The 72089-nt window shown below is 33.5% G+C and overlaps 5 protein-coding genes and 1 pseudogene across 7 annotated transcripts; 2 read left to right on the top strand and 4 right to left on the bottom strand.

The window, feature by feature from the left end:
- Positions 1-3115: 3115 nt before the first annotated feature.
- LOC121217877 (uncharacterized) lies at positions 3116-3877 on the top strand (annotated as a pseudogene).
- A 2223-nt stretch (positions 3878-6100) lies between these two features.
- LOC107914056 (uncharacterized) lies at positions 6101-11920 on the top strand. The gene is made up of 3 exons (XM_016842779.2): positions 6101-6777; positions 7804-9057; positions 11238-11920. The coding sequence occupies exons 1-3, from the start codon at positions 6275-6277 to the stop codon at positions 11851-11853; spliced, it is 2373 nt and encodes a 790-aa protein (XP_016698268.2). The 5' UTR covers positions 6101-6274; the 3' UTR covers positions 11854-11920.
- A 4029-nt stretch (positions 11921-15949) lies between these two features.
- On the bottom strand, positions 15950-18589 carry LOC107914057 (uncharacterized). The gene is made up of 5 exons (XM_016842780.2): positions 18217-18589; positions 18080-18150; positions 17890-17995; positions 17620-17752; positions 15950-16259 (listed from the first exon to the last, which is right to left on the bottom strand). The coding sequence occupies exons 1-5, from the start codon at positions 18276-18278 to the stop codon at positions 16095-16097; spliced, it is 537 nt and encodes a 178-aa protein (XP_016698269.2). The 5' UTR covers positions 18279-18589; the 3' UTR covers positions 15950-16094.
- A 13214-nt stretch (positions 18590-31803) lies between these two features.
- On the bottom strand, positions 31804-40132 carry LOC107914059 (glycerophosphodiester phosphodiesterase GDPD4). Its single transcript, XM_016842784.2, is given in 10 exon segments — positions 31804-32220; positions 32315-32442; positions 33171-33260; positions 33370-33413; positions 33416-33461; positions 33570-33638; positions 36969-37029; positions 38034-38131; positions 38509-38595; positions 39945-40132. Coding segments are annotated over 10 exon segments (948 nt in total). The 5' UTR covers positions 40101-40132; the 3' UTR covers positions 31804-32051.
- A 657-nt stretch (positions 40133-40789) lies between these two features.
- On the bottom strand, positions 40790-49036 carry LOC107914058 (probable sucrose-phosphate synthase 4). Of its 3 annotated transcripts, none has more exons than XM_016842781.2 (13): positions 47050-49036; positions 46809-46898; positions 44503-44726; positions 44147-44410; positions 43596-44076; positions 43325-43459; positions 43092-43223; positions 42812-42988; positions 42676-42729; positions 42490-42552; positions 41514-42356; positions 41291-41418; positions 40790-41222 (listed from the first exon to the last, which is right to left on the bottom strand). In XM_016842781.2, exons 1-13 carry the CDS (start codon positions 47293-47295, stop codon positions 40949-40951), a joined length of 3111 nt encoding a protein of 1036 aa, XP_016698270.2. In that variant the 5' UTR covers positions 47296-49036; the 3' UTR covers positions 40790-40948. The 3 variants fall into 3 exon arrangements, with proteins under 3 accessions (XP_016698270.2, XP_016698271.2, XP_040950347.1); XM_016842782.2 differs by having other exon boundaries at positions 46809-46953; positions 47050-47190; XM_041094413.1 differs by having other exon boundaries at positions 46809-46903; positions 47050-47182.
- A 6926-nt stretch (positions 49037-55962) lies between these two features.
- On the bottom strand, positions 55963-58154 carry LOC107914060 (chlorophyll a-b binding protein CP26, chloroplastic). Its single transcript, XM_016842785.2, has 6 exons — positions 57232-58154; positions 57025-57109; positions 56861-56911; positions 56650-56770; positions 56439-56573; positions 55963-56352 (listed from the first exon to the last, which is right to left on the bottom strand). Exons 1-6 carry the CDS (start codon positions 57452-57454, stop codon positions 56092-56094), a joined length of 876 nt encoding a protein of 291 aa, XP_016698274.1. The 5' UTR covers positions 57455-58154; the 3' UTR covers positions 55963-56091.
- Positions 58155-72089: the final 13935 nt, after the last annotated feature.

Raw genomic sequence — 72089 nt, 5'->3', positions numbered from 1 at the left:
CTAGATGCTTGCCATTCATCGAACATTTGGTTGGCTAGTTCCATCCTCCAAGTAGCCCAAGCATCCGATGGATGAATATTTGTGATATTCGGTTCATCGTCATCCACCACATTAATTGTAGGTAATCCTTCTCCCACCTCCGCTTCAATGGGATCACTACTCATATGGGTTCGAATAAAATTATGGAGCAAACAACATGCAATAATAATTCTATTGTGCACCCTTACAGGATAGAACGATGGACTCCTAAGTATTCCCCATCTAAGTTTTAATAAGCCAAAGCATCTTTCAATGACATTACGTGCTGAGGCATGTTTCATATTAAAAAACTCTTGCGGAGAACTTGGCTGATAACCCTGACGCCACTCGTTCAAATGATATCGTTGTCCTCTAAATGGTGCAAGAAATCCCTCACAATTTGTGTATCCAGCATCAACTAGATAATAACAACCTATAGGATAAGTTTCATATTAAAAAATGATTAATTCAGCACACAAAGTGTGATCTTAATGAATAAATCAAAGTCCTATAACTATACACTTTACCATGAGGAACTTTTAATCCATGTCTTCTACTAATGGCATCTCGAAGAACTCGTCCATCAGCAACTGAACCTTCCCAACCAGGAAGAACATAAACAAATTGCATCTCAGGTGTACAAACACCTAGCATATTTGTTGCTATGTCACCTTTTCGCGTCCGATATCTAGGTTTATCAACTGTTGGAACCCTAATCTTGATGTGGGTTCCATCAAGAGCACCTAAGCAATTCTATATCACATGATATAAAACCTTGAGTTAGAATACTAATTTAAATCTAAATCAAGTAAATGTTGTTGAAGCTATATATAAAACTTTTAGTCCTATACCTTAAACCATTTCCACCTTGTGTCAGAAGAATCGGCTGTAATTGGCTTCGGGTTTTTAAATAACACATCTTGCAAGCGTATGACAGCATTTAAAACACTATGAAATGCTCTGCTAACAGTTTCCCCGGACCTTCTAAAGTGATGCTTGATAACTCGATTTTTCAGGTGATGGGAGATGATATGTAAAAGCATTGCTACTTGCTCGTCAACAAGCATGAACCTTGTCGACTTCAATCCCCCTATCGATTCTAACATCTCACATAATTTAAAAAAGGCAGCTCTATTCATCCTAACTTGTTCAATACAGGTCTCGTCACTAGCATATACAAGCCTATTCACATAATCCCGTTTTGCATAAAAATCTACGGTATAGGACCTAATCCTTGGTCTATGTAGGCTAAGGCTGGCACCCATTCTAAATAAGAACCAAACCGCGATTCTACAGATTTCCAACCATATTGTCACAGCAATACTAATTCTTTTACGCCTCACACTTTGTGCAATTAAAGGCAGACGAGCCATTACTGCAACATTTTAAAATTAGAACACACTATCAAAGAATTGCACCTAAGCAATTACACATTATCGAATAAAAATAAACAGCACAAATTTAGAACACACGAAGCAAAAAATTAGACGACTAAATGATATCGTTGCAACTTTAATTTCATTTCTTTATCAATCACCCAAATAATAATGGAAGAGTATATTTAATTACTGATGATTAGTTTAATTAAGGTTTTATAACTTTTATAACATTTTAAATGGTAATTTCATTTTGTAAAAATATAATTAACTTTGAAGAGGACTTATTTTTTACAAGAATTGTTACTTAGCTGTCTAGTATCAAGTTTAAAATACATGTTTAGCATTTTTTCATCAAAAAATTATTATTATTAAAATTTCAGAATTCTATAGAATTTATTAATTTAACAGCCAAATTTGACTTTTTAAGTAAAATTTGTATAATTTTATTTATCATAATATATATACGTTAATTTTAAAAACTTCCTTACACTTTCACAATTATAATTTATGTATTATAGGGAAATCATATTATGAATGAGGAATATTTTATGTATAATGTAATTGACTTAAAATCTAAGATAGAATTAGACAATATATTATGTGCATAAAAGGTTAATTATAATCCATGAGCATTTAATTTCTTCAAAAACTTATATTAAATTTTAATATATTATGTATAATTGAGGTAAAATTAATTTTGTTTAATAATGAAATTGAAGTTTTAAAACTAGATAATAACATTTTAAATGGTAATATAATTTCATAAAAAATATATAACTTTTATCTCATTTACATGTACAAATTTATCTCATAAAAGATGTGTAGGCATAATGCTCTTTAAACAAAATGTTACCTAATAGTAAAAACATATAACTTGGCTGATAAATTCAAAAAGAACAATGGTCATGCAGCAATAACCATAACCATACAAACAAAAGCTTTAATGAGCATTACAAACATACAAACAAAACCATATTCATTTGGGAAACAACAGAACCTACTACATCAATACTAACCTGTAATGCTCAAATCTGGGAAGACTGCGATGTGGAAGTGTTGGAAAAATGTTACCTGTAATGAGAAAAGTGCTCGGATCAACCTTTTTTTTTGGGGAAAATATTTATGCCATAAACCAGCAAAAAAAAAAAAAGAACACCTTAAACAACTTAACCCAACTTTTAGGGGACAATAACAAAATCTAAATCGAAAAAGCCAACCAAAACAAAGAATCAGTGCACAAACCAACCAAACAATGCAGCAGCAAAACAGAACAATCCACTACTGTACAGAAAAAACAAAGCAAAATCTGCAAACAGTTTCCTGTTTATTCTTTCTCCAACTCATAGCAAAGAATAACAAAAAATGGAAAGGGAGTGTCTTTTGTAAGCTTTCTTAATTTAAATGAAGTCCGCAAGGCAAAATTTCAATGTATATATGTATATAATATGGTATTAAAAAAAACATGAATACACTAATGTACCACAATCCATATAACAGAAATTATTTAAATGTTCAAATTTGTATACCTATAATACCTTAAAACACGAATATGACACGAAATCAATACGAATATGCAGATTGCCAAGCATAAAGTATACTATCCTGTTGTCTACCTAAAGACCCATGTCTCTCAATCTACACCGAAAAGAAAATATAAATATATATTTCTTCTCAATTCATCTCCTTAAATAGTCCTTCAAATAAGGAAGAGCAGATCTCCTTTGAAACCCAAATAAGAGTGAAACCATGTTGGACTCTGTGGAAGCAAACAACTTTGAGGCATTGCCACTTCTGTCATTGAATCATGTCTCATTGTTGTGTAGATCAGTCTGGGATTCAGTGCGGTTCTATGAAGATGTTTTCGGCTTTGTTTCCATCAAACGCCCTTCTTCTTTCAAGTTCAATGGAGCTTGGTAACCTTACTGCTCTACCCTTGTTTAGTAAAATCCAGTGTTGAATGAAACAGGATACTAACAGAACAACTGATGCAGGTTGTATAATTATGGCATTGGGATACACTTAATTGAGAATCCATCAATCGATGATTTCGACACTATCGTTGAACCTCGACCGATTAATCCAAAGGATAATCACATATCCTTCCAGGTATAGCAAAATGAAACCAAGTTGAATCTTTCAGAAACCAAGCAGCACTAACAAGTTTCTGTTTGAAATAGCAGTGTACTGATGTTTATCAACTGTCATGAGGAGGCTGCAAGACATGGGAATGAAGTAAGTTACGGCGGTGGTCGAAGACCAAGGGAACAGGGTTGATCAGGTATTCTTTCATGATCCAGATGGTTACATGGTTGAGCTCTGCAACTGTGAGAACATTCCTATCATTCCTCTTTCTTCATGCTCATTCAAGCAAAGGCTAAGCAGTTTCTACAAGTCTGCACCGGCTAAATGCGGATTCATGGAAAACGCCATGATGGAGAGCTTAAGCATGGAAATGTTGAACATTTCATTTTGAATCAGCACATGGAAAAGAAAAACTGTGAGCAACTTTCATTTTTCTTTTTCCCTTCCTTACAGAAACCTAACATGATTGCCGTATACGTAATCACATTCGGCATCACCCCGTCTTTCAACATCTTCTTCAGAAATCCAACAACCTTCCCAACACTACCTTCCTTCGAAAACCCATCAATAAGGACAGTGTAGCTCACAGTATCAGGGTTTATTCCTCTTTCAACCATCTCTCTATATTTTCTCAAAGCCTCCATTAAACACCCATTTCTAAATTAGCCTAAAATCCAACAGCTATAAAGAATAGCATCCAAAGCCAGCCCTTCCTTTTTCATACTATAAACCAACTCACAACCCTCATCAAATTTACCCAACAGATTAAAACTGCTTAAAAGAGCTGTATAAGTAACAACATTAGGCTTTAAAGCTCCTGAATTCATACAATTTTCGAAAAACCGAACTGCAACTTCAGGTTTCCCAATCTTACAAAAACCAACAATCACTGAACTACAAACAAAATTATCAAAAGGGTATCTAACATTATCACCTGTCATCAACTCCAACACCTCAATTGCTCTATCCATATTCCCTTGAGATACAAAACCATGAATCATCGAGCAAAAAGTAAAAGAAGAAGGCAATGTACCAGAATCACTCAAGCAATCCTTTAACAACAAAAGACCCTTCTCTGGGTTGTTTCGGATGACAACAAAAAGAAATCAAACCCGTTAAAACCAAACCTGTTCTAACACTAAATTCACATTTTTTATCATCACTCATAAACATATATGAATAGAAAGTAAAGCAAAAATTAACAAAAAGATTCAATCAAACGCAGCATAAAATCCAGTAGGAAAAAAAGAGAAAAGAAACTGTAAAAATAAAAATAAAACCCAGTAACATCAAAGCTATCCCAACACTAAATTCACTGTGTTCATAATCACATAAGCAAAATTAACAAAAAAAACAATGAAACAGAGAAGAAAGAAAAAAACGGAGGAAAAAAAAAAGCCAAAGGACTGAATGAAACGGGAGAATACCTTGATTGAGAGGATCAAAGAAGGGAAATTAGTGGTAGATCCTTCGATGTAATTCAATCCAGATGAAGAGAAAGGACGGCGAAAATGATTAGGGAGAGGGTCGGGTAGGGAGGGAGGGTAAAACAGGGAGATGGGGAGGGAGGCCGGAAGTAATAGCTAATACACCGAAAAGGGAAGGGATTGGAAAACACGGGAATTTGGGGATTAGGGGCGTAACCGATTACGCGCGTAATACCTATTACAGCGAACCAAACGCCGGAATAGGGGCGTAATGTAATACGCACGTAATCGGGGCGTAATGGATTGGGTATTACGGCGAACCAAACAAGGTGTTAGATTATTTTTTAGGCTAATAAATGAGTTTAAAATTTTACCTAAACTTAACTTAAATAAAAAATACTAAGGGTGAGTATGGATGGACGGTGCGTTTACTTACGGTTAGTGTAAAAACAGCGGTGACAGTGAGATTAGATATTGTAGCAACACTATAGTGTGAGATAAAACGTAGGCTAAATGCACGACACCGCACCCAATCGTCCATCCAAACCCATCATAAATTTAAACTTTATTTGGCATGTTCATATAAATATTTTTATATTATATTTTGTATAAAAATAAATTTTAAAAATATAATACATTAAATATACCACAAACATTAAAATAAATATATTAAAAAGTTTTTATACTTAAAAAACACATGGCAACAAAATAATATCAAAATGACAGCAAACAACAATGAAAACAATTTAGGCAATTCGAGCCCGATCAGGCTTAACCCAAATAAATTTTACCCAAAACTAGACTCATTTAGAAAATAAGTCACTTTTAATTAAGTTCTTTCACTTTTCAGCTAAGCCTTCAAATCTAGATGGGTGGCCAACTTATTATGAATTGAAAACTAGAATATATTCAAATCTATATTAGAATAAATAGAAGTGATGGATCGTATTTTAACTTATGACTTAATTGAAGGTATTTTGAATTAAGTTTGACTAAATGAAATTTAAATCAAATAATTATTTGGAGTTGAATTAAAAATAATTAAATAAATCAAATCAAAATCTTATTGAAAAACGACTAGTTGAAAAGTTCTGTAAGGTGATTTGGATGTCAATGCCACATGTTTAATATCAACGAAGAATAATTAGCCAAGTTCAGTAGCATTAATTTAGATTAAATTACCCCAAAATAAAAGAGAATAATCCAAATAAAAAACAATGAAAACCCAAATAAATGACGGAAGGAATCCAAAATCAAGCGGATGCGAAGCAAGGCGAGCAGCTGAATTGTTATAATTTAAGAATAATCTTCCGACCAGCCAACATTTACATCACATACACAGAGAGTTGAAACTCTAGAGTTGCGGAAATGGAAGACTTGCAGGAGTTTAAGAAGAAGAACAACAATGGAAACCGCAAAAGAAAGTCCCAATCCCATTCCAATACAGGCAATACTGATCGCAGGAGTAATACACTAACCTTCCCTCTGTTAATGGCTGCCGCTCTCTCTCACTCTCATACTAATACCAATACTCATACAGTTGTGAAGGATTGCTTAACCAAATTCCTTTCCCATCCAATCCAACCCCACGAAGCCACTTGTATTCTCTCCCTTTGCCCTCTCCTTCTCCGCTCCAAATCCCCTTACATCGCCACCCTCACCGCCCAATTTGTTGGGGCGGTTTCTCTCCTGTCCTTTGAAATGAATCACCAGGTCGTCTCTGACTTTCACACGCTTAAGGCTTTGATTTCTTTGATACCCACTTCTCGAAAGGCCGTCTCCATGGCTGCCTGCGATGGCCTTTTGGATATTTGCTCTACTTGTCTGGGAAGACAACGGTTGCTCCATTTCTCTGCTTTGGAAACTCTCATGTCAGTATTTTCTTTCTTTCTTTCTTTTATAATTGCCCAACGAGTAATCTTATTGCAATTATTTACTTTGCTTTGCTTGTATCACTCATTCATGTTATCACTCCTATTTAGACCACTGCAAACTTAGTGCTACTACTGTTTAGACTACTGCAAACTTACCGTGAAGAGCAAAGAAAAATAAAGTGGTTGTCTATATTTAATACTTTGAACATTTAGATGATAGATACAAATATGTAGAGAAATATTGGTGATAAACTAAAACAATAAATTGACAAATGCCATTGAGGGTGGTTGCAGTGCATATTTAGTTTTGTTTAGGGGTTTTACGATACATGGTATGGTATAGATGATGAAACTAAGAAACATGAACCACAATTATGTATTTTCTTGTTTTACATTGTCATTGTGCATAAACAAACTCGTATAGTCAGTTGCATAGTTTATTCACATAATAATCGGTATACATGTAGTTAGATATTTGCTTAAAACTTCATTCTGATGTTGAGAAATTAGAATTAGCTATTTAAATTCATAGAAATGGACAATGCCCTTTGATTTGGTATTTATTCACTTTACATTTACTGTAAAATGGGGGGGGGGGTGATATAGTGAATAAATGGCATATGCACTGGCTCATATAGCCACAAAAATAAGTAAAGTATCTTCCGCTTAAAGAGTACAATAATAAGCAAAGTGTTTTTTATATTTCCTCTGAAATGTAAGATTTAAGTGACTAAAACATATAATAAATAAATTTTAGACATACATTGTTTGGACTTAGTTTCTTCTTATTCTTGCAGAATGGAAATGTTACAAAGCAATTTAACTTCTTTTTCCAAAATCCTTATGGTTTCACATTTATATTTCGAATGGCATGTTTTATCAATATGTTAGAAGAAGACTCCAATTATTAATTTGTCCCTTCATTTTCCCCCTGAAAAGATGTTGTTATAGGCTATATATATTTGCATATATTGCTCTTAGGTTTGTTAAAAATTATAACTTGAGGTGCTAAATCATTGCCAGGTTTGCATTCCTTGAGGTTCAGGGATCATCAACTCTGATTTCTTTAAGCACTGGAGATGATGTAAATATTGCTTCTCTCAGGATAGGCTTTCAGAAAGGTGAACTCCCAGTTTTACTTCTTAATGCTGCCATCATTCTCATAAACACATGCAACATTGAGCAATTAAGAAAGATCCCGAGCAAACTATCTGAATGTTTTTCTGTCTCTTTGAAAGAAGTGTGGAGAGAAGCTCACAAAAAAATGATAAACAGTGATATTTTGGGAGCTGGTCAAGGGATGAACTTATATTTCAGCAATATTACCATCAGTGATCTGGCGGAAAGCATTTTTAGGCTTTCCATTAATGTTGATCAATTTCCAGCCCTTATGTCCAGTAATATTGTTGAAAGAAGAATATTTTGGTCTAGTGAGGATGATTTCAAACATTTCATATTAAACCAGTGGGAGGTCTTACCTTGTGTTGTGAGAAGGTTCTCAAGTGCTTCATTGGAGGTGGATGAAATATTCACATCCTTTATGCAATCTCTTTGTTTTAAAGATTCATTCCCTTTGGTTCTTTCTTCTATCCTTCAAGATCTAATTTCCTGCTTGCCCATTGATTCAGATGAGTTAGACATCCTTAATTTCCTGATGGAGGTTAGAAATAAATTGGGATGTCCTCTTATCAATGAACAAGACATACGGGTTCTAAGAACAGATAACCAATTTAAACAAGAAGTGCACTTTTTTCAAGAAAATTCAGATTCTTGCCGTGTCAAGACTCCACATGTTTTATGTTTAGATGATATGTTAAAGTGTCAAGAAGCACATAGTGATGGTTATACAGTAGCTTTACGTGGAATGGAATTCCGTTTTGAAAGGGTTGCCCTTATTGTAGACAGGTTAGCTTCAATCTTTGGTCAACCATCGGCAGGTGCCAATATGTACTTAACTCCACCTAATTCTCAAGGGTTGGCTCGTCATTATGATGACCATTGTGTATTTGTCTGCCAAATTTTTGGATCTAAGCAGTGGAAAATATTTTCTCAGCCAAATGGGCAGTTACCTCGATTATATGACCCTTGTAACATTCTAAATAATGAAACCATTGATGATACAAGAGACTGTTATAACTTTTTTCTTAATGAAGGTGATGTCCTATATATCCCCAGGGGTTGTCCTCATGAAGCATGTACACATTACAATAAGCAAGATGGATCTGTTGGGTTTTCCCTGCACTTAACACTTGGAGTTGAGGTTGAACCTCCGTTTGAGTAAGTTAACTTTTGATAAGTGTTTCTTAAATTCTGTTGAGTCAATGTATAGGCTCACTACCATGAACCATTTTGCCTTGCATCCTAAATAATAATGCCTCTTCACTTTTTATTGCTTAATGTAGATTAATCATTTTAGGTTTTTGAGATTATCTCATGATATTAGTGTCACATGCTATCTGTATATTCTAGGACAGACTGAAGCTCACTCCACTAGTTTCATTGTGATTTGGCTAGAAAAATATTATTCACTTTATCATCAGATACATAATAAATGCAATAGGCATTATTGCTGCTTGCCAGATAATTTGGCCTAAGAGCTTTAATTTCTTGTATGATGTTGTGTTAGATTTTCATAGAGGTTCCATATGTATTCTCTTTCTTGCTTTACTATTGTTTATTTTGTTTTCTATTTTTTTGCGCTGTAGTTTCTTAAAGATTACCATATATCCATGATAAAAGAGTGTTAAAAGAATGGGGGAATAATTTATAATTGTAGATGAAGTTTTGCTGGTAATAATTTACTCAGTTAACACAGGTTTTATAGCTTTTATCGTTTTTGGAAAATTTTTGCAGTTTGTCTACTTTGTGGAAGAAACAGTGAAAAATGTTAACATTTAAGATATGACGAGTTATTACTTAAACTCTCTGAATTGAAGCTGAGATTTTCATTTACTGCTTGTCTCATCCAAATTGTAATCATGTGCCTCGAAGATAATTTTTGGTCTTTCATGTTTTATATAAACTTGAACAACACTTGTAACTTGTTTATCTCATGTTTCAAATAACAATCTTATAACATATATACCACACACCTCTCCAAAATCCTTTTTCTTCATCTGTTTCGAAATTTTGTATGGGAAGTAATTCATTGAAAAAATTACCATTTATTAGCTTGTTGGTGATTAGGTTCCTTTATTAGACAGTTGGCATGTGAGGTAGTCCCCGTTTCTTGTCTTCAGTTTTCCTCTTGTTGTGCACATGGCAAGGATCTAATTTTTTATTGAATGAGCGACTGATTGCAACATGTGCCCAGGTGATAGTTACCTTCTGATTGGACATTTTGCTGCAAAAGAAGCAATATTGAAGCTTTTAGCAATAGAAAACGACTGATGATATGTTTGGTCAAAATGAGTGTATGTATCGGTTTGCCATATCATTTAATTTGGAGAACTTAGGTTTCTATGATGAAAAACCATTGGGTAATTCTTGGAGTTTTTCAATTTTTCTTTTGCATACCTTCTTAGCTATTGTGACAAAGTTCTATTTCTTTTACTTGATCGCCCTTCTTTTAGTTATTTTAAGGTCAGGTTTGAATTCGGTTTTAAAGCAGGTACCTCATCACTTTTAACAAGATTAGCAATTCTAGTTTTTATCAGGTACTAATAATTGGACTTTTGTCAACTGAACCACATGGGTAGTGGCAAAGGACTTGTATTTGAGTTTTTAGTTTAGACCAATCATGAGTTCGATCTTTGAACAACCTCTACCCCTACCCCTATCAAGAAAAAAATAATAAAGGATGTTTGTATTTACATTTCTTTTTCCAGTTTTCATTGTTTCTAAATTAATTATACACTTCCATGATAAATATAGGTGGTTGTTGCTAATATGAAAATAAGTCCTTTTTTCCTTCTCTTTAATGTAAATTCCTATATAGATTAAAAATGATTTTGATTGATTGTGGTGACCATTTAAAAGTTGATAGTTGAACATTGCATGTGGAATGACCCATGTTGTTGACAAAATTATTTAGTTTAGACTTCAGACATAGTTGTCCGTGGGACATTAGGACAATTTATTTGGTCAATGTCTCTGGGCATCTCTTGTATATTTGATCTTGTCATGATTGAGCTTATGATGATTTTGAGTGGATCGGATTCATTAAGTTCGATTTTTTTGCCATAATTCTACAATATGACGGATCTTACTTGGATGCTATTTTAATTTATTTCTCTTTTGGTACTTTCTGTTTCTTTGGGTTAGGGGAGCTCCAGACGCTCCTAATTGGGGATGCCGGCTGAAAAATATGCTATGCTATGCTTGGCCATATGCATATTGTATTACTTTATAATGATTTATTTTACTTTAAATTAGAATTCAGTTTTATGTGGTTTGGCTGTTGTAAATTTTTATAATACGACATTAGAACTCATACACTCTTTCCTTCATTTACGCAGGTGGGAGGGGTTTATGCACATAGCACTGTTTTGTTGGAAACGTACTCAACACAATTCTCATCCTTCGTTAAAGTCATTGTCTGGAATTTTAAATGTCATGTCAACCAGGCTTCTGCATATAGTTATTGGTTTAATTGGTAATTCTGATCCTGCCTTCCGTAAGGCATGCTTGGTAGCTGCTGCTTCTTCGCAATCAAACACTAATAGCTGGCTTGATCAATGCCAAAGAACCATTTTCAGCTATTTGATCAACAAAATTAGCCGAGAATTGAGGTTCCAGGAAGCATTGAAGAGTGTTGAAGCAGCTATTGAGAGAAATGAAGACCCATTTCAGCAGATCAAGTGGTTAGGATATCTGAACCAAGAGAGGGAAAGTGTTGAAGGACATGATTGGGATTTGGATTGGTATGTTGGATCAACAGAGATTAAAGATATATTTGCTGTATATGTTGAATACAAAGAGATGGCCGAAAGGGTGTTCATGGATGTGAAATCGAAGTTCTGTAATGAGGTATCATATGATGACGTTACTGCAAACTATAAGCTATTGCATGAAAAGTATGAGGAGGTTAGAAAGCAGTATATGAACGGAATGTTATCTCTGCATTCTATTTGACTGCATCTGCATATGATGTATATTATGTTATACAATGGAAGTGATTTTTCATTAAATCTTGTAAAAATCTCCTCATTCGTCTCAAGGTATCAACCATCTTTCTCTTCGCACTGTATGTGTAAACCTAGTCGGGCCAAGTCGAAACAGTGAGAAAGTCGAGTTAAATTAAAAAATCATTGCTTAAGAGACCCGATTCTTGGTTAATTGTATTTCATATTTTAAAGTTCGAAAATAAAAGTTGAACTATTTGAATTTGCTTTGACTTAAGAAAGTATTAGAAATCTCAGTAAATAAAAACTCAAAAAACTAATGTAGGAGAAAAAATCAAACCATGTATTGATTTCAGATGAGGTACATATTAAGCATCAATGCAGTGTGTTGCATTGCATATATGAGAGAAATAAAGGCAAAAGTAAACAAAAAAAAAAAATTAAGGCTTAGGATGTTTGGGGGTTGGAGTTGGATGAGTAGTGACTCCATGGTAATCTAAGTGGTAATTAACAATCTCATCATCCATATGCCCGTTAGAACCTTCCCATGATGAACCATCAACCACCTGCATTCACACCATTCAATTCCTTTAGTTTCAGAAAGAAAAAAGAAAAACTTAGCCATCTTCAATCTCAAAACTTCTATAATTTCATAAATAAACAATGTTACCTTTGCTTTGGGATATATGTATTTGTGGTGAGGCAATGACATCTCTAGTGATCTCCTTCCTGTAAGCAAGATTAAAGAAGAAGAAGAAGAAGAAGAAGAAGAAAGTAGATAGAAAGCAGCTGTGAAGAGACATAATAAGATGAAATATGCAGGCCTAACCTTCATTGTGTATTTGCAGAAATAATGAACTTTTCTATGTCTCTATGTCTATATATGTAGGATGGAATGGAAATGAGTGAGTTGAACATTTAATGTATATATATATTTATAGATTAGGAGATTTTAAATGGAAATGATGTTGACAATTATTGTTGGAAGGGAAGTGAGGGAGTAGGGATTGGGAAAACATGTGGGAGCCCCATCCCCCATCATTGTGCTTGCTTCCGAGACGACTAGGATTTCATACTTCCAAACTCTTAGACCGACCAATCCAAAGCTCCTCCACCACCAGTTGTCCCCTCTTTCTTGTTTTATATCTTCGTTATATATATTTGTTGATACAAGTTTCCAAGTGATTCACATAGTAATGTTAGAAATTATTAGTAGAGGTTGGAGAATAGTGGAGAATAACGAAAGAAATTCAATAAAATTAAAGTAATTAGTGAGTATTTGGAGTCTTTTTGGAGACGAAGGGATTTATATAGAGAAATTTGACGTCAGTTTCTTTTTAAATAGTTATTTTGTCATATAAAGTGTTATTAATAGAATCATGAAGTGCTCTACTAAGATGTGATTTGAGAAATCTCTTGTATAATCAAAGATATAAACCTACAAGATTTTATGAGATACAATTATAATAATCAATTAACCCAGTGATGGTCTACATGAACATTTAACAAATCTTATAAGTGAATCCTTTTCAATAAAAGTGGTTAGTCTTAGCAATAAGGAAACTACTAAATAAAGTGATTAGGTATAGCAATATGATTTAATAAAGGACAGAGCATAAGTAGTTGTCTTGAACATGGCTTATGTAATTAAAAAGAAACAGCAAAGGGAAAGGGGCCTAAGGGGTGAAGGGTCTATAAAGGAAAGAGAGGGGGGGTTCACGTGGGTGTTACAAGAGAAACAAAACAATTCAGCGTTGAATTATTAATCCAATGTTTTGTCTTCACCAGTAAAGACTAAAACTCATTCCATCCTATTTCCCTATCTTCCTTCTTTTTCACTTTCACTCACTCTCTGTTTTAACCAAGATGATTTACGTGATCATATGTTAATCCCACGACACTGCAACCCAATCTTGCTGCTGCAAATAACTAGGATGATCCAACACCTTTAGCTGATATGCTTCTTCATCTACTCTTGTGCAATGTTCAAATTATGCTATTAATCTTTATACCGTGCTTAAGTTATAGGCTTAATTTTTGTACTCTAATCTAAGCATTTTTAATCTTTCTGTTATTCGAATTTTGAAATTTTAGTATATCCAAATGGTAACTATTAAACTAGTAAAATTTTATTCTTTCCAAAATCTCATATGACAAGCGTATTACAATGTTATGTCAGCTTACTATTTTTAATATAATACTTGCAGAAAAAACATGTTTTAGTTGAAGGATTAAACTGACTACTAGATAGAAATTTTAATATTCAAAAAAGTATACAAACTGAAAATAATCAAACTGAAAAAAAAATTTCGCAACTTACACATTATACAAAACTAATAGTAGAATTTGGCGTAATGAATATAACTGTTATTAGTTTATTCAGAATTGAAATTTTAAATTTTAAAAAATATAAAAAGATTAAAATTGACAAATTATAATACATGAATTAATAAAAAAATTGATATTTTTAATTTAAATCAGACATGTCTAAACTAAAGTTTGAATAATAAAATTAGTATTATGGGTGAAATTTAATTACAAAATACATCAATGTTAATATAAAAATATTTAAAATAATTTAAACGAATTAGTGCTAAGGCCCCCAACACCTCTACGCAATTACAATTTCTTACAATTATTACTTATTAAAGCCTATAATTGATTGAATTATTAGATTTATTTATACATATATTTGAGACACCTGTGTTTAACACTTCAAATATGACAGAAATTAAAAATTGAACATACCTCATTCCACACAACAAAATTTGAGAATATATATTACTATATTACTATATTGGTAGAGCTCTGCAAATTCCCTCTCAATTCACTTTAACCAGCCTTCCACTGACAATCAAAATTCTGGAACTATTTGGTGGATTAAAAGGATCATATTTGAAATTAATCATTAAATTTGAAGTCAAACCATTGGCTGTAGTTTAGTTAATTTCACTTCATTGATACCAGAGTTGTGTAGAGCCTCTTCTCTTGAATGGAAACATTATAATAATTTGGAACTGACAGAAGATGTATTCCTCGTTCATAGCAACAACGTACATTTTAAGGAATGTATGCAACTCAACTTAATCAGTCAAATTTAAGATTATCTAACAATTCAATATTTAATATAATATATCATCTAAATTCAAACAAATCCATAAATTTAACATAAAAGAAATAATTCTGAAGTCACAAAAAAATAACATCAAGGGCAGATCTTTTTGGGGGAAATCTTGAAAAATTTTAGAAAATGTTGATCAGATGCCCTCAGATTTTTAAAAATTTTTATTATACCTTTTTCTTTAAAAATTTTAATTAAACTCTCATAATTTTTTAAAAAATTCTCATTAATCTCACAAAAATTTCAGTTAAACTCCCATTTTTAAAAAGAAAAAGTTCCCTAAATCTTTGAAAAATTTTACTAGTCCCCTCCAAAACTTAGTCCCAATATCATTAACATTGTATTCTAGTTCTAATTTATAGTTTTTCTAAGCAAGAAATCAGAAGTTGAGCGGTGATGCGTGAGATTCATTCCTCTTGCTGGGCCGCCGCTGCCTGTGTCACTCCCCAAAGACAAGAGCAGGCCCCTAAATGAACCATGTTTCAACAAACAGTGTTCATCTGTTTTCCAATTTGTTTGCGTTCAATTCGTGACTATCAATATTGTGTCTAAATCCAATTCGTTTTTAAATTAAGCGCATTTTGATTAGAGTAAACAAAACTGTTTACAAGCACTAAAACAACAACAAAAATTTTGAATATGCTCGCTAACATATTATATTTGAGTTCAGTTGGTTTAATAAACAAACCATAAAACCTTGCTTAGAACCTAATGAATAGAAATCAACTGCATCGGACATTCTATTTCAAGTTAGCTCTAGAGAAGAGGGTGCTTTTATAAATTAAACGGCAGACGACACAACACAAAACAAATCATTAGAATTCGGATATTGTTCATTGATAAGTAAGGGATAAAAATTAGTCATTCAAACTAAGACTCAAAGTTATGCTCAACCATTAGTTTCCCTATTTTAATACACATATACATATATGTATAAATATACGTATCTGGATACATGCAAGCCCACTAACAATACTCAACCCAATAAGGCTCATAAACCACATTCTGTATTGATGAATTAAGCGTCCAGATATGACTTATATACAACAAATGCCATTAGGTGAGAAACATGTATAATTGCAGTTTCCAGTCAAAGCATTCCATGAAAGAAATATACAAGATTACAACGATCAAACCTGCCTCACCTTAAGCCCAACTTCTGAAGGTGAAAGAAGATGTTTCCTTGGGCTCAAAGGAACACTCCTAAACTTGGGGACGACAACCTTGAAAATTGGCAAAAATAGAATGTAGAGTGTGACCAAAACAAAGGGTGCCGCAACAAGCCATCCCAACAACTGCAACAGTTTCCATAAGATGATTTTCAAATGTAATTCCATATTGATAAGGCATGTTTCAACTAATGTACAATTACATAAAGTCCACAATCCCGTCTTTTGATAAAATTCCATCACCTTAAGCATAAATACTCGTATTTATAGCATACAGGGTAAAAAGGAACCCTTTCCACCTCAGACTATACTAATGTCAACAACTAGTCGAAATATATATATACTAATGTCAACTCAGTGAGCAGAGCAGCTTGTTTGAAACTACACTACAAAAAGAATGGGGAAACTGAATTACACTCTTAACTGAGTTTGTGAGGTGTTCAATCTACACAAGGGGAATAAAAGTTGAAGTACTTAGTTGCAAAGTTATTTTCTTCAGATACCAAATAGATAATTTCACTATAGTTCAAGTAGAAAATATGTAATTGACCCTTTTTATATTATGCAACATCAGCTACATATTATGAAACCTAAACAACATATACCATGCTAAGCCATTGGCCAGAATCAACAGTGAACATTGTTTGAAAAAGTATAGTCAATGAGCTGGAAGATCAAGTATGATGAAGTGGTTTACGTTCAGGACTAGCCTAGCATAAACTGAACAAGGAAACACATGTTAAGAAAATGCGTTCAGTCTTGCATAGAGTTTTACCAATGCTCTATATCTACAGGATAGCTGCAGACATGGGAGATTTAACTAGTGGTAAAATACAATTTAATCATACAAAATCATAATATCTATAATGTTACATAGGAAAATACTAGCCACATCAAAAAGTAGAAGACAATGTTTTTCGATTTTCATCTTTAAAGTTCTTACATAGAAATGAACAGTATTACAAGCTCACTCAATCTCTATTTCTAGATGATGTTATGATACATGCCCGATGGATGATGTTCAACAAGATCAAAGAATTTCACTCAGAAGAAAATCAAATAAATAAATCTTTACAAAGAAAGTTTCCATGTTTTGTATTAAACACGCGTGCTGTAAGCAAATTTTCATTCATACAAGTTGAGAAAAGAAAACCATTGCATGGAGACACACACGCCTTTTATCTGATTGTTGAGAATACAAGATATAGGTGAAGACATATTACAAGTTAAGGCAAAGTTGAGAAAAAAAACTTAACAAATTCAGATGGCTAATTGATGAAACAGTAATTCATAAGTGCTACTATTTATTACCCAGACACCATCATTCTAAGGTCAAATTGGTTCAATTAACAGTTTATTTATTCAACAATATTGAAACTGTTATCCCTATCTACCATAAAATGACAATCAAATCTAAAAGATGAAATCAAATACAGAGCAAGGAGTAACAAGTGAAATAAGGAGGGAGCAGAAAATGGGCACTAACAGCATGGGCAATACTAAAGAGGAGTTCACTCGAAGCTTGGCCAGTCAAAACTTTCTTCAAGGCATCAGAAGTTAAGGGAAAATGAGGTCCACCAGATAACGCTTCCCCAAAGCGAAGGAAGGGCACCACCAAGCTAGACGACAACATAGATACATCCATAGATAAAACAAAGTGAAATGCAAGTAAATTAGCACTCAAAAAATGGAGGGGCAAAAAAAAAAAAAGAGCTAAAAATCCAGAATGAAAAAAAGAAGAAGAAGAGTAAATCACCTCAACTCGATCGGAGTAGCCAAGAAATTAACAAGCATTACAGTTGGAGGATGGCAGTGAGATCCAAGCAACGCTATTGCCATCCCACAAAGCAACACCGTAACCCCTGCAGTGTTTTTTTTTCATTCAGATCAAATTCTCAATCAATGAAAAGAAAAGAAAAGAAGAAATAGGAAGAAAACAACATTACCGCATATAGGGAAAATTCCCAAAGTAATTCCCAAGGCTGAAGAGAAGGCCAACTGCTTGGGTTCTGCTCCCCTGGAAGTGCAAAGCAATCAGATTTATACATAAAATGTAGGAATGACATTCTAAGCTAAAGCTTACTTGCGGAGGATCTGGATAAGGGGATCCGCGATCTTTTTGTTGAACCAGAGCGTCAATGCCATAATGGTAATAATAATAATAACCTGGGATTCTTTAATTGGGTTTTTGGGGAAATTTGCTTCTCCTCTCCTAGACCTAGATTTGAGACAGATAAACTTTTGTTTTTTTTGGAAAATCTTTAAATAATATTAATTTGAGATGAGAAATAAAACTGGAAAATGTGTAGAAGAAAAGAACAAGCCAAGCCACCGTTTTCTTCTTTGCTAGGTTTTATGAGAGACTTGTGATTGTGAAAATTCCACCACGTGATCCAGTAAATAAGACGCATATTGTCTCTAACCTTCAACATCTAACAATTTATTTCACGACTGCTCCATCTCTACTGATATAAATTTTTATGTGTGAATATATACTTGGTACCCGAATTTAGTTTTAATATTTAATTTGATATTTAATTTTTTTATTTTAATTTGATACATGAGTTTATTTTCAATGTTTAATGTAGTAATTAGATTAAACAACATGACTCAACGAATGTTTGACAAATGTATTTTAATAAAAAGAACATAAGTGCTTAAGAAGAAAATTTAAGTATCAAATTGAAAAAACTCAAAAAACATGTTAATTTCTAAGTTAAACATTAAAATATTAAATAATATACTTTTTTAACTATTTAAATAAACATTGATCATTTTTAATTTCCTTTTATTTCTTTCCTTTATCATTGTTTATACAAAAATAGATTTTTAATTTAAATCCAAGAGTTATACCATTTTATTATAAATTAATAAAGAAATTAGAAAGACAATATGTTTTTGAATTTTAAAAAAGAGGAAATATTTGGTTAAAAATCCCTTCAATTCCGACTAAAATTGTGTGTTGAACTATAATTCAGATTAATTTTATTGTAAAAGAAATCACTCTGTTGTCGACTAGTAACATGGCAATGTTATTCATATGTGTAATACCCAATTTTAGCCCGGGCTCACATATGGAAACATAATTTTTGAGGGTATGTAATCTTAGATATGATATATGCAATCTTAGATATGATATATAATCTTAGATATGATATGCAATCTTAAAATATATGATTTTGTAATCTTAGAGATTTAATTTGTAGATACCATTTAATCTCAGCCGTTGATGTAATTGATCTGTACCGTTGAATTTGGGGAGGCTCAACTATAAATAGAGGCTTCTCCCTTCATTGTAAAAGAAAAAAAAGAAGAAAATGGAGGAATAAAAAAGAGAACGATTGGCAGTTTTTTAAAGGTGGCTTACTATTTTTTTCGTTCAATTATTTTTTACTTATTTAAGATTTTAAAAAAAGGTGATACCACTGCGAATTTTATTTATTTATTTTTTATTTAGTCCCTCCGCCTTTTAATGTTTTTGTAATTAAGTTTTTTATTTTTTATTTTTATTTTTTACCCTTTTATTTATTTTAAATTCCAATTTGATCCATTTGAACGGAGCCGTTTTAGAGGAGAAGGGAAAATTTCCCTTCCAGCCCCTCTATGTAATTTGCGCTTTCAAATTAATCCTTTTACTTTTATTTATTTGCGGATTTACCCCAGATTTTTTAATTGCAATTCAATTTAGTTTTTTTTATGTTCTTTTTATTTATTTTTTAATAGTGTAATTATTATTATTATTTTCATTTTTTTTAAAATCTATATATGTATATTTTTATGAACATACTTATTTTTTTAGCTAATATTTTTCTCATATATATATATATGTATATATACGTATATTTATTTTTTAAAAAATTAATTTTGATAATGTACTCATTATTTAATCTTTTTTTATCTATGTATATTCCTTTTATATGTACATGTATATTATTTTAAACGAATATTTTCCTATATTTTTTAATGAATATTTTCATATTTATATGTATATATTTACGTTTTTTCTAAATGATTAAATACTCACTTTTTCTTTTTAAAATATACCTATTTTTTATTATTTTATATATGTACGTATAATTATATTTTTTCTTTATTTGCATAAGTATATTATGTATTGTATTTATATATAAATTCTATAACCCAAAATTTTATTTGTAAATTATATGTATATTTTTAATCTTCATAATTTTCATGTGTATATTATACGTCTTTTGATCCTTATTTATTTGTTTGCTATCCCATCCATTGTATAATTGTGTTTACATTTAATATTTTGCATGTCATGGATTACCTTTTTTATTTCGTTTATTCATTTGCTTATATTATTTTTATGTCGATGATGTATTTATTATTGTTATTATTATTATAGCATTTGTATGTATAAAATCACGTTACATCATTTTTTTACTCAAATTTAAAGATAGAAATTTTTTAAAATTGAGATAATGTTCGTATTTAGGATTTTCAAGGGAATTGAGCCCTAACGTATTGGGTTCTGATTTTCTTCGTTAAATCCGACAATCAAGCATTTCTCTTAAATCAAAAAAAATAAAAACTCATTATTGGGAATTCAACACGTTGTGTCCTAACGTATTGGATGTGACGCATTGATTTCTCAAAATGAATATTTTTTTAAAAAAATAATAAAGGAAATATTCCGAGTTTGGGATTTTAAAGGAATTGTGCCCTAACGTATTGGGTGTGATTTCTTAAATCTTGGATAAGTGGATGTTCTTTTAAAGTAAAGGAAATATTCCGAGTTTGGGATTCTAGAGGAATCGTGCCCTAACGTATTGGGTGTGATTTCTTAAATCTTGGATGAGTGGATGTTCTTTTAAAGTTTTATTGTACAAGTATTTTGGCCCAATTCATTTTGGGGAAAATTAGAATGTTGTGCCCTAACGCATTGGGTGTGGTATCTTCCTTCTCTGAAATAATAAGGGTCTTAATACGTAGCCTTTTAAGTTTTGCTAAGGATTACGTTTTTTTCTAAATTCTCGACCTTAAAACACTAATTAATTAACTAGGTATCAATTTGGGCGTTACGAGGGTGTTAATCCTTCCTCGTACGTAACTGACTCCCGGATCCGTTTTTCTAAAACTCGTAGACCAAAGCCCTTTTTTTAAGTGATCCAATCACACCTCAATAAAATATTGGTGGCGACTCCCAAATTTTCTTTTTTTTTAGAGTGACAACCTAATTTTTTTTTGTTTTCAAAAAATGGTTTCGACAGCTTGGCGACTCCACTGGGGAAATTTTTTTTAAAAAAAGAAGAGAGTCGAGCCACAAAGTTGATTAATTTTTGTCTTACGGTGGAGACAAATATTTTTTTAAAAAAAAAAATCATAACATCCTTTCGCATTCATTATCTTATTCCTTAAATATTGTTTGCATTATACATTTCATGAGTTGAACATTTTTACCCTTTTAAGTGGGAGTGAGAAGCTATGCCTTCGTGAGGTTTTCACCTCCGTGTAGGGTAGTGGATTGTTTCCGGGATACATTCGTACCTATGTCTTCGTGAGATTTTCATCTCCGTGCAGCCATAGGGAAATGTATTCCCCTGAACCGAACTCGATCCATATGAGCCTATAATGGGTGAGGATGGAGGAATCTGCTGGTTCGAGTACCTTTACCCTAGAAGCCAAACTTCATATAATGAACCTTAGGAATCCACCCTAGGTAGAACTATACTGAACCCTAGTAGACATCCGATTAGGTGTTTTACTGTTTCTTGATTATATTTTATATTATTATATGACACTGACCTTTTGTGTTTTATTTGTTTGCATGACATGGCATTTCATTTCATCATAAAAGGCGTCAGTTCAGATTCAGTTGCTAGATAGAAAGCTTGACATGGAAAAAGGGTTTCTTGATAAAGTGGAGGACAATGCGGCTGTTTGAACTTGGTTTGAAACAACGCAGCAAGAAAAGGGTGATAGCCTGGCCAATGGGTATGTATCAGAATTATGGGATTTTACTCGCATCGGTGTAACTCAAAACAATTTACAGGAGTTGAAAGAAATTTGGAATCAATGGAATAATGAGGCTAGGCAGTTATTTTACGATAATTATGGGGACTTGCCTTATTTGCTTGATGTGAAGGTAGACAAACATTTGTTTCGAGCCCTCGCCCAGTTTTGGAATCCTGCTTATAGTTGCTTCACGTTTGGGAATGTTGATTTGGTACCTACGATAGAAAAATATGTGGCTTTACTCCGATGTTCAAAGTTTCAAGTGGATAGAGTTTACTTGAGAACGGTAAATGTGCCAACCTTTTCAAAGAAGCTGATAGGTATAACAGGGATGAGTGAGTAGTGGGTCGCTGCACGAGTTAAGCAAAAGAGGGACAGCAAGTGCATTCTTTAGAAGAGCTAGAAACGGTGTTGCAAAATTGTGAGATCCAGATCAAGCACTTGAACGCAAATGAAAGTAGTAATAATGAACAGCTCCACCACTTTCAGAGTCAAGTTAGGAGCAGAGATCATCTTATGAAGGAAGCTGTGGTCTAGATTCGAGAAGTAGCTGATTACGTACAGATTTTAGCAGTACAGGCTGACATGCTGAGTATGAAGTATGAATTAGAATCGGATCGGGGGCAAGAATTAGTTTTGTTACTTAGGAAGATCAGAGTTTTGGGTACTAAGGCAAAGTCTTACTTGTAATTCGCTTTATGTAAAGAAATTTGCTTTCTAGTAAGGTTTTCTTATATGGAATTGAATCAAAATTGACGTCTTTTGCATTCATGCATTGCATTACTTCATATGCATTTAAAAACATTAAAAGATTCTAATTAATTTACATCATTCCTCAGTTAATCTGGAAACCAACCAATCAACCGAACACCTTTATAGTACCCGAGAAAAGTCAGGAGGCATGGACCAAAGATTGGAGAGAATAGAGCAAATGCAAATACAGATGCAAGAGCAATTGACTGAATTTCAACAAGAAATGAGGAATCAGATGCTAGAATTCCAAATAAATATGAGCCAGCTAACCCAGTTATTGGGTAAAGGGAAAAGCCCAGAGGCTTACTTTGGGGATGATAATAAGGACCCTATATATTCTCCAGATTTTACCTTGATAAGTGTCCAGGCCCAACCAGACGCATGTCCCCAAGAGGCACTCTTTACTATCAGATCCCGACAATATCTGACTGGTACATCGACACCAGTATATCGCCTGACAAACTCAAAATCCAATCCTGTTGCTCTTGACAATTCATCAGAAATAAAACAGGTGAAGGTAGAGCACCCAGATACTATAAAAGCCTCAAGGAAGAAAGGGAATAAGGGGAAAAATGAAAGCAGATATAACAAGGGCCACTCAAGACCAATCGCTGTGGGCCAGTTAAAGACAGAAACCACCAGCCATTAGGTTCCTTTAAAGCAAGAATCATATGTGAAGCCAGGTACTGAAAAGTTCCAGTTCACGCCAATTTCAATGTCGTACAAGGAGCTGTATCAAAGCTTATTCAATACGCATGTTGTTGCTCCTTTACATGTGAAACCTCCACAGCCCCCATATCCCAAATGGTACGACACAGGTGCACAATGCGATTATCATGCGGGAATTACGGGGCACTCAATAGAGAATTGCATTGCCTTCAAAAAGCTAGTTGAAAAATTCATCAACATGGGTATTGTCAAGTTGGATGACTTATCTAATGCAGGAAATTCGCTACCCAATCATGATTGATAATGGTATGAATGCAATATATGAAGAGGTGTTGAGAAGTGTTCACATACGGAGACACAATTGAAAAGGGGACCTTGTTAGATGTCTGCCCTTATAAAATTTGGGAGTGTTCTAAGTAATTGGATTGCGGAAGAAATCTCTGTAGTCTTTAGAGCTTGTTTAGAGTAATGTTCAGAACATTCTTGTTGCTTTTAGCCTAAAAACGATAGGAATTCCCTTGTGAAATAGGCTCATGTCTGAACATCATTATTCTAATAACATACATATTTGCATTTGAGCCAATATTTTTTCATTCTTTACAAGTAATTATTCTTTCATTCTTTTGGATTTTCTTCCACATCATTCTTTCGTTCATAATTATATTGTATAAATAATCATTCGTAAATTCACACATTCTTTTGTATATTCTTTTGCAATTACTATGGGTCCTCAGATATCAATGACATGAGTGACGCTGCTACTGACTCAGAATCTCCTTCTGAGAGAGACATATGTTTAGAGGGATCTCATAACTTTGAAGATGTCATAGATCGTAGCCTATTTCTGGACCTGTTAAGGATGGTAGAACAAGTCAGAAAATGGATCTCACCCTACAAAGAATTATCAGGGTACATGACTTCTCCTTATGTGGGGCATGGAGGTCATTTGGTCGATCTCGCCAAAAGAGTCTGACGATCATCAATTCATCTTTGTGATTGTCAATTACTTTACTAAATGTGTGGAAGCTGCTTCGTATGTCAATTCTTGAAGAATCATATAGAACGCCAAAAGGATCATATCTGACAATGTACTAAATTTGAACAACAGCATAATCTCAAAAGTTTGCAGTCTGTTCACGATTAATGCTATATTGCCTAAAGAAAAGATGGCAAAAAAAAGAACTCTGCCGGGGCAATGACTTTCTCTTGGGCCTATCGTGGTTTTGCCTATTGAAGGTAAGATTCTTTCACTCTGAGTTTTAAGATCTAATTGAAGAGGAATGTTCAAAGTTATCCATCATGGTCAAATGCGCCAAAAGAAAATGATGCGAGCTCACAAAAAAGGGTCCGCACTGGAGAACTCCTTGAGAGAGACCTGGTATTGAAGAGGATCTTTCCCATACAAAAAGAATTTTATCCAAGTTGAGAAGGACCTTATATTGAGGGCCTTATCTAGAAAAGCGTCGATCAGAAGGGATAACAAGGACATGCCTAATCCTATGAGTTCAGATTCAATCAAAAAATATTTCAAAAAAAAGAGGAAAAAGAAAAGGAAAAAGGAAAAAAGAAAAAGTAAAAGGAGAGGCCAAGGTAAAAATCTGCAAAGGACGCCTTGAGACCAAATGGGATTTGAGTTGAAAACCCGAAAAGGGCGGTTCAAATATTGATCAAAATGGGGCATGAGGTGATCAGAGCAGTTTAAATTTTAATCAGATTGGGGCATATGATGATCTTGCTATACTTGAATCAACAGGAAAGGGTAGACGACATCTTGAGGCATCGACAGAATACTGTAGATCTCTCAAACACATGTCAAACTCAAGAGGGTCTTCAGAAAGTTTGTACAGAGAAGTTCAAGCTGTGATATCTGGGGCATCTAATTTTTTTTATATTGAATATGGATTCTTGGAATACTTTATTCTTTTCCAAGATATACATTCCCAATCAATTTCTTTGCTATCCTTATCTACTTTTGTTGATAATTTATTCCTTTCGAGCTATGCTCATAACCAATTGTATTATCATCCATTGTTATACCCTTTTAGCAAACATGTTGTATTGGAATAATGATTAATGGACTAATAAAACTTTCACAATGGAGGTTTTGCATATTACTTTAGAAGTTTCTAAATAATACAGGAACCTGAAACAGGACTATTGTTTAGAACGCACCAAGTTTTAAAAATGTTAGAAATCTGAGAAGGAAGAGTCTAAATGAAGACTATCTCTTTGGATTTTGTTGTAAAAAAACATTGATCGAACAAAATGAAAAGACGTCAGGTGGGTGACAAAGTAATGATCACCGGGTAATAGAAAGAGGTTACCTCAGGGAAGAGAGCCTTCATTTGTGCATGAGCCTTTGGTACGACACCCTGGGAATGGTGTAAGAGACCAGAAAGATTTAGATCCTGTATCCTTGAGTTGTGATAGGAGAGGATTGAAGAAAAGTCACATACCTTTAGGTTACAGTGGGAGAACAATGGTATGAATTTTTGCGCCCCAATGGATTAAACTTTGAGGTTTACAGTGGGGGCAACCTGACTAAATATTTCTTCAGAAAAGCCAGCCAAGCAAGAAAGCGTTGTAGCACGTCAGTGTTAAAGCCTTAATAACCTTCGAACAATGACAACCCAGATGGGATCATTCTCTTAAAAAAAACATTCATGCAAACATCATTCACACATGACTAGTTAGGAGCATTTGACGCATTTGGATCATGCCATCCTAATCTTAGGCATAATATAGGTTCATTATACAGGTCATGTTCCCTAGAGAACAGATCAATAAAAATTATAGATCTTATCTCCCTAAACAGTAGTGGAGCAGATCGAAGACGGCGAATCTTATCTTTCCAAGATAGTAGGAAGCAGATTTAAGCCACCAAGCCTCGTCTCCCTGAGCAGCAGTGGAGAAGGTTGAAGATTGTAGATCTTATCTCCCTAAGCAGTAGTGGAGCAGATCGAAGACGGCGAATCTTATCTTTCCAAGATAGTGAGAAGCAGATTTAAGCCACCAAGCCTTGTCTCCCTGAGCAGCAGCGGAGAAGGTTGAAGATTGTAGATCTTATCTCCCTAAGCAGTAGTGGAGCAGATCGAAGACAGCGAATCTTATCTTTCCAAGATAGTGGGAAGCAGATTTAAGCCGCCAAGTCTTGTCTCCCTGAACAGCAGCGGAGAAGGTTGAAAATTATAGATCTTATCTCCCTAAGCAGTAGTGGAGCAGATCGAAGACGGCGAATCTTATATTTCCAAGATAGTGGGAAGCAGATTTAAGCCACCAAGCCTTGTCTCCTTGAGCAGCAGCGGAGAATGTTGAAAATTGTAGATCTTATCTCCCTAAGCAGTAGTGGAGCAGATCGAAGACGACGAATCTTATCTTTCTAAGATAGTAGGAAGCAGATTTAAGCCACCAAGCCTTGTCTCCCTGAGCAGCAGCGGAGAAGGTTGAAAATTGTAGATCTTATCTCCCTAAGCAGTAGTGGAGCAGATCGAAGACGGTGAATCTTATATTTCCAAGATAGTGGGAAGCAGATTTAAGCCACCAAGCCTTGTCTCCCTGAGCAGCAGCGGAGAAGGTTGAAAATTGTAGATCTTATCTCCCTAAGCAGTAGTGGAGCAGATCGAAAACGACAAATCTTATCTTTCCAAGATAGTGGGAAGTAGATTTAAGCCACTAAGCCTTGTTTCCCTGAGCAGCAGTGGAGTAGGTTGAAGATTGTAGATCTTATCTCCCTAAGCAGTAGTGGAGCAGATTAAAGTCGACAATCCTATCTTCCTGAAGTTGCAGTGGAGCGGATTAAAATCACAGATCTTATCCCTCTGAAGTTGCAGAGAGCAGATCGCATCTAGTCTTATCTCCCTGAAGTTGCAGTGGAGCAGACTAAGTAAGCAAGTCTTATCCTTCTAAAGTTACAGTGAGGCAGACTGAAGATGACAAATCTTATCTTCCTGAAGTTGCAGTGGAGCAGATTAAAGCTGACAATCCTATCTCCCTGAAGTTGCAGTAGAGCGGATTTAAATTACAGATCTTATCTCTCTGAACTTACAGATAGCAGATCGCATCTAGTCTTATCTCCCTGAAGTTGCAGTGGAGCAGATTAAAGCCGATAATCCTATCTCCTTGACGTTGCAGTAGAGCGGATTAAAATCACAGATCTTATCTCTCTGAAGTTGCAGAGAGCAGATCGCATCTAGTCTTATCTCCCTGAAGTTGCAGTGAAGCAGACTAAGGAAGTAAGTCTTATCCTCCTGAAGTTGCAGTGAGGCAGACTGAAGATGGCAAGTCTTATCTCCCTAAAGTTGCAGTGGAGTAGATTGAAGCACTAATTCCTATACCTCTGAAGATGCAGTAGGAAGGAATAAGGCTACTTAAAGAAGAAGAGTACCAAGATCCAGCAGGACCGGACAAAATCGGGCATTTTTAAAGTCTTTGCTTCGTCCCTGTTACACAAGAACGAGTAAAGAGGGGCAGCTGTAATACCCAATTTTAGCCCGGGCTCACATATGGAAACATAATTTTTGAGGATATGCAATCTTCGATATGATATGAAATCTTAGATATGATATATGCAATCTTAGATATGATATGCAATCTTAAAATATATGATTTTGTAATCTTAGAGATTTAATTTGTAGATACACTTTAATCTCAGCCGTTGATGTAATTGATCTGTACCGTTGGATTTGGGGAGGCTCAACTATAAATAGAGGCCTCTCCCTTCATTGTAAAAGAAAAAAAGAAGAAAAGGGAGGAATAAAAAAGAGAACGATTGACAGTTTTTTAAAGGTGGCTTACTATTTTTTTTCGTTCAATTATTTTTTACTTATTTACGATTTTAAAAAAAGGTGATACCACAGCGAATTTTATTTATTTATTTTTTATTTAGCCCCTCCGCCTTTTAATGTTTTTGTAATTAAGTTTTTTTAATTTTTATTTTTACCCTTTTATTTATTTTAAATTCCAATTTGATCCATTTGAACGGCGCCGTTTTAGAGAAGAAGGGAAAATTTCCCTTCCAGCCCCTCTATGTAATTCGCGCGTTCAAATTAGTCCTTTTACTTTTATTTATTTGCGGATTTACCCCAATTTTTTAATTGCAATTCAATTTATTTTTTTTATGTTCTTTTTATTTATTTCTTAATAGTGTAATTATTATTATTATTTTCATTTTTTTTAAAAATCTATATATGTATATTTTTATGAACATACTTATTTTTTTTAACTAATATTTTTCTCATATATATATGTATATATACGTATATTTTTTTAAATTAATTTTGATAATGTACTCATTATTTAATCTTTTTTTATCTATGTATATTCCTTTTATATGTACATGTATATTTTTTTAAACGAATATTTTCCTATATTTTTTTAATGAATATTTTCATATTTATATGTATATATTTACATTTTTTCTAAATGATTAAATACTCACTTTTTCTTTTTTAAAATATACCTATTTTTTATTATTTTATATATGTACGTATAATTATATTTTTTTCTTTATTTGCATAAGTATATTATGTATTGTATTTATATATAAATTTTATAACCCAGAATTTTATTTGTAAATTATATGTATATTTTTAATCTTCATAATTTTCATGTGTATATTATACGTCTTTTGATCCTTATTTATTTGTTTGCTATCCCATCCATTGTATAATTGTGTTTACATTTAATATTTTGCATGTCATGGATTACCTTTTTTATTTCGTTTATTCATTTGCTTATATTATTTTTATGTCGATGATGTATTTATTATTGTTATTATTATTATAGCATTTGTATGTATAAAATCACGTTACATCATTTTTTTACTCAAATTTAAAGATAGAAAATTTTTAAAATTGAGATAATGTTCGTATTTAGGATTTTCAAGGGAATTGAGCCCTAACGTATTGGGTTCCGATTTTCTTCGTTAAATCCGACAATCGAGCATTTCTCTTAAATAAAAAAAAATAAAAACTCATTATTGGGAATTCAACACGCTGTGTCCTAACGTATTGGATGTGACGCATTGATTTCTCGAAATGAAGATTTTTTTTAAAAATAATAAAGGAAATATTCCGAGTTTGGGATTTTAAAGGAATTATGCCCTAACGTATTGGGTGTGATTTCTTAAATCTTGGATAAGTGGATGTTCTTTTAAAGTAAAGGAAATATTCCGAGTTTGGGATTTTAGAGGAATCGTGCCCTAACGTATTGGGTGTGATTTCTTAAATCTTGGATGAGTGGATGTTCTTTTAAAGTTTTATTGTACAAGTATTTTGGCCCAATTCATTTTGGAGAAAATTAGAATGCTGTGCCCTAACGCATTGGGTGTGGTATCTTCCTTCTCTGAAATAATAAGGGTCTTAATACGTAGCCTTTTAAGTTTTGCTAAGGATTATGTTTTTTTCCAAATTCTCGACCTTAAGACACTAATTAATTAACTAGGTACCAATTTTGGGAGTTACGAGGGTGCTAATCCTTCCTCGTACGTAACTGACTCCCGGATCCGTTTTTCTAAAACTCGTAGACCAAAGCCCTTTTTTTAGGTGATCCAATCACACCTCAATAAAAGATTGGTGGCGACTCTCAAATTTTCATTTTTTTTAGAGTCGACAACCTTAATTTTTTTTTGTTTTCAAAAAATGGTTTCGACAATCTGTTAACCTTCCAACAACACCCTACGCTTGTCTCTTCCATTGTCTTATTGTTATTACTTGAACGCAATTCATTATGGTAAAAACAAAAATGAAGCCAATGTCTTTGAAACCTCACTTTTCTTAACTTCGAACTTGCTTATTTGTTTCGACTATCAATTTAAAATTCAAATAAATTTAATATTCAATTTGATTAAAAAAATAAATCTTAAAATTATACATTAATTTTAATTTAATGTGTTATTTTATATATAAATTTTGATTTTGTACAATTTTATATATTAAATTTTAATTTGATCTAATTCCTATAAATTATTAGCACAATTATAGATGTAGCATCATTTAATGTTTATATATTATGTACACAAACAATTATATTTATTCACATATAAAAATAATTTATATATTTAGTTCTTTAAATGTGTATACCTAAATTAAAGTTAAAGTTTCATGCGTATAATTACACCAAATCAAAATTTATATATTAAATTACACATTAAATCAAAATTAATATAGAATTTTAAGATTTGTCCTTTAAAAGAATTATAAAATACTCTAGTGTTGTTTTCAATTAAAAATAAGTTTATTTTAAACAGTATAGAATTGTTTTTAGCCACCAACTTTTAATGTCTAATTTTGATTTTAGTCCCTCATGTTGAAATTTAAAACTTAATCTTCTATAATGTTATTTATGGGTTCAAGATGTTAGCATTATTTATTATTATTGTTAAAGTGATGATGCCTAATCTTTTGATGGAATTAACAGTTGAAGAACAGTTATGGATCTTAACTCAATTAACATCAGTATGGTTGTTAATACAAGGAATTGTAGATTCAAGCGTGTTGATCTTGCTATTTAAGGGTTCAATAAAAATTATGAATAGTTTTAGACTTTGTATAAAAAGTAAGTAATGAAGTGTAGCCTTTTGGTGGAATTAAATACACATCACCACATGCTACAATCTAAATTTAAGTTTTCGAAAATTACTAAACAACAAATAATATATGATACTTTAAAAGAGGATACTTGGAGTTACCAATACAAGAGAATGGGTTTGATTATACTTACACGTGCTTATCCTCCTGTTTAAAAATTGAAAAAAAAAATTACACCTAGACCGTTTAGAAAAGTATCATTTATATTATTTAATAGAGTTAATATTTGAATTTTTTTATAATTTTACAAATAAAATCTTTTACTTAGAGTTGAACTTTAAATGAAAAAAAATCATATATTTTTTTAAAATAGTAAGTATTAATTTTATTACAATTTAGCTTTATTTAATTTTTTTAATAATACAAAAATTAAATTGATCCACTTCATAACAAAGAGACTGATTTAATGCTTATAAGTAGGGTTGAAAAAAAAAACCCTGACCAAATAAAAAATCGATCTGAATTAATGTATTTGAACAATTTATTAAATGCAAGTTAAAAAATTACAATTATCCCAAATGTAACCAAAATTTTTTATTTAATATATAATTAATTTTAATATTTTATATCCAAAATGGGGACTGGATACACAGCATACAAATTTAGAGATGATGATAGGACATATGCATACATGCGCGCCCTTTCACACACACACACAACAAAAATTATACGTTCCAATCAACTGAACCAAGAGAATTTGACATTATCACTAATATTCTAAGTAATCTAAATGGAGGTAATCCTCCCAACTACATGCTCCCTATTTCTTTCGAGGGTAAGTATCTTCTTGAATAGATAAATTATAAGATCGAAATTTCAAAAGATAAAAAACGCAAATCAACAAACAAATACAGGTGCACTGAAAACATGCAACTGTTCAACAATATCATATCACTAATAATGTCGTGAAATCGATAAAAATCAAGCATGGTCATCGTGTTAAAGAAAAACCTTCTTCAAGGCATTGTGTTCTTTTGTCTTGCATAGTGCGTTGGAGTAAAGTGGGGTTGCTAGTAACAATGGCATCTGCACGCATATGCAGCATCCTCATCATGGAATCGACATCATCGACTGTCCAGGCATATACCTTCTTCTCTCTCCTGTTGAGACCAACAGATCATTTAATGGATCACAATTGCATACTGCATTCACATCAATTACACCAATAATCAGGCTCAAAATTGAGTTTCATACCCATGCAGAATCTTAACCATTCTTTCATCAATCAATTGATGATATACGCCAGCCACCTTGGACCCTTTCATTCTCAACAAGTTAGTTCGAGCACCAGTATGGGGATCCACCATAACAACATAGCCTACCTGTGAGTTCATCCACAAACCAATCAAATGCATTACAAAGTGGTTAGAAGAAAAACCTCAACAACTCCCACATTATAGCCTTGGTTGAAATCGAACACTATTAGAGCAAAAGCACCCCTAGTCAGTATCCATATTAAGTTCAAGAATAATAATTCAAAATAAATATTTTTCTGAAGCCAAAAATAGGATCCTACAAGGATGGAGAAAGACGCAACACGAAACACGACTTGCCAACATGAATTACCAGGTGGTCCAAGTCTATTCCTAGCCGTATTTTTTTCAGAATTTGAAGCATGGATCAGTAAGAAAAGAAGGGAAAGGGAAGGGAAGGAAAAGGAAAGCAGAAGAGAGGGGAAAAAGTTCCAAGGCCACATATGTGAAAGGACATATTGCAGAAGGTAAACAGTTCTTTGTGTTTCGTTATGGCAACTTGGGAATCCTGGGTTTGAAACAACTGGTCTAACTTCTTGGTAAGTCAGATTTTGATTGTTCAAATCATATCAGCTATTGCCACCTCTATAGCACAAATATTACTATCAGGTAGCATGTGACAATTTGCAATTCATCCAGACATAAAATTTTCATTCCCCTTAAAAAGAATGCAGACTACACAATCTAACTGATATTGTATAAGATAGTCATTCAGACAGACATCACAATTACCCTTTCAACACTAGTTTATTTTTATAGAGAAAATCCAAAGGAGCTCAGGACAGTTATCTTCTCACCGCAACATCTGATGAGAGCTTGATTATGTCCCTTACTAAACTATCACTTTTAGCCCAAATGAGGCAATTCTTACATTGCATCTTCTCAACCTGAAATTTTAGAAGAAAGATAAGTGTATTGCCTAATGCCTCATTAGCACATTTCTAAATCAAAATTTAAAAGAAATCAAAACAAGGGAAGAGAGGCAAAATAACTCACAGTGGAAAGAATATCATTTGCAAGCCCCTTTTCATATGATGGGGCCCCACCTTGGCATCTAGAATCACCTGCCGAACTGATGCTGATATCAACTGAATATTCAGATGAAGCAGAATCAGATATTGACCATTTACCTTTTGATAGAAGAAACTACCAATAATAGAATATAGTATTTAGATGAAACACCATCCTGAACATACCTTCAAAGCATCTTCAATTGTAGGAATCTTTGAATTACCCGACTGATGATAGACATCTAGTTCTTTGAGCTACAACAAATAACATACAGTCTCAATCAACATTATTAGCAAATAGCTTTCCTTAAATGAGATGGATAAAAGATGTTTGTGATAAAACCAGAAAATAGTTCACATGATCAAATTCAGAATGGTACTATGCAATTTCCTTTCAATTGGAGATTAACTCTTTATAGTTCCGAAAATAGATCACACATAACCTACATTAGAGAAAATAAACATCACTGAAAACAATACATTCAGTCCCCAAAAGTTAACTTTTTGAGCTCGAATAGACCATGACTCTTAACTCCACCGCATCACAGAAAATTAAAGTTGGAAAAGAATTTAACCAACAAATAAGAGAACCCTTCCCCTTTATTGTAGGTTTTGCTTTTCTCTATAAAAATTAACAAGGGTCAGTGAACAATCCAAATTGGTGCAAAGGTTAGATGACATTAACTGTTAGTGCTAAAATACCATACAACACTATTTAATTTGTTGCATTTTAAAGCAAAGACAAAATGGTCCAGGACATTTGGATTGGTACATCGTCAATATAAAGAAACCCAACCAAGGTCCAGCTCCCCTGCAATGAAATATTTGCATAGTAATTTTCAATACAAATTCAGATGAAAGACATATCCACTTCATAATAAATGGTTCAGATTGAATTAAATATTGAGAAATAATTTGCCGTGACTTCTTCATTAACTAAGATCAATTTTTTAAGTTCTATTTCAATATCTTAACAGGAGGAAATAGGGTCCCAATTCAAGGACTCCCCTGAAAAATACAATAAATTTTTTTTATCGTATTTAAAATATGAAATTTACACACACCAATATACTTTCAAGTTCTCAAAATCATTGGGCAAGGTCTGGAAGTCACCCAGATTGCATGCATGTTGATGCATCAACTCATGGTGAGATTCACCCTTACAAATAGTGCCCACAAAAGAGCAAAAGCTTTTAGCAACAGCCAAGATCTTTATGGCTCCAAGTCCTATAAACAGCAGAAACTCAATCCAATTAGGAGATCCACATTTCTAAATATCTTGCTTGGTATTTTATGTAAAACTGTAGGATTTCGAGTGAAAAAAGGGGCTGAAGAAAAAGAAAGAAATGGATCATTGTTTTCAGGGATTTCCAAAATATTAAAACAATGAAAGCTGAAGACCAAATAAGTGGTAAAGTTTATTTTAAATAGAACAACTATTATAATCCACCAAGAAATTGTGACGGTTTAAAATAAAGTTAGACATCTGTCTTTTATCTGAATAGGTATTGAAAACTACTGAACAAATATTCTGATGGAGAGACACTGGATCCACCAAACAGCTTGTTAACCTAAATCAAGTCTTTTGTTTCCGGCACCATTTCCTCTTGGTAAATTGTCTGAATTGATCATTTTTTGGCAGATGGAGACCTACCTTACAAGGACTTACAACCCATAGATGACATAAACTTTAGACAATTATTACAATAAGAAAACTAAGAAAAAGGGACCAATCGTCTATGGGATGCTCACAAAGGTTATCTCTAGCATTCTTAGACAACCATCTCTTAAGACACTTTCGCAGTTTAAGCTACAACATGTCAGTTTATAGAGCAAGTTCAAGAAACACTCAATAAAGTGAGCCCAATTCAGAGGGTAACCCTCAGGCAAGTTAGAATTACAGACCATTTAATCATTTTGCACATGATATATTAAGAGTGCAAAGAAGGGAAACAAAACCTTGATATACAAAAAGAAGTGTGTACTGTTAAATCTTAAAAAGCATAGTATCTTGTTTCCTACACCATTAACAACTATACAATAACTGGGGCTACTGTGTTGGAGCAGGTATGCCAAGGAGTACGCAGACAAGTAGGTACTTAGCTTATTTCCAACTCAAAGGGCATGTAAGTCCGCAAAATAAATTGAGGAAATAAAATAAATAAAGCCAATTTGCTCAAAAGAAGAAAGCAAGTAATTGAAAAAGGGTGTGTGGGCGGGGGGTGTATTTCAAGTTCATTTTAAAGGCTATTTTACCTTTTTGCTTTCATAACTTGATAATCTATTTGACTATACGTACATATGTATGGCCACACAAACATGTGAACAAACATAGGTATAAAGGTAAAACGTCACCTATGGTTGTCAAGATAAATTTTCAAATGTTTAACCATTCCTCCTTTTTTTTTCCCCAAAATGAATGAAAATCAAACATTGTAATAAAATATATCATTTATTGCTGACACCCACCCCCCCTCCGAAAAAAGAGTATAACAATTCCTGAAATTAAAAGGAACTCCAATGAGAGGCTAAAATAAAAACTAGAAATTTCAAGCAATGGAGAAGAGCCATATTATGGTTCACAATCTTACCATTATTCTAACATAAACAACATGCTATAATTTCTATCAATAGGATTATTCATGCTTTAGGACAAATAATGCTGTCAAAGTAAAGAAAGCAACCATCAAAAACACCTTTAACTTCCAATGATATTCCAAAGAAATTCACCATTCACATTTTCTTTTCTGAGTAGGAAGAAAAAGATACCAAGCCTGTAAATTTGAAGTTCTGAACTGAACTATCACTTACCATCACTAACCAATAAATTATACCTTCACTTACGCAACATAGCTAAATAGAATGAAACTACAAAAAGAGAGACTATATTCTGCCTATTCCTGCTGCTGTAATGATAACAATGCGAGCATCCATTGCTTGTCGCCACTGATGCAAACACAAACTAACAAAGTTCCACCAGTAAATTTATGTTTCCAGAAAAGGAAAATGTTATAGAATAAACCATGTTAAATCCTCCTCCTACACTCATATCATCAAAAATATCAAAATTTTGATACTATTTACTACCATAAAAAGCACATACTTGAGACACACTAATGCCCAAAAAAAATCAACTGATCAATTAGGATCTCATATACGGATAGAGTTTTCCACAAGTTATATCGATTCTTCTTGCTCAGAATCGAATGTTAAGTGATCATGCAATTCATCAAGAAATTCATATTTCCTAGCTTAAGCTTAAGGCAAGCACATTTTCTTCAATCCAATCTTTTTACAAGGAAAAATCATAGAAAATTTAATATCATAATTAGTGATGGGAAGACTGCATGCCAGAAAATAAACATATTAACAAGATCAAGCTGAATTGTCAAATTGGATAGAAAGAAATGAAAATATCTTAATTAAACAGATAACATCTTTTCTTTCTGGTTTGGCTCTGTGTCTCTCCCCATATGCATGGCATACACAAAGAACAATAATTATGTTCCATAAGTCATGCATCTAAAATATAGATTCCTTAGAACTCAACAGAGAAAGAGAAGATCCAGTCAGAAATATTTTCACCTCGTTTGATCTAAAGTGCCCAACTTTAGAAGTGCTGTTACCAGATATCCGCTGCAAATCCCTGCCTGTGTAATGTAAAAATCAAGTCTCCAAACAGCTGCAACATAAGTTTGCAATAAAGATGCAGGACAAAAGACCAGATTTGTACTCTAACACAACCAAGGAGTTATTGTATCAAGTATTACACATGATTTATTTAGTTATTTTGTTAAGCCTCCTTGTACTACCCACACATAAAATGCATTATCAGCTCACTTAAAAACTCACTTACCTTTCTAGTAATGTTTTCCTTACACCTCAATCTAGAAAGCCATTGAAGATGACCATTTTTTGAGTTGGCAAAAGATCAAAGAGTGATAATGTTACAAATATAGGAACAAATCAAGTAACATCAGTATAACTACCCACCAATATCATGCAGGAATCTAATAAAACAGAATCAGTGCAACTCTAATGAACAATCCAAAACCATGTCCTGAATGTACATAGCATTAAATTAACTATCAGTACAACAATTTATCTATATGTCAAATTATCAACAATAAGACTAAATGCAGAGATGATGGGCTATCTTTAATTTTATTTAAGAAAAAAAAAAGAAAGAAAGATAATGAGTGAAGCTTGAATAGCCTGAAGTTTTGGAATCAACATTCCAAAAAGTTTGACTAATATATAATTGCCATAGAACTTGAATTAGGACATCTTTACGTTTTTCTTGGGCATTTAGCTAAGTTATAAGTATCTTAACATCAAATGATGAGAGGACCTGGATTGAGAGGAATATTGAGAATAAATGAAATGGTGTTGCTTACAACTTAAACGTCAAAATTCAATGCATGCATTGGATATCTGAATATTTCTATATAATTCTGATTCATCAAAAAATTTTGAAATCAGTATAACATTACACACAAGAGAATAAAGCCAATAACTCAACAAACTGATAAAGCATTTAAAAAACAAAACATAGATTACCACTCAAACCATTCAAGGAAGTAAAGTACACATGAATTAGAAAACCACATCCTTTATGGGAGTTCTTATATGATTACGAGATGAAAATACCTGTCATGAAGTGCAAACAAAACTCCATCTGATGAGCGAGAGACATCAATCTCAATGCAGTCTACTTGAGAATGAAGAGCAATACTATATGCAGACATCTGGTCAAAAAAAGAAAAAAGAAAAAGAGCAAATGGTAAACAGATCAACCAACAAAAATAATAAGGGCCCAAAAGTAAAGAAAAAGCTAGCTCAATTACAGGTCATTGTAATCTACATAACCAGTTCCTCATGAGTTATAAGGATTTAACTTCTGCTAATTTAGCCTTGGCCAAAGTTTAGCATAGGTTCAAGTTCTAAGGCACAAAAACAGAAGTTGGACAGAAGAAACCGAAGGAAACCTAGAACCAGGTGCAGGACAGAACAAGGCCATTACATCCCTATAAGATATATCAAATTTTATAGCTGGTGTTTGTTTCTTTGGAAAGTCACGCATAATAGCCAGGCAAAGCAATTACAGAAAGTAAGAGATGCCTACAGTGTTTGGGAAAGCATTGGTTGAGTCACCACCATGAGCACACACAAGGGGAGGATTGTTCAGCCAACCACACTTCCTTAATTTCGTCTGCAAAATGGAAAATAAAACCATACTAGTAACTGAGAACCTATTTATGTGACTATTATCCCATTTAACTGAGGAATAAAATAAATTGGCATGATTAGAATTTAAAAGGAAAAAAATTTCTTCACATAGAAGCCACATATGCTTCACCATTTAGAAGAAAAAAATGTATTTAAATCATTTAGGAGCCTATTCAATATTATCATAGGGTGAATATCAACTTAAGTAGAATAACCTTGAAAATGCTTGAAAACTGCCTTGTTATCGTCTTTTAAGAAAATATAGAAAAAGAAACAAGTGCATAGAATTACATATATATATATTTATAATATATATAAAGAGAGAGAGAGAACAAGGCAAGTTTAAACTAAAAGGGAAAGCAGCAACAATACCTCAAATTTCACTAAATGAAATCCAAAGAGGAAAAATAAAAGAATTCAGTAAAATTAGGAAAGTGCAAATAAAAAACCAGAAAAAATTTCCTTAAACCTCGGCCTTTGAGTTAAGAACATAGTACTCCACTCGATCAAATGCTATAATATATCTCTCACCCCACAAACAACAAAGTAAATAAAGTGGCACCATTGTCCAAACTAAGTTTTTCCTGTGTTTCCTAGACACTCCTTTCCAACTAGCCAGAATACCTACCTCCATCTTCTCCATGACCATGACTAAATGAAAGGAAGACAAAACTTAGACCCAAGTTCTAAAGCAATTAAACATTTATATGTTCATACGTTTCATTTATAGCACATAGTGGATTAACAAATATCAAATCAAAGATAAACAGCATGGGAAACATTTCAGATGGTTCAGTCACAAGCAATAACTCAAATCATTAATAAGCCAAAGTCATAAAAGCACGAAAAAGAATAAATAAATTAACTACATGTCAAGGGAACATAATGAAAGATATCACAAAAGCTCTGATTTTTACAAGCAAATATGATCACATATAAATTATTAAGAGAAACATCCTGGACTTACTAATTTTTTTTTTTTAACTTTTACTAGTAAATAACACCCGTCTGTATATATATTTCTTTATTTAAAAGACAGATCTTTAGGTTGAAATTATAGTGTAAGTTTCTCAACATTCACTACAATGTTTTAGCACGTAAAAAAAAATCAACTAATGCAATTAATTCAGAAAGCCTTTACGTTTCCAACGTCAACGTCATCTAGGGAGGAATTTCAAATTTGTTCAAAAAAATCAAATCAAATAATAATTGCTCGTAAATAATCACATCTTTAGCTTATAGGTGCATAAAAAAAATCAATTGATAAACCTCCTATTCTGATCACAAGTAGAAATCAAGGAATTCAGGAAAATATAAGATTGGGATCGGAACCTGATGCAAACGGCGGAGCTTGAAGTGGAAAAAAACGGGAGGCAAAAGAGCGACGAAAGCAAGAAGAATAAGGATGAAACGAAGTCTTGTATAGAAGGAAGAAAATCTAAAGAGAGGGGTTCCATGGCTGCGCCTTCTTCCTACTGGTTGTTTCATTTCAATTATTAGCGCTTACAATTCCCACCAACTTATTTTATGCTTATATATATGCTCTGGGCTATGTGGCTGCCGGCCCAATCCAATTACATAATAGAATGGTCTAATATTGAATTTCATCCCTCTATTTTAAGAAAATTAAAATAGTCTCAGTGAATTTAGTTTTGGCAAATACTTGAACTATTGATTTCTTGTTAATTTGTTACCTATAAATTACCAAAATGTTGATTTTTTCTAATTCTAAATTATTAAACTACTGATTTTTCAAATTATTGATTTAAGGGCAATATTTAACCATATTATCCAATTAGATTAACTACTCAGTAAATTATAATTTGAAAATTAAAATAAGGGGATAACTTTTTCAGTTTGAACAAAATAGAAGGATGAAATTCATAATTAGACAAATGAAAACAAAGTTAGTTTAACTAGGGTGACGTGGCACCTACTCAAAACCCAAATCACGAGGAAGCTTTGGTCACAAATAATGACCAGTCCTTTCTACCTTTAGAACAATGAATCCGTTACCACTAAGCCCTCTCTTTGAAGAAGGAAACAAAGTATGGTAGAATTCAGCTAGTAGTTCAATTTCTAGGTAAAACGTAAAATTTAGCTCATTTCGGAGATTGGTGTGAGACTGTTGTTTGATGTGTATATGCTTTTATATTACATATGTATAATATTTCATGTTGCACCAATTTCTATACTTTAAAAAATATATAAATTTTCCAATGTATTTTGCTGGTTGTTGTGTATATGCTTTGATATATGTACTTTAACCACATTCTTGCTACTGGGTTATGTATAGAACTTTTTGCTCTAAGATGCAATGAATGGGAGAGAGCGTGTTATTTGATCCCTAGAGCGACCAAAGCTCCTGCTATATTCTGGCCTCCACTGGTCCCTACAAACTTGATGTTAGGGTTGCCTTGAGCCACTGCATCTTCTCTTTTGAAATTGTCTTCATTACGAAGGAGCTTCCCGCTGCCGTACGCTACGGTACCTTTCAAAACAATGGTCTTGTGTAGGCCACCAAGCAGGTCCTCATAGTCTGTATCCCCTTTCTCCCCAACGAATAAGACCACTTTGGAAAGATCAATTGCCCACCTTATTGAAAGATACCTGCATAGAACATGGACCCATTTGTAGCAATGTTTTATGTGCAAATGGTACAAAAGAATCCATCTGACCTTAGTGCTTGCATTCTTGATGCAAATAATGGCACCACATTTAGCCTTGAAGCTGCGTGAGTGTAGACAAGGTTGCATCGAAAGCCTCTCATACGAAGCCTTTGGCGAAGGTCATCTATTCTTCGAGTCTGCCACAACTCGGATTTATTAATTTACATTTGAAATGCATATGTTGAGTAGGTAGTTCTATAGTATTAGTATTTTAGTATTAAGCATATTTCACCTTTGCACCAGGTTTGATGCTATAAGAGTAGCATCTGGAACTACATGCAGCTACATACTCTGTGATGTCATCCTCTGCTCCGTCTTCCGTCCTAGCAAGCCTCATTGCCATTGACCTCACGTTTTCACCTGGCCATCTGTACGCCACGTGAGCTTCATAGTCCGTATCTGCCACCATGTCCTTCCATGGATAGTACATTTCACTTCCACTATTACAGACCAGTGCATCAAAATCTTCAATATTAACCGGACAACAACTTAATGCTTGCATGGTCTCTCTGAAACTTGACCCGGTTAGCAATACAAAGCCTATATTTCCTAAGCCGAAACATAAGCCTGCATCTTTCATCACATTCATGATCATTGCTTGAAAGGTCTCTGTAGTTTCTCCATTACTATCATAGCAATCAGCTGCTATTACGAATAGCATCTGTCTTCTACCAGGACCGTAAACAATGCCGGTGTTGCTGTTTAAAGAAGCCATTCGAGTAAAGGCTTCAACAATTTTCTTCTGTCTAGCTGCTGCATCGATCTCTCCATTGAGTTTGATATCTCCCTCTATGGAGAATCTAAGAGATATGTCTTCCATATCCCTTAAAGAATCACTCATTGGTTCTTCAGGAATTGTCATGATCTCAAGACGGCTAGTAGGGTGGCGATTCCTGCAACGTTCGACACGTGAGAGGTAGTTACGACAGTGTTCTGTCCATGAAAAGCGGTGTATGTTTCTCAGGCCATTTTTTCGGCATTCAGCCCATAGATTCTTGTCGGCAACAAGCTTGAGGAGGGCATCTGCTATGGCGTTTTGATCATGTGGGTCAACTAGGAGGCCATTGTTAAGTACCTGTGAATAAACTCTCGTTTGTTATTGCGTTGGAAACACATCATTTTCACTGAAATTGCATATTTTCTCAGTAACCTATATCACTTGGACTGGAAGATGAAAACCAAACTTGTAGGCACATATTGCATCTCACCTTCAAGATGTCCACTGGTCCACCATTTTTGGTGGCAACAACAGGTAGCCCATAAGCTGCTGCCTGGGAAGATGAAATCAGAAATGAGAATTAATAATTATAGAGCTAATGGTTACCTTGAAATGCTGAAAATCTAAATGTTACTATGATCCAGCTTACACATGTGAGTCAAAGCTTTGTATTTACCTCAATGAGAGTAAGACCAAATGGTTCCACAAGAGCTGGGTTGATGAAAACTCCCTTCAAGTTTAAGTTGCCATAAAAGGTCAATGTTAACAGTTTTATGGTTGCAGAAACACGAAATTCTTAGCAATATACATACTTTGGTCTTGGCAGCTAAGCGATAAATCTCAGGAACTTCTGATTGTTTGTGATGCTTGGGATAGGCCACTTGACCGTACAGGTCATATCTATCGATGAGTTTTAGTACAGTCGTCAGCACTACTGAGCTGCTATTGGACATGTCTTCAATATCATCTCTGTTGCCAAGTATCAATGTCTGTAAACAATAGGATACAGTTTCAGTAAGCAGATTAAGTTGGTGTTTATAATTATCATGCATATACACTTGGATCCTGTTTTGAAGTCAAGCTTAGTTTTACCAGGTTGGCCAATTCTCGGAGGAGCTGGCACTCTCCAAAGGCCTTGAGTAACGTAGTAACGTTTTTCTTGGGGTCTGGACGAGACAATGCAAGTATGGTCGGCTTGTGCGGATTTGTGAAGAAACGCATTATCTGCATCAATGCGAGCATGGTTATCTGTGTAACAATTGTATGTATCTATGATTAAAGTTATTGGATCACATTCAGGTTGGAGAAAGAGAATAGTGTTTGACCTCGGACCATATTTGAGGTAGATGTGTTTTGTTTTGAGCTCTGTCGTCGGATCCAAGCAACGACATGAGGTCGCCATCATTTTCCAACGAATCTTGTGTTGTAACGTAGCTGAAGTCCATGCCAGGAGGTATTACCTAATTCCATAAAAGAAATTAAGCATGTAAGATAATGTTGCCACTAATTAACCCTTATCAGGTCAGTCTTTCTGTAAATAAATGTGATCATATGTTTTGTAGAACTCGAAATTAAGCACTAGAATATGGGGTATACCACCATCCTGGGCATGTATCGTCCGAGGCAACTCACTCTGCGTTGTCTCCTGACTCTAAGCTTCCTTTCTAACTTAAGATCAAAGCCATCATATAATCCCCATTGCTCTTCTATCTCTTGCATTGTGCTAGTTACCACCATTTCAGCAGCATCCACCCCCAACTCTTCCCCTTCGATCCTCCTCATTATCTTGTATGTGGCATTTATGGCTTCCTTAGACAGCCTTCCTTGTTTGAGCAGTTGTTCAAACTTGTTCCGGCCAAGAGAGTGGCCTGTTAGAACCATAGGTACATTTAAGGCCCCGGACAAGTGTGCTGCCACCTCTCCAGCATCGGCATAATGGCCATGGATCACGTAAGGCCATGTAGGTTTCCCTCCATTGAGCTGGTCACCCAGAGCCCTCGCCATACTCACAATGTGGTTTAGAGCCCCATCAACGAATTCAGGAATATGAGGCCAAAGAGACTCTTTGGCTATGTACCTGCAAAGAAAAAAGTATCAATATTGTATTAATTAGTTTTTTTTTTGTTAGACTAGTGTAATGTAATTACTTGTCACGAGGGCCACAAGGAATGCGGATAATGTAGGCTCCACAAATTCCAGTAGCATGGGAGGGGCAGGACAACATCTCTATAGTCTCGCCATAGCTGGAATCAACCTCGGGTGAGGTGATTTGTCGGGTCAGCAGATCCACTCGATCAACCCCTTTGGTGTTTGCTAAAGCACGAGCAAGTTCAACTACGTATTTCACCTGCCCACCTGTATCAGAATCCCTTCCAAGTTCCATGTTTTCTCCACGGACCAGCCCATGCATGCTGCAGCCAGCCAATCAAACATTAAGCACAGCTAATGTAATGACTTCTTTCCCATCGTTAAGACAAGTGAATGAACTTTGGTGTGTTGTTACCTGATCAAGACAATGTAGAGATGTTTAGACTTGTCAGTGTCGTCAAACCAAATTTGGGTGTCGGAGTTGATCCTCGACAAGTTCTTGATTGGTTCCGAAACATTGGGATCACCTTTTTCTTTCTCACCTTCGGACAGCTCCGACAAGTCATCCGCGGCGTCGTTACGACCTTGCTCGCGTTCCAGTCGTCGTTTCGCTAGCCTTCGTGCATCATCCCATGCTATCTGTAATTATACAAACTATATGTTCATTTCATTTATTTTTAATGTTATCTGTTTTTATATTGTCAGTGTCAGAGAAAAAAGGAAAACAGATTGCGACTGTAATCTATTAATAATTTTAAAAATCAATCGCGAAGTGTTATTATGTGATTCACTAACCCCATATTAAATACAAACTCGCATATTAATTATTTATATAATAAATATATTTATTAAAAGATTACATAAAAATTAAATGAATATTTAATGTTTGTTTAAAATTCATTATATTTTTATTGATTTTATATAAAATATAAAAAGATAAAATTACTCTCATATAATATAACTTATTTTATATATAGAAAGGTATTTAAGTAACTTTTTAATTAAATTGGTGACCGGTTAAGTCGTGATATTAACTTAGTCAAAAACTTAAATAGACGTATAGATATTAAAAAAAGGTTATTATTTGCTATATTGAGTAGGACTTTTAACTCTATAAATAAAGTTAAAAAACTATCATATTTCCCATTTATTTTTATTTTTTAATATTGATACAGTTTTTTAATCTAATGCATTTATGTGTTTAAATTTCATTTTACTCACAATTTAATTTAATTTTTTTATTTTAATATTTTACATATTTCATATGTTATTATTAATTTATTTCAAACCATATATTTTATCTTTTATTGCATATTATTTTCAAACATACCTATTTTAAATACGTAATTTTTATAGTATACATGTATGATAAGATTTCTAATATTTTATATGTATATATATATAAAGAAGAAGAGATATATAAATTTTAAAAAATTAATAATTCAATTTACTGAAAAAAATATTTAAAAGAAAAACAATTTAATCATTTGTACAGAGGGTTACAACCCTGTCCTGTCCACCTTAGATTCACCCATGTAGCTTTTAAAATCACTAAAATAATAAATGTAATTTCATATATCAAGTTTATTAGAGAATGTGCAATTCAATTAAAAGTTACAAATTGGTTAAAGGTATAATAATACATATAATTTTTAATATTTACAGTTTTTTATCGATCTAACTTTTATGATTTTTTTAGTTAAATTTGACCTTCAACGTTAAAAAAATTGTTGTATTTTTAATAAAAATACTTAAATCTTTAAATACGGCAGCACAATGTAAATCATTTTTTAAAAAATATTTTTTAAATTGATTTTTTTATTTTCTGAATATTTTTATAGTTTTTAAATTATTTTTTGATGTGACATGTAAGACAAATAATGACATGTCATGCCAACATTGTTAAAAAATTAATGTTTAATTAACATTTTCATTTAAAAATTGACTTAACTCTTTTTAAAAGGTTAATGATCAAATTTAGCTCAACAAAGAACTCATAATCAAAATGACTAACATTAAGGGTCAACTTTATCATTATGTCTTGACTAAATGCCTTATTATCTAATAGTGTTATAATTTAATAAAGAAGTTTAAATAAATAATTAAATACGTCTCATGTTAATGCCAAAACAATAAATTTATTTAGAATAAAAGAGTGAAATATTTCAAATCTATATCAACACTATATAAATTAAGCTTATATATCATGATTTCCTAGAATTTTTAAGCATTAATTACTTATTGGTATTTTAGTGTGTGCCATCCAATATTTAAATAGAATATTTGGTCACTTGTGCATTCAATTAGATCCAATGTTGTTAGGTTGATACTTGATATTGATAATTTCGTCCAAGTAGGAAAAAAATAAATACAAGAAAAAAACTGTAAAATTAAAAGAATATTAAATTACAATAGTTATTAGGTTGAGACTTAAGTATATATATTACATATATTTAATCTAACAACTTTCGATAATTATATTGAAATTTGATTAAATTTTAAGTGAAATTATTAAAAAAAGAAAACACTTCTAATATTATTTTCTCCTTTCATTTTAATGAAAAAAAAATGCAATATATGAATAGGTGTAGAAATAGGTGGAAATAAAAGCAATAAAGGGAAAGAGGAAGAGCGAATGCGTGAGAATATTAATGTAAAAATGAAAAATAGTAGAAAGGTAGGAGGGGAGAGAGAGAGAGAGAGAGAGAGAGAGAGAGAGACCTGTTTCCTTTTGCGGGCAAGATGCCAAATGCGCCAGCACATATTCTCAAGCCGGTTATTGCGTTCACGGCTATTCCTTGTTGCTATTACCTGCACTACGTACGTACGTGCCCGCCATTAATTTATTCACCGCCCCGTCCCCCGGCTGATTAATTAAAATTTCTCTTCTTTGCTTAGGATGATTTGTGGAGATGAACAAGAGTTTGAATTATACATGCGAGGAAAGAAATGAAGGAATTACCTTAACCCATGTCCGGTAGAGGTCAGATTCATCAAAGCTGGTAATGACTTCTTCCACGAAGTACCTGGTGGTACTAAAGGGCTTCTCCTCTTTCAGGAGCTGCTGCTGTTGCTCTTGGTGTTGCTTATTATCATGTTGGAATTTGGCGTCCTTGGTCAGCTTCACATCATCATCCCTCTTCTTAGTGCTGCTTCCTGCATCCAGAATAGCTTCCAAGTAGCTATTTATCCACTCATTTCCTGCCATATCAATTCTCTCTCAATCACTAAATAAATATGAGGAGATTTGGTTGCTCTATCATCAGCTACCTAGCTTGGCAAACTGAAATACATAAGGCCCTCTTTATAGTTATTATTAGGAAAGTTTATTTGAAAACGGTGGAACTCGGAATTCAATAGCACAGCCTCTTTAACTTATAACTAATGTATCCAACATTCTTTCACTATGAATGCACACACACAAAGAAAAAGGACTTTTTTTTTCTTTTTGAAGTAAACGGCAAAAACTTCTTTAACTAACTAGAAAGAATCCATGGCATCAGTTTTACGACTCTACTCTCCCTTAATCAAAGTACCTGAATTTGATTTTTTTTTAACTAAAATTCCTAATTTTAAATATATAAAGTTTGAAATATTTACACATTTTTATCAATAGGTTTAAAAATTAACTGCTGCAAACAATGACGGAGCCAGAAAATTTTTTTGGGCAGAATTAAATTGAATATTTTTACTAAAAATGTAATTTTATTATTTTAATAGTTTATATCTTTATAATTTTTAAAGGATTCAATCAAATTTTTATTATTTTTGTGGGCCCAAAGTATAATTTTACAATTACTAATTTAAAATTTGATAAATTATAAAAGACCTAAATGAAAAATTTTCCATTTTAGGGGGGCCAGAGCCCCTGCCAACCCCTTAGCTCCGCCAAATCAAAACATAACAATTTTATTGAGACCTATTTTGAAATTTGTTCATATTTTTAGTTTAAACCTACTAAACTCAATTTTCTTTATTCTTCTATTAAATCACTCAAAATGAAAATAAATTATTTACTATGTTAATAAATTTCCATCTTCCTTTTGTTACACAAAAGTTTAATAAATTTATATCTTTGGTAATAATAATAATAGAAAAAACAACAAATAAAAATCCTGTTACAGTTTCATTTATAGATTTAATTAGATCAAGTGGTACCTTACTTATTCAACAATTAAATAAAAACGTTCTACTTCATAAACCCAGTGAGGCTCTTAATAAAGATGTGAGGCAGAACCTGAGAATAAAATGAAAATAGACACCTAGTGCCCAATACTAAACCTATTGAGGGGGTCCGACAACCCCATGAGATCAAAACCCCTCAACAAATTACTTCAAATTTCTTTTAAAAGTTTTTATTCAAACAAAATAATTACAAATATTAGCATTTTGAAATGATACATTTTTACCATTGGTGGAGTTTGAAATTCCACATGTAAAAATAAGAAATTATCACACATTACTATTTCTTAATTTTGCTCCTAAATTATAAAAAAAAACCTCTACACATGTGTTACATAATAATCCTTATAATATTTTTTTCTTTTTATTCATTTGTCTTCAATGTAAAGCAGCTCTACTCATGGAAAGTTAAGTGTGGCTCTTTTATGAAAATTTTGGTACTTGAATAGGAGAAGAGACGCGAGGAGATAGAAGAGAGAATAGCACTCCAGGAGAGAAACATAAAATAGAGAAAACAAATATGAAAATGGAAAAACAAAATAAAATAAAAACTAAAAAAATTTGTGTGTTCTTATTTATTTGTTTTCACAATAATCCTTCAATATAAAATAAAATAAAAATTTAACTTAGAATATTATTAGTTTGGAAGCATCATAATCCTATATATCTATATATAATATTTTCCTTTAAATTAATGGAAATTAGCATATTGGCCCAACTTGGATATGTGCCGAAAGTGTGTGAAAAAAAAAAGGGAATGCAAGGGCGAATAATCCAGGAATAGATAGAGGGTGAGATAAAGTTGGGGGAGTAGGAGATTGATTATTTTGAGTAAAAAACAAAAAACAAAAAAAGGTATGAAAGAGCATAACGGAGAGAAAAAAGAGAAGAGATAAAAATGTATGGACATTGGAATCGTGAAGGTTACATCGAAAGCATTGAGAAATAAGAAGATGGGGTTGGCTGGCACAATTGGCGATATGTTAATTAATTTTGAAGTTTAATGGATATGAGGCTGAGAGAGAGATAAGATAGAGATTCAGAAGGAGAATAAGAAAGGGTGTTTTTGGATATTTCAAGGAATATCCTTTGGTTTCTAATTGTTTTCATTTCTGTCCATTAAACTCCTTTTCTTCCCTCTATCCCTAATACTTTTTCCTCCTCTTTCGATTAGATTAGAATAGACATGTTCATAGGTTGGACAGTCTTTCAACTCGATTGGTCCAACTCATTTTTGGTCTAATATTTATTTTTTTTAAATTCTACTAATAATCTAGTATAATCGCTTTCTTATTATATTACCTTTAGGTTGCCACCTATAGATGACAAATCATATTTAGGGGATACATTCCATTAGTTCGACTTTTATATATCAATATCAATAACCAAATTGACTAACCTATTTAAACTAAACCCAAGACACTTACTCTATAGCCAAAATTGAAATAAATGAACCAAACTTCTTTGATTCTTTTTTTTTTTTCAATTTTAGGTTTTTTTTGTGTTTTTTTTATTTTTTAAGATTTATTGATTCATACAAAAAATAATCATTGCAATTATTAAAAATTTCATGAGTTAATCTAAATATTTCTTTTAGATTAATTAAAAGTTTTTATTTTTATTTTTATTTTTGGGTTGGGTTACTTGAATAATTATTTATTTGGATAATTGGGTTTATATTTTGAGTTATGTTAAGTTGGATTTTATATGATATGGGGTATTGGGATATTAGATATGTTTAGGGTTTATGATCTATTAATTAAATTTTTTAATCAATTTATTTAGTTTGTAAATTCAAAATAAAAAACCAACAAAATAAACCATTGAAACTAATTAATTATACAGAATAAACTGAAAAACCGACTTAATCAACTTATTTTAGTTAAATGGTTTGGTTTACTTCGGTTTAATTGTGTAGCCGATTTTTTACTCATCCCTAATCATGTTCAAGTTCCTCCTCACCATCCCAACATTTCCCAACACTTAAAATTCACTCAATTTTCATCTTTTTCGTTGAGGTAAGTTTTGAAACACCATTATGAGTGGCACTTAGTAGTGCCTGTCATCTATCGTTGGGGCAATGAAACAAAACTTGACATATATGATGTTGGCAATTTCATGAAAACAAAATATTTGGGTTGTTAATTGAGTTAATATTTTGATGATACGAAAGCCTATCTAAGAAAACCAATCCATTACCTATGAAGATTGGATTGGTGTGGATTAAATTAATACAACCCTTGAATTATGGAGATTTATTCAGATCAAGTTGATGTTTGTGATTTATTAGACATTATTAGTATATTATCTTTGTTTTTTTGTAGCTGCTAATTTCAAGGAGTTGCTTTGTATTCAGTCTCTATTCTGTTAGCAAGCCAAAATTAATATATATGTTGGGGCTTGTATAGGTTATGAAAGAGATTATATTGAAAGCACTTTATTTGTTCTTTGAGGAGTTGATTGTGTGAGTGTAATTGAATAGTAAACCTTAAGTGTTTACAGTTTAAATTTTCAATGGAGGAATTAGAGGTGAGTATCCTAGTCTTTAGGTATAAATGTGAGTTTTCTATAATTAGGGGTGATAGAGTGTAATTTACTTGTATTGTGGATTAAAGATAGTAGAATTACTCACTTAGCTAGCTCCACAAACGTAAGGAAACCGAATTGCATAAACAAACATTGGTGTTCTTTGTTATTTTATTTACACAATTTTTGCAGTGCCAAGTCATAATGGCCACTACAGTCAGGTACTTCCATTCCTAGTTGACAATTTAAGCAATTAACAACTTGAGGTCCCAATAATTGGCATTAGAGCTAAACATTTAATGTAATTAATGGTAATTCCTAGTGTCGTTGGTTGCTAGCAATGGAATGATCTTTGATTACTCATCCCCTTATGTTGGAAAGTGGTAATTATCCCTACTAGAAAGTTAGGATAAAATCCTATATCAAGTCAGTTGATGAGAGGGCATGGCGTTCTATACTTACTACCTAACAAGCTCTAATGCTTGATTTTGAAAAAGGGAAAGTTCCTAAACTTGAAGTAGAATGGACCACTGAAGGATAGAAGGTTGGCAATGCTAACTTTAAGGCCCTATATCCTATATTTTGTGGGATTGATATTCAGGAATTCAAAAGGGTTTCCAAGTGTATTGTTTCAAAGGAAGTATGAGACATTCTTCAAATTTCTCATGAGGGAACAAATATTGTCAAGCAATAAAACATGCAAGTGTTAACTACCAAGTTTGAGACATTGAGAATGCAAGATTCAAAAACTATTGGTGAATTTTATGCAAAGTTATGTGATGTATCAAATAACACATTTGCTTTAGAAGAGGAATATTGAAATTCAAAACTTGTGAGAGAAAAGTTTAAAGATCACTGTTAGAAATATTCTCAATCAAAGTTATAAATATTGAAGAAGTAAAAGATCTAGAAAGTATGAAGATAGATGAGTTGATAAGGTCCTTACAAACATTCAAATGAATCTCGATTAATCTAAAAGAAACATGTCGAAAGGAGAATGAAGTATTGTACTCCAAGTGGTTGATGAAGTGCCCACTCCCAATTTCACTGCAACAAAAGAACTTCAAGAACAAATTGTCTTGCTTACTTAGAATTTCAACAAAGCCTTTAAGAAGCAAGCTAGGAGACTCAAGAAGTTTAAGGCATCCAAGAACAACCCAAAAGCCAATAATAAATATATGGTTATAAAAAATGAGACTGAGTAAGAAAATAAAAAGGGAATCTAATTCCATGAATGCCTTGGCTATGGACATATCCAAGTTGAGTGTGCTAACACTCTAAAGAATAAAAAGAAGTCTTTGTGCGTTACTCGGAGTGATGAAGACTCTCCTAGCATTTCTAAATTTAATAAGGATTAAGTGAACGCTTATGTGGCTTTTACTTCAAGTGTGATTTTTGAATTAGAAGAAGAAACAGATGGAGACTCTAAAAGAGGATCTGGGGAAGATTTTCTAACACATACAAAACCATGTTTGGAAAATGGGAGCAAGTATGTGATTTTGATATCAAACTAACACAAGAGAAATTTCAACTGAAGGAAGAAAACATGAACTTGACCAAGCAAATAGAGGCTAAGGAATCCTTTTTTACCAAAGAACTAGACAATATTGTTAACATTAAGGAGTTGGTTGGAACCAAATTGATGCTTGAGAAATTCAACACAAGCAATAACAAACTTGATGGAATATTCGTTATCAGTAGAAGAGATTCAAGAAAATGAGGACTTGGTTTTGTAAACAAAAGAAAGGCAATTGTGAAGAGTTCTACCGTGTTTGTGAAAGGATCGAATCAAGATGAATCAAGAGAATGCTCAACCAAGCCTATGTTGATCAAGACAAATAAGAAGGTACCTATACATTCCAAAGTTATTTTTCATTATTGTGGTGCAGCTACACACATTAGACCAATGTGTTTCACAATGCTACATGACTTGATATGGAAACACTCAGAACTAGATGTAGTGCCCACTACATGTGATACATCGACTGTTACGAAATAGAAACTTTTCTTGAGAAGAAAAAGAACCAAAGTGGTTGTTAGTAGCACATAGATCCTTACACAGGCAACCAAAGCTATCTGATCGATTTTGAAAACTGTCCTGGTGGTCAAGTTACATTTGGAGATGGCAAGAAAGGCAATATAATTGGTAAGAGCACACTTAATGCTCATGGTATGCCAAAACTGAACGATGTATTAATGGTGGAAGGCTCGAAGGCTATTATTGTGAGTTTGCCAACTGTGTGATGAGTATATGTTGGTCAACTGAGACATATGTAAAGTTTCTTCCAAGACAATTGAGAATGAGCTCGAACATTTGATAATTGCTACAAGGTTCTTCAATCTATAAGGTGTAACAAAGCCAATATTTTAGAACTTGAGCTATGGCACGGGAAACTCAGTCATATCCATTACAATTGATTGCAAAGATTAGTTCGATATTAGGTTGTCAGAGGCATCCTAAAGCATAGTGGAGTTGTTCCCAAGGTTTGCAATAAATTTTTGAATGGTAAGAAACATAAGGAAAAGCACCAAAAAGTGTCTCAAGTTCATACATCTAAGCCACTTGAGCTCCTTCACATGGATCTGATAGGCCCTATGCAAACAAAGAGCATTAGAGGTAAACGTTATATGATTGTTTGTGTAGGTGACTTTTCGAGATATACATAGGTGAAATTTCTCACGGATAAAGCTAACAAATTTAAGGAATTCATGGAACTATATAGGAACTTGATGAATGAGAAAGGTTGAGTAATTGGCATGATCATAAGAGTAAGAATTGACCATGGAAAAAAGCTTGAGAATGAAGAATTTAATGACTATTGTGATGAGGAAGGGATCAAGCATGAATTATCAACCCCTAAGACACCACAACAGAATGGAGTTTGTGGAATGGAAGAATAAAACAATGCAATAGATGGCAAGGGTGATGTTAAATTGCAAGGATATTGCTCATAAATTTTGCGTCAACGCAATAAATGCTTGCTACATATGTGATCAACAGGGTTCTCATAAGGCTTAAGACTTGAATGACATCATATGAGTTATGGAAAGGCAGAAAACCAAGTGCCAAATACTTTCATGTGTTCGGAAGTACCTTTTATATTTTAAAGGATCGTAAGTACCGATGAAAATTTGATTCCAAATTGGATGAAGGAATATTCTTAAGGTATACCACTAACAACATAGCCTTTAGAGTCTACAACAAAATGACTCAAATGGTAATGGATTCCTTTAACACGATTGTTAATTATAAATGACCAATTAAAGATAACAAAATTAAAGATGATGTAGTGAAACCCTTAAGGGCAGCCTCAATGCCCACTCCCATTAACACTTTAAAAGAGGGTGAAAAGCAAGTTGATGTTGACTCTTTAACAAAAGATCACAGTGTTGATAATGAGCTACCTCAACCTTCATCTAGAGTCAGGAAGAATCACTTTACCAGTGATATTATTGGTGACATTCATGATGGAATTCGAACTAAAGAAAGCCAAAACAAAATTATTAAGATATGGTGAGATTTGCCTATTATACATCTTAGTTTGAGCCTAAAAGTGTGGAGAAAGCATTAAAGGATGCAAATTGGTCAAGCCCATAATGCTTCATTTGTTTTTCTTTTTGGACCACTAAACTCCTTTTACATATGAAAAGTCAAATTATCATTGAAGGATGCAAATTGGTCAAGCCCATAATGCTTCATTTGTTTTTCTTTTTAGACCACTAAACTCCTTTTACATATGAAAAGTCAAATTGACTTGATTATAAAAATCTTTTAGGCCATTGTAAATCTTTTTTAAAAAAATTCTTTTAGGCCAACACCTTTCAAACCCATAAGGCAATTGAATTTTTTTATCCTCTTTTCAAATTTTGATATTTGTCATGTTATATTGTGTAAATTGCATGGGTAAATTGTAGATTTAATCTATATACTTTAATTTTTCAATTTTAATCATTATACTATTTGAATTTTAAAATTTTAGTCATGTCCTAAATAGTAACAGTCAAATATTATGGTACCATTAGTCACATACTACGTGTAAGTGGTGGATTTAGTCCATGTTCTTCAGTTTGATTATTTATAATTTTTATACTTCTAGAATTTTTGAATTTCAATCAAGTAATTGTTAATTTCATTAACTAAAATAATGCGATTTTTAAAGTATTATTTAGAAGTAGTAAGCTGACATGACAATATACATATAATAATATGCCATATAAGAGTTTAAAAATAGTATAATTTAATTTAATGAATTTAATAATTACCATTTGGATAAGGATTGAAATTTTAAAAAACAAAAATACATAAATCTAGACGCAATCACAAAAGGGACTATCCAAAAAATCGTATACCCATATCATAATAGGCAATGTACATCTCAATGCAAATTGAAGTATCCTTGGATTTTAAGTATCATATCATTTTAATCTCGTGCTATTAACCACTAATCCCCTCTCTCACCTCTTGCTCCTTAATTAGTTAATTAAGCTTAACTCTCACTAATTACCTCTATAATTAGTCTATCTTTTGATTCAATTGCCATTACTTTTTCTATATTAATAAACGTATCTTAGGTTGTCTAGCTTTTGATGGGAATTAATCAGATAATTTTAGGCATACAATAACCAAGTGAGAAAAAATTATATGAAGCAAATACGTCATGTCAATACATATCATCTCTATTTACAACATGCTATGTTACATTTTTAGAGAAGGAATTCAACTATTTATTGATTCAATCCTTAGTTATTCGCTTAATTAATTTTTTATCATCTAATAATCACACTTAATATGTACAAATGGTTATTTGTTTTAAATATATATATAATTACATGGCATGATATGAATAGAAGTAACATATGTTGATATGAGACAATCTTTTTTCATAAAGGAGAGATATGATAAATCCAAAGATAAAAGCTAATTAACCTATCAAGATTTCATGGTAAAATTCAAATACAAACGAAAATCTAGAAATTCAGTTCAACATCATTGAACAAAGATTAAATGAAGGATGCCTACAACATTTGTTAGAAATGTTTAGATGTCCTAGTAATTCTCTCTTCTTGAAGCTCATTAGGCAAAAATCACCTTAATAGATTTAAGCAATGCCATTGAGAGGTTATATAAGTGTTTTAGGTCGATACGTCGTAATATTTGCAAGAAAGATTAGTAAATTCGAGGGTGAGACCTTCAAGATTAAAGTTCTCGGGAATTATCCGATAAGTTTGATGTACAACAAAATGCATAAACGCAATAACAAGTAGCGGCGAAAATCAGAAAACAAAGATATTAAAATCAGAGGGTGGGAGCTCTTTCAGCAGTTCCAGCAATGACCGTGAGCAAGTTGTTGCCAAAAGGATCGCTCAGGTGCTTCGAAAGGTTCTCCACCGGACCTTCTCCGGTCACATAAGCTTGTAAGAAGAAACCGAGCATGGCGAACATCGCGAGTCTACCGTTTTTTATCTCTTTCACCTTCAGCAAAGCAGCCTGGTCTGGATCCTTGGCTAACCCCAGTGGGTCAAATGGTCCCCCAGGGTGAAGCTTGTCCTCCAGATCCTATTTACATATCAATGAAGGGATCAGAATATACAATGTCTGGTTTTGGTAGTAAATTATTATCATTTATAAAGTGCATGGCATACCAAGCCATTGATGATTCTGTAATATTCAGCACCACCAACAAGGACGACTTCGGCAACGACAGCCACCACAAGGTTGATGGGGATGTTCTTCCCGAAGTAGTTCAAGGTGTTACCGTCCAAGAGAAGAGCTCCGGTCTGCACGTATCACCAGATCAAATTAATCATTTTATATAATCGGTGAATATTTAATTAAAAGTGAGTAAAAGTTAACCTTGAACCAAACGGCTTCGGGGCCACAGTTGGCACCAAATTTGTTAAAGGCTTCAGGGATGATGAACCCTGCAGCACCAAGCATTGCCCACCTTGCGTGTATCAACTCATATGCTTGATATCTGCATTCCAATCATCAAGTAATTGTTATTATTATTGCTGTTGTACACTAATGAAACAGATGTTAATTAACACAATAAAACAGAACATACTTTGCAAAGTCTTCTGGCTTCTTGCTCAGACCAAACGGATCGTATCCATAGCTAAATGGAACAAATGAACATAAAAAAGCAAAGCAACAAGAAGTTAATTATCTTTAGCAAATAAATAACATTGCAGTCCTCTTCATGTCATGTGAATTATAATTTGTACTTACTCTCCGGGAACTTCTCCGTTCAAGTACTCTGGGATCTCCGATCTGTCTAACAGACCTTCAGGCAAGAAAATCCTTCTGTCCGGACCTGATTACGCATAGATTATTATAATGCATGCGTTTACTTTTTTAGAATTTGGTTATTTATGTAGGCAAAATGAAAAGAATGTTGATGAACTTAAACTGAATTGGTAGGTCCACTGCACTTACCGTACCACTTAGCCAGCTCTTCATCGGCCGGGGCGACAGCAGCAGCCTTGGGCTTTGGAGGAGCGGCCTTCTTCTTGGAGAAAAGAGCAACGGTCTTGAAAATGGATGAGTTGGATGGTGTTGGAGCCGATGACCTAGCTCCACCACTGAAATTCAGAGGGTTACCGAGCATTTCAGAGACGCCAAGGGAGGCGGCAGCGGTGGAGGCTGCTAATGAGGCCATGTTGGCTGCTGGTTCTAGCTTGGTTTACAACAAACTTGGAACAATGGTGAGTGAAGATCTAATAGTAGTGGGGAAAGGGGGAATGGGGAGGATAGATACTATAAGCAGGAGCTGGTGGATGTCGAGAGGCCACTCAGGATTGTGGTTCGCGTGTTTTGATTGGTGGGCAGTGGAAGACGTGAAATCTGATGCTGGAATTCGATAGGAGGGCGTTGCTGAGGTGGCAGATCATGGTGCTGATGTGGAATGAAATGCTGCTGCTCTTTGTGGATTGCATGCTTGGGTTTTGGATAACGTCTTAACATGTCCTATCTCAAATGTTATGTCGCATATTTGCATTTGATCTGAGTCTCACATCTCTTTTATGTGGATGTTATTCACTCAAAGCCCATTCATGTGAGATGACTAGTGCAGAATGCAGATAGATGTCCTGCGGGTTTAACCTTAAGCCACCTCTTCCAACCAAAATTTAATTCTAACACTGATATTATATTATAATAATCCAATACATTATACATATATTACTCTTTCAATATAAAATCTTTATTTTCTTAGGGTTACTTCTAATTGGAAAAAGAAAAAGCCGCAAATTTTATTGAAGTTTTGGACGATTAGACAAGTAATATGGCATGGAATCAAGAGGCGGAAAGAGGAGTTGGCATTTAAGTGGTTTCAAATTTGGTTCATTTCAGATAACCCCTCTCCAATTCTGCTGTGTTAGACTATTTAAGTTGTGAATTTAGTACTTGTATTTCAATTTTTTTCGATGTATAATAATTCAATTCAAGATTGAATTTACTTAACTGAACTGTTCAAGATTTAAACCAATAAATTAGTGAGACGAGTGCAAAATTGGAAAGTAGAATCAATGAATAGTTTAATCAAATCGACTGTTATAAATAGTACAGGGGTTAAATTAAGAAATTATCAAAGGATAGGATAAATGGGAAGGATTGATGTAGCAATTTTAGCATGGCCTTCAAATTTATTAATCCATAATTAAATTTGAGATAGTGGATGAGACCATCCATAGCCATAGATCTCCACTATTACTTTTCTAATGAGTTAATGATCATTGATTTTCCTTCTTCATACACGGCAAGCAAAGAAACAAAGAAAAGAAAATTTGGACTTAGTTTTTCCTACATTGTCGTTGCTTACTACAAGGGATAGGTAAGCTTTTTTACTTCAATTTTTGTTAGATTTGGTAGTAAGAGTGTTAGTTTAAGCTAGCCCACTTAGTAGATTTTTCAATTAATTAATAAAGTTTTGTTGAGATATAACGGATAGAAATCAAGAATGAGAAATTTGAATGAAATTGTTATAATTTATTAGTTGGAGGTCCCTATAGTATAATTACGAAGTCGGATTGTGATTCGATTGGGTAGATCATATAATATGAGCATTTCGAATAATTGAGTTTATAAAGACTAAATTAAAACATATTTGATTTGAATTTTTAATTATTTGAACATGAGATTTTAACATTTTATTCATATTTAATTTATTCAAAGTAACTAAAAATGAAGTCAATCCTTTGAAAAATAAATGAAAGACGAAAATCATTGAGGATTAGCGATATCAATTTATACTATCATAATATGCTTTTATTTCGTTAATCTAAATAACTAACTAATCTTGATGAATTGCTTGTGATATGAAATTACAAACTGTGTTTGAATACATCGGATTATATGTTGATTTATTAGGTAAGTTGATAGGTATGTATATATATATGAAATTCCTTATTGTATTAAAATGATTAACTACCTTGTTGTCATATTCAGAAATATGTGATAATGCATGAGTTGATATTGTAAAAGTATAAGATCGCCCTATTAAACGATGTTAGACATAGTTAAGGTATAGTTGGCATGACATAAGATTTGTATATGTATTGGTGGGAGCATTTTGACACTTCAATGCAATTCATTTTGACACTTTGGTGCAATTTATTCTGGTACTACGGTGCAATTCATTCTAGCACTTCAGTGCATTACATTCTGTGGAATGTAAGGGGATTAGTACGTTAATGCCTGATCAACACTATGGTGCTTATTGTAGAGTCTTAGGGGATAAATTCGTGCACCCATACTAGTGTCAGCTTCCAATTAATAAGGGTTATAAGAAAATATTTATTATGTCATTTTGATTCTGAAAATGATAAGTTATTCTAATTTGTGAATAAATGTCATTCTAAATATGATAAACAAGCATCATTCTGGTTCTGATTATATGAATTCATTCAGAAAATGATTTGTTTTAATGTGATAATCATAATCTTGTTATTTTAATTTCTTTTATGTTTAACTTCAAATTATGTTATTACCATTGAGTAATCAATACTTAGCGTACAGATTTGTTCGTTCTCGTGCGCAAGTTTCGTAGGTTTCTAGAATGATCGTAAGTCATTAACATCCAAGCAATCAATACTTAGCTCAACCATCTTTGTAATGTTTTTACTATGTTTAATACGTATAGCATGTACCTAAGTCACTGGGAAATATTTTGGACTCCGTATAATATTTAATGTAATTATGTTGATGTTGCATGTCCTGTTGAATGTTTAATGTAACACACTTTACCCGGGTTGAACTGATAACTCGAGTAACGAATGTCACATTTGGGCACTAAGACCACTTAACTTGAACATCATATTAAACACTTCATTTTAACACAATTTGTTTTACATGAAGGAGCTTGAGTCATTTCTCAGCTACCTTTAAATTTTGATTGCAAATGGGAGTGTTCGGGGCATATTTGGGTCAAAACAGGGTAAACAGGATCAATGTTGTGACAGTGGAAATGGGTGATGCAACACTGAGGGCAGAATGCTCTAATGTTGTGACATTGGCTTCTGATGTCCCAACATTGGCTTCTAGTGTGCGACATTGGCTTATGATGTCCCAACATTGGCTTCTAGTGTGCGACATTGGCTTTTGATGTCGCAACACTAGGGGCAAGTTACTTTAATTACATGTCCAAATTCCAATGCCGCAACACTAAGGGCAGATTACTTTAATTTCATGTCCAATGTCACGACACCTAGAAATAGATTACCCAAAACATGTTTGAAACATCTAAAACCAAGTTTAAATTATCATCAATAATTCCATATCACTTCTAAACGTTATAAAAAATAAATCTCTATCAAAACATTACATAATTTTATATATAACTCAATCAAAATTTAACTAAGTTTGTAAGGTTAACAAAATGATCAAGATTTTTTAAAAATTTTCACTAGAAATCTTGTACACATGTTTTATTTTATTCTATGTACATGCCATAATCTATTGCTAAAAGATCAAAACCATACCCTCTTCCAAGCTTTGAGACGTGATGTGCTGAGATGAGATGATATCTTCACTTTAAAGCTTTGACTTGAGTATTTACCTATGCGTTAGAAAATAATGCGTTAAGTTACAATAAAGCTTTAGCTTGGTAAATACTCAGAGAATTCAAGCTTACTTTAACTTTATTTAATTTAACATGTAAATAAAATTAACATAATATAACAAATCAATTTTAAAAAAATACATTATAACTTTAGCTTTCACATAATTATTTGTAAAATTTCACTTACTATTTCATTTGCCAATTTCCTTACCATTTGAATGTATGCTCATAGTAGACTTGATAGAACAAGCACGATATGTGGAATATCACTGGAAATATAAGCATAGATGTGCTTAATCACGATAGAGCACCAAAGTGCAAGGTCTCGCCAAAGCATTACAATGTCGAAACTACAAAATTGCACCGAAGTGTCATTTTCACTAACGCGCTTAAAAATTTCTAATGGCATGTAATCTATATCCAACAAGTTCTTACCTGACCATTTTACTATTAAAGGCCCATTTCCAACTTTACTTATGGAAATGAGTCAATTTTTTTTATTATTTACCAGAAAGGGCCGATTTTAGCAAAACGCGTCTACATAGGAGCGTTTTTGGAAAAAATTTAGCAAAACGCATCCCTGGGCGAGAGATTTTGCAATGTCAGCAAAAAACGAGGCCACGTGGACGCGCTTTGTTGACATGGCAAAATCGCTCCCCCAGGAATGCGTTTTAGCCCGTGTTTTTCTAGGGTTAGGGCTTTTTGTATATTAGTCCCTAGGGTTTTTTGGTTTAGGGTTTTTTGGTTTTTGGTAGGTTTAGGGTTTAGGTTTTTTTAAAATAAATTAAATTAGGTTTTTGGAATTTTAAATAAATAAATTAAATTAAGGTTTAAGGTTTTTAAGAAAATTAATTAAATTATGGTTTAGTTTTTAAAAAAAATAATTTTGTGTTTAGGGCTTAGGGAAAATTAGATTGACAATATAAAAACTTTTGTTTTTTTCTACAGTAGTTTCTGAAAAAATAATTTTGAGAAGACGGTTCTGAAAAAATAATATAAAAAACGCTTCAAGCAGGATGCACTGTCAATAAAATTACTGAAAAAAGCTTCCACGTAGACGTTTTTTTCTACAGTAGTTCCTGAAAAAATATTTTTAAGAAGATGATTTTGAACAAATAGTGTCAAAATTGCTTCAAGCAGGATGCAATGTCAGCAAAATTACTGAAAAAAGGTCCCACGTGGACGCTCTTTTTCTACAGTAGTTCCTGTTTGGTCTTAGACTATAAATGAGCCAAATTTCATTCTCAGGTCGCATAAGTTACAGCAATAAAAATTAAGGCTAAGTAGAATAGAAATTGAAGATAAGTGAACGTATTAGTGCTATTATTTGCTATGATGGTGAGGCCCGTGACACCGAGAACAGTGTTGTTTTTTTATCGGAGAACACAACACGACTGGTTTTTAACCAGAACATAGATTTCAAGGAACTTCATAAAAGAATTAGGCATAAAATCTTCAGAACGATGCCAATAAGAGTTTCATCTATTAAGTATCAATTTTGTGCTTCGATTGATCCTGTGACATATGACTCATTTGATATCAAAGGGTGTCGTAGCTTGGAGGCAATGGTGCAAACTCATCTCACTAGTGGATCACCCTATCTTGAGTTATATGTACAATTTTTATCACCAAATGAAGCATTTGCGACTCCAACATCTACTGCTATTTGAGAGGAATACACGACCCTTGTCCGGTACTCCGTTAGTGGGAAGCAGAACACGGAAGCGCTCGTGTTTGGTAGCAGTATGAAATACACAACCCCAGCACGACACTCGGTTAGTGAATGAGACATGCACCTCGGTGGGTCGATATTTGATGCTGAAAATACGTACTGGGGAATGACATCAACTTTTAGTGTTTGACAATCCACATCTGATTGGAGACGTTATGAAATGTCCACAAGAAGGGATGATATACTCCCTACAACGTCCACCGGCGAGGGGACATCATACGTTGCAGATGATGGTGGGTTGGATGATGAGTTCAATGTGGATCCAGCTTGAGATCCCGGCCCCGATGATGTAGAAGTTGCATTATTTTCTAAATCGGACCCTATTCTAACCGAACCTGAAGATGTTGAATGGGGTTTAGATAAAGAAGAAGATCCGTGATTCAGGGCGTACTCGCCTCTAGCTCACATGCATAATGTCGATCTATCGGCAGATGATGCGTTAGAGTTTCCAGATCTACCATACAGAAGGTGTGACCGTACAAGTTCGTCATTGAATTCGGGTGAATTGAAAGTTGGTAAGGAGTTTTCCAATAAGAATAGTTTTCTTGGTGCTTTGAAACAACATAGCATCATGAACAAGGTTAACTACAATATGGTTAAATCCAAATCTGAGAAGTTTGAGGCCAAGTGTGCAGTGCAATACGGTACATATTCATAGAAAATCACGATTTCAGTTAGGAAAAATACAAGCTTATGGGAGATAAAAAAGTACAAAGATCCACATACATGTGTTGCCGGTACAGTATCACTAGGTGTTTAGGGTTTTTGAATAATACTGTTATTACGTAATGTTGCATTGTTTAACGTACTCCGTTGACAGGTGTTTCACAAGATCATCTCAAGATGGATTCAGATATGTTAGCTAGCTTAATACTACTAACGGTGAAGGCGAATCCCAGAACTTTAATATCGGTCTTAATTACCAATATTCGTAGCCAATTGAGGTACATGCCCTCTTACCGCAAGGCTTGGATGACTAAGCAGAAGACGTTGGAAAAGATGCATAGTGGGTGGGATGCTTCATATAATGAGGTGTGGCAGTAGTGTTAGGTGCTGGAGAGGTAGGTTCCAGGTTGCATAACAGATCTTAAAACAACATCTGCGTACTACAACAACTGATTGCTCCGTGGATGCCAAGTGTTCAAGCGTCTGTTCTGAAACTTTAAGCAATGTTGGGACACATTTGTATATTGCAAGCCATTAATACAAATTGACGGTACTTTTATGTATGGTAGATATACCCATCGACTATTACTAGTTGTGGCACAGGATGGCGGTGAGAGAATCCTTCCAATTGTATTTGCAATAACACCGAGAGAGTCAAGTGATGACTGAGATTTATTTCTTTTTAGGTTAAGGAGGCATGTCTGCCCCCAACCTGATATCTATGTTATATCGGATCGGAGCACTGGAATACTAGCCGCAATTGAGCGACAGGGAAGCCTATGAGATCGCACACACTAACGGTATTGTCTAAGGCACGTTATGTCCAACTACTACGGGTAATATCAGTCTACCACTGAACGACGGTAAGTGACTAACATACGTATTTAATCTCTATTAATATAATTTTGTTTGTAATATTCAATTTATTCTGAATGGAAGAGTGGTATGTAATTTTCGCTATCAACTTATATTGGTAAGGTACGAGATCAATAATGAACGTTTTCATAAAATGTTGGCGATTTTGCGTTCAGTTAACGAACAAGGTGCAGACTACCTCTGTAACATACCTTTCGAATAGTGGATACAAGCATACGACGACGACTTACGATATGGTTATATGACCTCAAACCTAGCTGAATGCATAAATTCTGTTCTAAAAAGAACGTGTCATTTGTCGGTAATCTCGATTGTGCGAGAAATATATTTTCATTTAGCGACACTATTTCCAAAACGAGCAGTGAGTTATAAAGGCCAAATGCAGGGAGGCCATGTATGGTGCCAGAAGGTATTGCAAGAAATTAATAAGGCAAAGGTGCATGTCAATACTATGCACATAGTGTGTCACGATCGCGATAACCTATAGTTTTGTGCGACGGAGTTTGACAGACTAAACCAAGGTATTACATGCGGGTAATATCGTGTACACCTGAGAAATAGAACTTGCGACTGTGGGACGTTTGACGCACTTCGTTATCCATGCGTTCATGTAATTGCAACTTGCCAGAATCTCCGTTTGGATCCCATGAGATATGTCGACGAAGTGTACAAAATAGAATACATGTACAATGTGTGGAGACACGTATTCCCACCAGTTCTAGATGAACGTAAGTGGTCACCTATATCGCTTGCTCCATTTAAGTTGTTATTGGATAGAGAATTGCGTCGCAAACCAAAAGGTCGACCTTGCTCGAATATAATACGTAACAATATGGATATCCAGGAAAGAACGAACCAACATAAGTTGTGCAGATGGTATAAGAACCCAGGTCATACAATTTGATCATGTCCAAATCGAAATAGTTGATAGTTGCTGTAATAAAACAATGTTGCATTATTTCTATTTTATTAAAAATATAAAAAATAAATTACTATTAAAATATTAAAAATAACTTTTATTTTATTAAATGAAATAATATAAAAATAGTTTGTACAAATATATTAAAAAATCAATGTTGGTGCTGATCGGAATTAGTGCCATATGGGGGTCATCGATGGTTACGCGCTAGATTCCTCCTTGGTTCAGCTCTCAGTGGGGGTTGTGGTTATGGGTGTTGGGAGGATGACCCACCTTGATAGAATAAAGAATGCAAAGGTGTTTGCATCACCCACGGCAGATGTGTTTGAATCTCATAAGGCGATGGGGATTAGTAATGAGAAGAACTCCCCGACGACACCCCGTGCGATCCCTTCTGCGACAGCAGGCTATATATTATCAGTTGAGTCAGAGTCATCAGGAAAGGAGATGCACCAGACCATGCATTCTAACATGTCATAGGACTGGGAAAGGGAAACATATAAGGGTTAGGATACATATAAGGGCTAGGATACACACCTGACATAATCTGAAGAGGCTGTGATGTGGTGTCGTCAATTGAGGCGTTGGGTCCGGTGATTGTGTGGGCGTTGTTGATGGGCTCGTGCTGTCATCCCTTCTCATTGGATTTAAAGAGCCCCGTCGTTCCCTTTCGACACAAATTTATTGACGCCTCTGCTCTTCCGACAGTAAATATGGCTTGTCATGGATCCTAAACCATAGCATGTAATCCGGTGCGCACGCTAACTCTGGAACGATGATCGGTTCCCGAGTAGGTATATGATCATAACGATTTTCCCATATTTCAATATATTCCGACCAAAATACTGGCATATTCATATTCGATTACTGTAAGTCAATTTTGTGCTCATCATCGAGCACCTCAAGTGCCACGGGAATCGATTGTCGAAATTCAAATTGCTGCAATACTCTATTCGTCTGGTGCATCTCCACGGTAGCATAGTTGACTAATGAGACCTTCACATGCGAAATGTTCAGATTTTGAAAGAATTCATCCGGAATTACTGCTCGAATTTCTGGATCCTCGTATAGTGTCCATTGAAACTATATGAACATGATAAAAATATTAGTTATATACATAATACTAAATACTAAATATGAAACGACTATTTTATGTATATATATTATTTAATACTTACTTGCGCTTCCGACCGTTGGTCTAATAGAAGCTGTATATCTTCAAGAGCGGTAGGTATTCTAACATAACTCGCCGAATGGTTCCACCTAATTAAATAAATTTTTAGCATACAATTATATTTTAAATCTATGTAATAATTGTAAAATCTAATATAAAATTTACCTCGTTATGAGTGAAAATGTATATGGGTGGTCCACTCGAGGACGTTAAAATAGAAAACAAAACTGAACCCATGATTGTAGTAGTGATAGGCAACCTCCGATTTTGGCTTTAGTTGGTGGCGTCACCTCGCACATCTCCCAGTACAATGTTGCCAACATGGCAGACCTCCAACTAAATTCGTCAGCTACTCTAAAATCAACGAGTTTTAGTAGTCACCTCAGATGTACGAGGTTTTGTGACAAGTTCGGCATCAGATAACCTCTAATCATCTCAAGAATGTGTGCCCGAACATATTGTATTATTTCTACTTCTGTCGAATCATTCCCCGACTCTGGAAATGTGTCTCGTAACCAGTCCATCTCGATCTGACCTCCGTAAATATTATCCGGAATCGCACCCAAAAGATCGTAACATATGGCTCCCCAATCAGCAGATTGAACGAACTCGGTGAGTGCGGACGCATCCACTGGCAATCCCAATTGTAACTGCACGTCCTCTAAAGTGATGGTACACTCTTCGCATGAAAGATGGAATGTGCGCGTCTTGGGTCTCCACCTCTCTACCAATGCACTGATGAGTTTCGGGTCCAACTTGCACCCCCGACCTATAGTGGCCACGTGTCAAAAACCCGCTTCCCGCAAGTAATTTTCTATCAATGGTGATGGAGGACTAGACATATTACGAATATAGCATTGTAACACCTAATCTACGACTGCTATAAAAAATTATAAAATAAAAATGAATTAAAATTACATAAATGAAAAAAATATTAAATAATATTGAAAAATTAAAATTAATCCTTACCGTTTTCATTTGTTCGACGGAGATATATTTATGATCGAAACGAATTAATTCCACGGCCATTGCTAACACATCAAATATTTTCGAAATTATAAAAAAATACTAATTCAGAAAAAAAAAAATTAAAGATAGCTTTTTTACCAAAATTAAAGAGAGCTTTGAGAAATTTAGAGAGAAATTTGAGAGAAAATTGAAGAAATAATGTGTGAAAAAATAGGAGAGGCGTTTTATAGGTTTTTTTTTTACCGTTGGACCCCTCAACGGTCAAAAAATCAAATAGCAGTTGGGGAAAAAAACACGGGCTAAAACGCATCCCTAGGGGAGCGATTTTGCCACGTCATCAAAATGCGTCCACGTGGGGGCGTTTTGTGCTAACATGGCAAAATCGCTCCCCCAGGGACGCGTTTTGCTGAAATTTCTCTCAAAAACGCTCCTACGTAGACGCGTTTTACTAAAATCGGCCTTTTCTAGTAAATAATGAAAAATTTTGCCCATTTCCATAAATAAAGTTAGAAATGGGTCTTTAATGGTGTAAATGGTCTTCTTATCTTGTCTACATGAGCAATGATAATAATATTTGTATTAAATTCATTCATATATTCAATATCAAATAAAACTTTTACACACTCTTCAGTTTAGTCTTTATTAACATGAATTTCAATAATCAATACATCAACATTATGTGCTTGATTCATTTTCATATAGACACTTCACTTAAACCCTTTCACATATTTATTTCAATTCACATAGTCATTTTTATAAACTTTACAATTTAATACTTTCTACTACAAATTTTATCACACATAACATCTTCACTTTGCAATTAATTTTTCAAATCATGTTATCACTTCTATTAATCTCTATCACATTAAATATTATCATAATAATGTATGAACTAAACATATAAAAATTAATTTAACTATTTTAACATAATTTGCACTTAAATTTAATTTGGTAAGATAGAACTCTAGGAGTACTTACTTGATTGAGCTTCTTATGCCTTCTCTTACCTCTCTTCAATCTTTTGCTACTTGTTTACCTTTGTCTACACCATTTGATTCAACTTTTTTACCTCTCTCTTGCATCCTTTGGGTTCCACTTAAACTTGATTTTCTCTCTCCTTTATCATGAGCACACCACTTCAATCTTAAAAACTAAGCTAGTTAGGTTGTGGGTATCTTGGTTTCACTAAGGATTCTCATGCCAAATTGGTGATTCTTGGCTTGGAGGGGTATTAATCTAATTTGTAAAGAAAAGAAGTGGCGTGAGAAAGAAAATGAATGATGAAGGAAGTTCTTCATCTTTCTTAATATAATATCTAATTAAAATAATAAATAAAATATACTAATATAATATAATAATCTAACTTTAATGATTTTAATCCAATGGCTACCGTTTATTCTCAGTTTCCCGTTAAATCCAAGGGTTGAGATATTGATAACATTTATGTTATTTTCAATTTAACAATATAAAATATTATAACACAATAATTTATCCATCACCTTTTTTTTAATCTACGGCTAAGATTGATTCTCTATATTCAAGCAAATCTAAGGGCCGTTAAATATAAAATAAAAGTACGATGACATACAAAAAAATTCTCTCCATCAAATCCGACTTTCAAGGGCCACGATTCACTCTTCAATTTTATATGTTAATATAATATTTTTAGTGGCCATTTTTCATTTTCAATTTACCACCAAAGTGGCAATTGGATCCAAACAGATGTTCCATCATTATATTAATAAATTTTATCGAAACTAATCATACCCTCTATATGGGGTTAATACTATGTTTAGCATGTTGTTGTGAAGCTAAATGAATAATAGAAAAGGTGGTTCTGGTATGGGCTATGGAATCATTTTCTTAATTAAATAATTAGACAAAACTTTATATAAGCAAAATCATGTCTTTAAAAAAGTAATGAGATGACATTGTTAAGTTCTTTTATTATTATTATTGTTAAGTCCTTTTAAACTTTTATCCATTAAAACTTTGTTTTTGTTTTTTTATTCAAGTTTTTTCAAATTATCTTTTAAATAATCTAATTAATAAATTTTAAATAATTTAATTTAAAAAGTATATTTTTGTAAATACACATACCAGCATTTTGTGACCCCATCCTGACGCGAAACGGTAGCCACCCCGCATTTATTTATTTTTAAAAGGGTTAAACAAAGGTTAAATTTTTACTATCAGTCCTTATACAACGTGTAAATTATATAGTTAATTTTTGTACTTTAATTTGATGTTTTTAATCTATACATATTTCAAAATTTAAATGTCGGTCCTAACAAGAAAGAAGTCATTAAATTATTCTATTTTTAAAATCTTATGTGACAAACATATTTGTTGACACCATTTTTTGGATGAAAAACGGGGTCGACTGCTTGGCGACTCCGCTGGGGATTTTAAATAAGAGAGTCAAGCCACGAGTTGATTATTTCTTGTCTTTTTGTCGAAAGTTGAAAATTTAGTTTAAATATACGATCCTCTCATTGCATTTCATTTCTTTTGAGTTATAGTTTTTATCATGTTTTGTATTTTAAATTTTTATATATCGCTGCACATTGCATTGCATGACCATTGGTCACACCTTTTAACTGAGAGCGAGAAGCTACTCCTTCGTGAGGTTTTCACCTCCGTGCAGGATAGTGGATCGCTTTCGGGATACATCCATACCTATGTCTTCGTGAGATTTTCATCTCTGTGCAGCCATAGGGAAATGTATTCCCCTGAACTGAACTCGGTCCGTATGAGCCTATAATGGGTGAGGATCGAGGAATCTGCTGGTTCGTGTACCTTTTCTTTAGAACCAAACCACATGTAGTGATCTTTAGGAGCCCACCCTAGGTAGAACCACTTCGAACCCCTAGTATTCACCCGAATAGGTGTTCTATTTATTCTTACTTGCTTTTGTACTAACCTGTTTTCTTTTTGTTATGATTGCATTGCATTTTCATCATAAAAAGAGGTGTTGATTCACATTTGGGTGTTTAATAGAGAGCTTGTCATAAGGAAATGGGTTTCTTGATAAAGTAGATAATAATACGGTTGTCCGAATATGGCCCAAGAAAACGTGATAGTTTAATAGAGGAGTACACAACCATCACTCCGTTGCCCGAGGATTCAAGATGACGAAGATTATTCGAGAGCCACTGAACTTTCTTAAAGAGAAGCCATGAACATCACGAGGATAAGTGAGCAACGAGTCATGGCCCGGATCAAGCAAAAAAGAGATAAAAGAGACGTCCCATTTGAAGAGTTCGTGAGATTTATCTTAACGTGCGAATGAAGAAAGGAATCTTTGTCTTGGAATATAAGGGCAAAGCCGTATATATATATTCGCTTTATGTAAGAGATTTGTTTTCTAGTAAAGTTCATCTAATAGAATTGTACTAAGAATCAACGTCTCTTTTTGCATTCATTTCATGGATTTGCATTACATAACATCATGTGCATTAAGGACCATTAAAAGACCCTTATTGAGTAAAATTATTTCAATTACCCGAATAAAAAAACATGGACCAAAGATTAAAAAACTTGAACAATTCCAAAGGGGGAGGCAAGACCAACTACAACTGCAAATACAAGAGCGGTTAGCTAAGGTCCAACAAGATAGAGTTCTGTGAAGGGGTCAAAAAATGGTCATATCAATGTCATACATGAAAACAACTGAAAATGGACCTCATTAGATATTCGCCCTTATAAACTTGGGAGTGTTCTAAATAATCAGATTGTAAAAGAGACCCCTATAGTATTTAGAACTTACTCAGAGTAATATTCAGAACACACTTGTTACTTTTAGCCTAGAGACAATAAGAACTCTTTTGTGAAATAGGCTCATGTCTAAACGTCATTATTTTAATGGAATGCATCTTTACGATCTTTTTTTTGTCGAACCAATATTCTTTCATTTCTTGAATGATTATTCTTTTATTCTTTCATCCAAATCATTCTTTCATTCATAATCATACTGTGCCGATAATTATTTTTAAATTCATACATTCTTTGTATATTCTCTTGTACCTACAATAGGTCTCCGAATATCAACCACATGAATGACACTGCTACAGACTTAAAATCTCCTTTTGAGCGAGACATGTGTTTAGAGGGATCTCACGACTTTGAAGATGGCACAGATTGTAGCCTATCTCCGGACTTGTTGAGGATGGTAGAACAAGAGGATAAACAGATCCTACCTCTCAAGGAATCATTAAAATTTGTGAACTTGGTGAAGACTAGAATTGACCTGTCCACAAAGACGAAGCAAGACCTTGTTGAGTTACCTCTAGAGTTTAAAGATGTCCTTGTATGATCATACTAGGGTATGCCTCGATTCTTGTAATAAAACCTGCACAACAGCACGATATCAAAAATTTACAGTGCGAACGATGCAATTCTTTGCCGGGGCAATGCCTCTCTCGTTGAGTCAGCATAGCTTTGCCCATTTGAAGTCAAGTTTTCATCCTTTCAAGATGTTGTTGGATTTTGTCCGGATTAAAGAGGAAGATCCAAAGTTTTCTGTCGTAGTTGCGTCCCAAAAGGGCTCTATGAAAGAAATTTGATACCAAAGAAGATTTTTCACATACAAGATGAAAGTGGAAGACTTTAGAATAACATTGATTCTGGTCGAAAAACATGACCAGGACTTGCCTGATCTCATGAGTTCAGACTCAAAAAAATTCAAAAAATCAAAAAAATAAAAAAAATAAAAAAAAATCAAAAAATCAAAAGAAAAACAAAAATAAAAATAAAAAAATCAAAGTCAAAAATAGGAAAAGAAAAAGAAAAATGAGAGGTCAATGTGAAAACCCGCAAAGGGCGCTTTGACCAAAGGTGGATCTGAGTTGAAAACCCGAAAAAGGGCGACTCAAATTTTGAGCAAAATGGGGCATGGACA

This window comes from Gossypium hirsutum, chromosome D05 (assembly GCF_007990345.1).
Source record: "Gossypium hirsutum isolate 1008001.06 chromosome D05, Gossypium_hirsutum_v2.1, whole genome shotgun sequence".
In the NCBI taxonomy this organism is placed as follows: Eukaryota; Viridiplantae; Streptophyta; class Magnoliopsida; order Malvales; family Malvaceae; genus Gossypium; species Gossypium hirsutum.
This window is presented reverse-complemented; position numbering and strand designations above follow the sequence as displayed.

Excerpts from the sequence above, each read along its gene's own strand:
- LOC107914056 (XM_016842779.2), top strand. The coding sequence starts at position 6,275 with ATGGAAGACTTGCAGGAGTTTAAGAAGAAGAACAACAATGGAAACCGC. Across the intron at positions 6,778-7,803 it reads TCTGCTTTGGAAACTCTCAT|GTTTGCATTCCTTGAGGTTC; the intron begins GTCAGTATTTTC and ends AATCATTGCCAG. Across the intron at positions 9,058-11,237 it reads GAGGTTGAACCTCCGTTTGA|GTGGGAGGGGTTTATGCACA; the intron begins GTAAGTTAACTT and ends TCATTTACGCAG.
- LOC107914057 (XM_016842780.2), bottom strand. The coding sequence starts at position 18,278 with ATGGCATTGACGCTCTGGTTCAACAAAAAGATCGCGGATCCCCTTATC. Across the intron at positions 18,151-18,216 it reads CTTATCCAGATCCTCCGCAA|GGGAGCAGAACCCAAGCAGT; the intron begins GTAAGCTTTAGC and ends TTGCACTTCCAG. Across the intron at positions 17,996-18,079 it reads GGGAATTTTCCCTATATGCG|GGGTTACGGTGTTGCTTTGT; the intron begins GTAATGTTGTTT and ends AAAACACTGCAG.
- LOC107914058 (XM_016842781.2), bottom strand. The coding sequence starts at position 47,295 with ATGGCAGGAAATGAGTGGATAAATAGCTACTTGGAAGCTATTCTGGAT. Across the intron at positions 43,224-43,324 it reads TACCTCAAATATGGTCCGAG|ATAATGCGTTTCTTCACAAA; the intron begins GTCAAACACTAT and ends GCATTGATGCAG. Across the intron at positions 41,419-41,513 it reads GCATCAAACCTGGTGCAAAG|ACTCGAAGAATAGATGACCT; the intron begins GTGAAATATGCT and ends GAGTTGTGGCAG.
- LOC107914060 (XM_016842785.2), bottom strand. The coding sequence starts at position 57,454 with ATGGCCTCATTAGCAGCCTCCACCGCTGCCGCCTCCCTTGGCGTCTCT. Across the intron at positions 56,912-57,024 it reads AACGGAGAAGTTCCCGGAGA|CTATGGATACGATCCGTTTG; the intron begins GTAAGTACAAAT and ends TGTTCCATTTAG. Across the intron at positions 56,574-56,649 it reads CCGAAGCCGTTTGGTTCAAG|ACCGGAGCTCTTCTCTTGGA; the intron begins GTTAACTTTTAC and ends TGATACGTGCAG.